The sequence below is a fragment of the Nelumbo lutea genome, chromosome 6, assembly GCF_056320005.1.
Source record: "Nelumbo lutea isolate HS-2025 chromosome 6, American lotus-T2T, whole genome shotgun sequence".
NCBI lineage: Eukaryota > Viridiplantae > Streptophyta > Magnoliopsida > Proteales > Nelumbonaceae > Nelumbo > Nelumbo lutea.
Window position 1 is genome coordinate 2,199,892 of NC_142689.1, and position 60,948 is coordinate 2,260,839.

The 60,948-nt window shown below is 36.9% G+C and overlaps 4 protein-coding genes across 10 annotated transcripts; 2 read left to right on the top strand and 2 right to left on the bottom strand.

Moving 5' to 3' along the window:
• Nucleotides 1–5,502: 5,502 nt before the first annotated feature.
• Nucleotides 5,503–8,532, top strand: KCS10 (3-ketoacyl-CoA synthase 10). Its single transcript, XM_088949189.1, has 3 exons — nucleotides 5,503–6,084; nucleotides 6,643–7,268; nucleotides 7,709–8,532. The coding sequence occupies exons 1-3, from the start codon at nucleotides 5,674–5,676 to the stop codon at nucleotides 8,250–8,252; spliced, it is 1,581 nt and encodes a 526-aa protein (XP_088805315.1). The 5' UTR covers nucleotides 5,503–5,673; the 3' UTR covers nucleotides 8,253–8,532.
• A 13,184-nt stretch (nucleotides 8,533–21,716) lies between these two features.
• LOC148846786 (20 kDa chaperonin, chloroplastic-like) lies at nucleotides 21,717–24,799 on the top strand. Its single transcript, XM_088949764.1, has 5 exons — nucleotides 21,717–22,255; nucleotides 23,514–23,693; nucleotides 23,776–23,931; nucleotides 24,106–24,183; nucleotides 24,456–24,799. Exons 1-5 carry the CDS (start codon nucleotides 22,079–22,081, stop codon nucleotides 24,627–24,629), a joined length of 765 nt encoding a protein of 254 aa, XP_088805890.1. The 5' UTR covers nucleotides 21,717–22,078; the 3' UTR covers nucleotides 24,630–24,799.
• A 3,405-nt stretch (nucleotides 24,800–28,204) lies between these two features.
• On the bottom strand, nucleotides 28,205–39,251 carry LOC148846787 (auxin response factor 7-like). Of its 3 annotated transcripts, XM_088949190.1 has the most exons (13): nucleotides 38,112–39,251; nucleotides 37,226–37,338; nucleotides 37,032–37,127; nucleotides 36,632–36,688; nucleotides 36,341–36,496; nucleotides 36,151–36,235; nucleotides 35,600–35,690; nucleotides 35,352–35,516; nucleotides 35,057–35,252; nucleotides 34,533–34,671; nucleotides 31,456–33,161; nucleotides 29,035–29,225; nucleotides 28,205–28,789 (listed from the first exon to the last, which is right to left on the bottom strand). In XM_088949190.1, the coding sequence occupies exons 1-13, from the start codon at nucleotides 38,152–38,154 to the stop codon at nucleotides 28,618–28,620; spliced, it is 3,210 nt and encodes a 1,069-aa protein (XP_088805316.1). In that variant the 5' UTR covers nucleotides 38,155–39,251; the 3' UTR covers nucleotides 28,205–28,617. The 3 variants fall into 3 exon arrangements, with proteins under 3 accessions (XP_088805316.1, XP_088805317.1, XP_088805318.1); XM_088949191.1 differs by lacking the exons at nucleotides 37,032–37,127; nucleotides 37,226–37,338; nucleotides 38,112–39,251 and having other exon boundaries at nucleotides 36,628–36,688; XM_088949192.1 differs by lacking the exons at nucleotides 36,632–36,688; nucleotides 37,032–37,127; nucleotides 37,226–37,338; nucleotides 38,112–39,251 and having other exon boundaries at nucleotides 36,337–36,464.
• A 12,948-nt stretch (nucleotides 39,252–52,199) lies between these two features.
• Nucleotides 52,200–60,625, bottom strand: LOC148846788 (peroxisomal (S)-2-hydroxyacid oxidase GLO4-like). 5 transcript variants are annotated; one of them, XM_088952113.1, is made up of 14 exons: nucleotides 60,594–60,625; nucleotides 59,679–59,813; nucleotides 58,317–58,464; nucleotides 58,086–58,210; nucleotides 57,958–58,004; nucleotides 57,800–57,877; nucleotides 57,528–57,652; nucleotides 56,859–56,916; nucleotides 56,107–56,169; nucleotides 55,918–55,980; nucleotides 54,383–54,452; nucleotides 53,959–54,059; nucleotides 53,377–53,481; nucleotides 52,200–52,621 (listed from the first exon to the last, which is right to left on the bottom strand). In XM_088952113.1, the coding sequence occupies exons 3-14, from the start codon at nucleotides 58,457–58,459 to the stop codon at nucleotides 52,442–52,444; spliced, it is 1,158 nt and encodes a 385-aa protein (XP_088808239.1). In that variant the 5' UTR covers nucleotides 58,460–58,464; nucleotides 59,679–59,813; nucleotides 60,594–60,625; the 3' UTR covers nucleotides 52,200–52,441. The 5 variants fall into 5 exon arrangements, with proteins under 5 accessions (XP_088808239.1, XP_088808238.1, XP_088808237.1 ...); XM_088952112.1 differs by having other exon boundaries at nucleotides 53,377–53,499; nucleotides 60,594–60,614; XM_088952111.1 differs by lacking the exon at nucleotides 60,594–60,625 and having other exon boundaries at nucleotides 53,377–53,499; nucleotides 59,679–60,076.
• Between the last annotated feature and the right edge of the window lie 323 nt (nucleotides 60,626–60,948).

Sequence of the window (60,948 nt, forward strand, 5' to 3'; positions counted from 1 at the left end):
TACTACTCGGTGTCTTTACATCACCATGGATGTTACATTTCTTGAATCTGAAATATTTTTTCCCCAAAGAGACGCTCATTCTTCTCTTCAGGGGGTGACATTAAATGAAGAGCAGAATTCGGAGACTTGGAAAAATTGGCCAGTTTTTTTATGACACAAACTTGGAAGTACACAAAACTGACAACATGGTTGAATCTACCAGGTCTTCAGATGTTTTATCACCTTTTCTAGCTTATGAAACTCAAGGTGATTTAGTTGAGACTCAACAAGAAAATGAAGTACAAGTGGAACAGAGGAAAGAAAGTGATGATGTCCAGATTGATGCTGAGCATGAGCAGTCCCCTCACACTTTAGTACCAAATGACCTCTCTCCTGAGAATACTCCTGAGGTACAATCTCTAAATTCTTCTCCTATGAATATTATAGATGACTATATTGGCTATAAGTTACCTTTCAGATATAATCGTGGGAAGCCACCAAATCGGTACTCACCAGACCATGAAGATAGAAGGACAAAGTACCCCATTGCTAACCATGTATTGACTCAGAGATTGTCACAACCGCTTAAAGCTTTTGTGCACATGCTATCTTCTAATCATATTCCAGATACAATACACGAAGATTTGAATGATCTTAAGTGGACCCAAGCAGTAACTGAGGAGATGACAGCTTTGCAAAGGAATGGTACGTGGATCCTTGTACCACTACCAGAAGGAAAAAAAAAACAATGGGATGTAAATGGGTTTTCTCTATTAAGCACAATGTGGATGGATCAATAGAGAGATACAAGGCAAGACTTGTAACAAGAGGATATACCCAAACATATGGTATAAATTATCAAGAGACGTTTTCACCAGTTGCAAAGTTGAATACTGTCAGAGTTCTCTTATCTCTTGTTGCAAACTTAGATTGGCCTCTACACCAGTTCGATGTAAAAAATGCTTTTTTGCATGGAGATCTTGAGGAAGAGGTGTATATGGACATCCCACCTGGCTTTACTACCTCATCACAACCTGGGATTGTATGTAAGCTGCAAAAGGCATTATATGGGCTGAAACAATCACCCAAAGTGTGGTTCGGACGATTTAGCTTGGCTATGAAGAGACAAGGGTTCAAGCAGAGTAATTCAGATCATACTCACTTTTAAAATTTTCGCAAAGAATGGTAACAGCCATAATAATTTACGTTGATGATATGATAATTACAGGGAATGACAAGGAGGAAATTTGTAACTTGCAAAGGCACTTGGCAACCGAATTCGAAATGAAGAATCTTGGCGGATTAAAATACTTTCTAGGCATCAAAATAGCTCGATCAAGTCAAGGCATATTTCTATCACAAAGGAAATATGTATTGGATTTGCTTGTAGAAACAGGAATTCTTGATTGTAAGCCTGCAAAAACACCTATGGTTCAGAATCATGGATTGGGAGAATACTCTAATCAAACACCTACAAACAAAGAAATGTATCAACGACTTGCGGGAAAACTGATCTACTTGTCCCACACACGCCCAAATATTGTCTATGTCGTTAGTTTGGTGAGCCAATTTATGCATAATCCTAGTGAAGATCACATGAATGCAGCGCTCTGAATTTTGCGATACATGAAATCTTCACCAGGAAAGGGACTCATGTTCAAAAAGCATAATCATCTAAATATTGATGGTTATACCGATGCCGATTGGGCAGGAAGTAACACTGCCAGAAAATCTACATTAGGGTATTTCACCTTTGTCGGAGGTAATCTGGTAACTTGGAGAAGCAAGAAATAGAAGGTGGTTGCATTATCAAGTGTAGAAGCTGAGTTTAGAGGCATGACTAAAGGACTTTGTGAACTTCTTTGGCTAAAGAGGTTATTGGAAGAAATAGGCTACTCATCAAATTCTGCAATGAATTTGTATTGTGACAATAAGGCAGCCATAGAGATTGCTCATAATCCAGTTCAACATAATCGAACAAAGCATGTTGAAGTGGATCGACGTTTCATCAAGGAGAAATTTGAAACCAAGATAGTTCAATTCCCTTTTGTAAAATCAGAGGATCAATTAGCAGATATACTTATAAAAGTTGTCTCAAGTCGAATTTTTTACAACTCACTGGACAAATTGGGTATTAGAGACATCTATGCACCAACTTGATGGGGAGTATTGGCATGAATTGGTAATAGAGTTTTTCTTGAAGAGATTATAGGGATTTCTATTATATATTTTCCTATTTAAAGAGTATCAGTAATTCTAGCTTAAGATTGTGCAGATTCGTTTTTTCCTTCCTAGAAAGGCTCTTTGTATTTGGTATATAATCATTCTCTTGTATTCAAATGTAATAGGGTGAAATATACAGAACATTTTGTCATTGCTAACCCGTAATCAATCAGGCGGCCGACAAATTGCTAAGAAAGCTTTCAACGGCATGGTTGTGGACGTTGAAAGCTTCCCTAATTTCCATGCCCCCCTTCCACCCCCTAGTCCTATCCTTTGCCACGTTGCCGGTTGATCACATGTGCAGGTGGAAGCCCAAAGCAATTGAATTCCTTCCAAATTCCAGTCCACAGATAAAAAAATATGCTGTGGGATGTTGTGAGGCGACACATGTGAGGAGGAGATATGAAGTTAAGAACTCTTTAAAAACATTAAAAAAAAAAAAAAAAAAAAATCTTAAATGCTTTAGCTTGGGCTGTTCGTGATCGTGGCCCATTAGTAATTAGTTGCCAGTTGTCCTCTGTAACAAACTAACAATGAGCGTGATATGCGGCATTAAGTTGGACGGCCCAACTTGTAGATTAACTGGGCCGACAAACAGTTTAAAACCGGGTAGCAGCCGTTGAGAGGTGTAGAAAAGCAACCTTACCAAAGCTGATAGCGCTGATTTTCTATGCGGATACTCTCTCTGACGTTTGGTGGGACTAGATCCATGCATCCACATTTAATCGTGGACCATGGTCTTGCTCTCCTATCTATTGGTCCTTTCTCACTGATCCAAGCCACTTGGACCCCCTTCTCCGTGACAAATATTATTTTGTTCCCGAACTTGTTTCTTGAAGAAGCTGAAGAAAATTTTGTCTTGTTTTACACCTTTATTTACTCCCAAACACAAGAGCCATTGGATAACTACTAATAACAAGGGTCGGTTGCCAACCTACACGAGTAAAGTAAAGTAGTTTATTGCCAAATTGAAATTCCCAATGCAAGTATTAGGATAGAACCTAATTATTTCCTAACTACTAACTACTAACCAGTTACCATTATCTTTTTATATTCTCCAAATACTCTGCATGGGTAAGCACCAATATATTAAATTCAAGCTTACTTGAATTATTAATTCATATTTCAGATATCATCATGTATAAGAATGGGATTTCACATATACAGTAAAAGAAGAAAATGATTAAGCCACACATGGAAACTCCAATCACATTAGTAATTAATTAGAACTATTTCAGTATTCTATATTATGAAATATAACATTTATAACTGATAATTGTAGATTAACATAATTATCATATCTATATTAGATGAAGGATTAAAGAAATCATGAATCCTCCCACGTTAATGTTGCATGGGTCTAATCATCCTCTCATTTCTCACATATATACTTATTTACTTTTAGATTAATAGGTCTTAATTTTCTTTGATAAAGTTGTTGTTGCACCATGTAATAAAAAAGACATGTTTGGTTGAATACGATAGTCAGTACATTTGGTTAAATGTGAAAGCATATTTTGTGAAATGTGAATTAATGAAAAATAAACATAACTGATTGAGATCCAAATTTAAATTACAACAAATATTAATGAATGCACGGTAATTGAATTTTAAAATTTATTATTATTCTCTCTAATCAAATCATTCTTAAGACTTTCTTAGAAAATCTCTCATTTCTTTTTAAATCTTTATTAATCCCTTTTGACCATATCTAATATAGTAGAGATATGAATTAGATGGAGTGGATAAGATTATGGACCAACTCAAGATCAATCCTAAATATACATATTAGTCTAATTTAATGTCAAAAATCGAATTTGCCAACCCACAACTGACCAAATTTCTATTGAATCCCATGCATTAATTGCACCGATTTATTTGCTAGTAAATATGAATAAACATCGACATTTCCATCTTCACATGACTTTGTTATATCCTTATCTATCAACTACAGTTTTATTATCAAATTTTATAAATATTGTTTATTACTTGTTTTAATTTGTTAGTGAGATTTTATGACACCAAATAGACATTTGGGGGAGCCCTTGTGCGATGTGGACATGGCGCAACCTATACAAACTGTTTCTAACCATTTAATTTGAGTCAATAATGTTGCCATTTCGAGGATGCGGGGTGTGGCACGACTGTTTGTGTTATGGAATGACGCCAGTTCATTCCAAAGTGAAAACCAGCTGCATTGGAATTTCGGCCGAAACAGAACCTAGGGAGAAACATATGGTCAATATTAATCAAATTTGGTTTTCTGTCATGTCATCCCTCATCCGTTCCTTAGGCAAACAAACGTACATGTGTGATGCATGTGTTCCAGACTTCCAGACCCAGGCGCCCTAACCCGACACATTCTCAGTTCTCACCTGGAAAGTATTCCTCTCCTCTTGGAGATGAGTGGGCCGGAGCCGGATCAAATGGTAAACCCGTTTGACCCGGACATATTTGGGTTGATCCAAACTCATTGTAGACGACTAGACCCCAACTGATGGCATCCCTACATCTGCTGCTCCTTTCACTGTTTTCACCATACTTACATGTCAATGGTTGAGATTTGCATGTAGACATGGCAATTGGGCTGGGTGAGTGGAGTTCGGATTGGATTAAAACACTTTAGGTTTATTTTGGGTTAAGTCGATAAATGCTAGCCCTTAATCCTAAATGTCCAGGTTTTGAGGATCGGGTCGACCCATATATCAATCCGGGTCATTCATACAAAATAATTTGTATTTTAAAACATTATATATATATATATATATATATATAATGTTAAAATTAAAGAAATTAACTTTAAAATTCCAAACATAAAATAACAAATTTGAACACAATAATTGAAAAAATAAATAATAATGAGTAAAGACTAAATAATAAAGATTAAAAAATAAAAATTTATAACAATACATAAAGTCTCAAGACTCTCAATTAGGCCTGACAATCCAGTCAATGAAATTGGCCGATTATCCAACCCAATCTAATCCAAGTCTTTTTCAGATTGGATCGGGTCTGGTCTTTCTTAAATTCATTCATGTAGCTAAATATGATATCATCAATCCTATTTTTTCAAGTTGGGTCAACTTTTTGCCTTCTTTGATTATCACTTTCTGTTATTTCCCCATATGAACTACGATCAACATCCTCGGTAACCAGACTAGCTGCTAACTAGGGACTCACACCCTTAGAATAATAAGGACATATTAGTCATTTTACATTTTCCCAGGAAAGGGAAGATAACAACCCCTTTGAAACTTTGAACAACTTTAAATTTTCATTAATGGAGAACACAGGCAGTTCCAACCACACGCAGCGCAGTTGGGTGCACACATTAACTATCCTTCACCCACCACCCCTTACAGCTTATAAACCTACATCTTCCTTCCTTCCCTAACCTCCTACCATTCTTGTCAATCTCTCCATCCCCCCCCCCTCTCCATAGATCTGGGTTCTGTCTCATCTTCGGTTCAGATGGCAGGAGAGCAGGCCCTTCTCTCCACTGAGATAGTCAACCGCGGGGTCGAGTCATCAGGCCCCGACGCCGGTTCCCTGACCTTCTCAGTCCGAGTACGTCGCCGGCTGCCAGACTTCGTTCAGTCGGTAAACCTCAAGTACGTGAAGTTGGGATACCACTATCTCATCAACCACGCTGTTTACTTTGCCACCATACCCGTGTTAGTGTTGCTGTTGAGTGCTCAAGTGGGGAGTCTAAGTAGGGAAGAACTGTGGAGGAAGCTATGGGAGGAGACCTCCTACGACCTCGCCACCGTCTTCGCTTTCCTTGGTGTCTTGGTGTTCACAGTCTCCCTTTACTTCATGTCCAGGCCTAGGCCCATCTACCTCGTCGATTTTGCTTGTTACAAGCCCTCCGACGATCTCAAGGTCAGCTGATCTCAACCCATGCCACCCGCTTTCATCTTTCAAGTTTCAATTTAGTTATTTTTTACAAGATTATTTTAGTCAATACGTTTTCTAGCAATTTATAGTCAGTCGATGAAAGCACCCTACTCCGCCGCCCTAGCAGGCTAGCACCAGCCGCTTTAATCTTGGCTGACTCGATTAGGTCATAGAGTCGACCGGACTCGGTCACTATCACGGGTTGATTCATTAGTCGGTGAACCTTTTTTATTGTTAGATCAAGTTAAATGGATTCATCATAACTGGACTTATTACTCATAGTCTCATAGATAGAATACTTAAAAGTAATAGTCATTAATTATAAGAACAATTTGGGGGGGATGCAAATTTACGATGAATTCCACACTTCCACTCGAGCCAGCTCATCCTAGGTCCAAGTTAACAATAAACTATGCCCCTGCTCCTTGCTTCATGCATACAGCAACGGCATACCGTTGATTGAAGCCGCTAATCCCCAAATTAGTCAGAGATTTACTGTTAATGGATATTTAAAAAGACGCAACTATCCCTGCCTGTCGTCAGGTATCGAAGCAGGATTTCATAGAGCTAGCTCGTAAATCCGGGAAATTCGACGAGGCAAGCCTGGAATTCCAGAGCCGGATCTTGAAAAACTCGGGCATGGGTGACGAGACCTACATCCCCAAGGCGGTGATGCAACCCGAGAACTGCGCCACCATGAAGGAAGGGCGTGCTGAAGCCGCGACGGTGATATTCGGGGCCATGGACGAATTGTTCGACAAGTGCAGAATCCGACCGAAGGACGTGGGTGTACTAGTGGTGAACTGCAGCCTCTTCAACCCAACACCGTCGTTGTCAGCCATGATCATAAATCACTACAAGATGAGGGGCAACATACTAAGCTTCAACCTGGGCGGGATGGGGTGCAGCGCGGGGATCATAGCGCTGGACTTGGCACGGGACATGTTGCAGGCCAACTCCAATTGCTACGCCGTCGTGGTGAGCACTGAGATGGTGACGTTCAATTGGTACCCTGGGAGGAGACGCTCCATGCTTATCCCCAATAGTTTCTTCCGTATGGGTTGCTCGGCCGTGCTGCTGTCCAACCGGAGGCGCGATTTTAGACGGGCCAAATATAGCCTTGAACACATCGTCAGGACTCACAAGGGCGCTGATGACCGGAGCTTCAGGTTCGTATTGTAGTCCTTGAGTTGAGTGATGAAATATCCCGTCATCTACGTGTTACAACGCGGATGGAAGTGCAGCCCGCGTTGTAACGAGTAGATGTGTAGCTCATCTCACTTTGTATATACGCAGCTATCACTTCTTGATGATCATTACTGAGAAAGAAACGAAAACAGTCCTGATATGCCAATGGAAGCTACGTTGTTGAGTACGTAGGACTTGTCCTGATATGCTCGATCTGGACCAAAAAAAAACAGTTAACCAAACCTACCAAGTTACCATTAAATTCAACTCCGTGTAGATTGTAGAGTACATAGGACTTTTCTGAATTCGTATTTGGGTTGGAAATTGGAAAATGGAGATGCTATCTGCTGTTGTGTAGCTTTGATTGAGTTTAATTAATTCATGGTGCGGGGTGCAACTAATAATCGTGTCTGATCAACAGGGCTGTATATCAAGAGGAAGATGAACAAAAGTTCAAGGGGCTATCCATCAGTCGAGATCTTTTAGAAGTAGGAGGTGACGCCCTGAAGACGAACATCACCACCCTCGGCCCACTCGTTCTTCCCTTCTCCGAGCAACTGCTCTTCTTCGGCACACTGATTTGGAGACAAGTGTTCGGTGGCTCAAAGGCATCCAAACCATACATTCCTGATTACAAGCTGGCTTTCGAGCATTTTTGCATAATGGCAGCTAGTAAGAATGTTCTAGATGAGCTACAACGGAATCTAGAGCTCAGCGATGACAACATGGAAGCCTCTCGAATGACATTGCACCGATTCGGAAATACCTCTAGCAGCAGTATATGGTACGAGCTGGCCTATATGGAAGCAAAGGAGAAGGTCAGGCGCGGTGACCGTGTGTGGCAGCTTGCATTTGGATCTGGATTCAAGTGCAACAGTGTTGTGTGGCGATCACTTCGCCGGGTCAGGAAGACCAATAGGAACCCATGGTTCGACTGCATCGATCGCTACCCGGTTGCTCTCTGAACTCTATTCTAAGCCTGGTTCACCCTGGCCTTCTTTTAGCTGGTGGGACTTTAAAGTTTAATTAAACTTAATTAGTAATATTTATATATATTTATATATATTTATATGTCTCTGGATTTTATTGTTAATTATTATTGTTTCTAATGTTTAGAGTATATTTATTGGGTGTTGACTTTACAATTAAGTGTATAATTTGGGAAATGACGCTCAAAGGAAAATGGGGCTGTCGTTTCCACTGGGAAATTAGACCAAACAAAAACATTGATTTCTGTTTTCATCACTCAAGGAAGTCGCTGACTTTTTTTTTTCGGTATGATTGAACTCGTTGAAAAATATTCAGTGATTTAATACTGTTTCTCCTCACCTTCCTTTGTTAGTAGCTTACACTTCGAAAACTAAATTGAAGTTCTATAAATATACTCCTTTCGATAATGGGATTACAATGTATTCCTCTCTAACAGCAATTAGAACAAGAGAAACTCTCTTGATTCAGCTCAAATAAGAATTGATCTTTCTCACTTCAAATAAAGAGAGAACAAACAACTCTTAGAAAACCTCTTTGGAGGTGAATAAAAGTGATGCTGTTTGATCCGAGGCGTCTCGAATCAAGGTCATGGTCAGATAGTCCTATCAACTGGATGAGACCGAGGTAGAAGGATGAACCCGCACTCCAAAAATTGAAATAAGAAAACAGTTAAAGGCCCAAGGAGTTATTCCCCATGTACGTACTCTTATGTTCAAATTAGTCAAGAATGGTGGGGGGTCGAGCCGAGTAATTGAAAGCAATGCTAGTCCGAGCAGAATAATAGTATGGAGGCTGAGGAGTCAAAAGTTCTTTATCTTGAGTGGAGGTTTACCTATTTATAACCGAAAATCCAAGTCCTATTCGGATGAAACTTTTGGGATTATCGAGATAAGATTATCCACCAAAGTTTTCAGGATAAGACCTAATCCCCAATGGAGTTGTCATCTTCCTTAATCATGCTTATCCATATGATATGGTGCCAACATGGCCAAAGAGATAAAATAACTATAAAGATGACACATGGCACCTAGGACCAACTCAACCATAACCCAAACAAAAAGATGGATATCGCCTTTACAGCAACTTCTTGCTTAAACCCTTCAAAAAAATTTCATGACCCCAAAAGTTATCCAATGAATGAGAAAAGGTTGAGATAAGAGAATGAGTGTTTCTCCTTAACCCCTTCCTTTCCTTATTAGTCTTTTTGTTGTCTTTCTTTTTGTCTCTTCTTAAAGTGAGTTGGCCACACCTCGGAGGGAATCAACAGTTAATTTAATGCACGCAACGTACTTGAACTAATTGCAAGACATTCTACAAAGAGAATAAGCTGGGTTAAGCCATCTGATCATCTGCAACATTCTTCAGTCGGTTGATAAACCATGGAACAAGTTTAGGATAGTAAAATCGCCTGGTTAATTTAGACAAGAGCACAACAATAGTACATGGTTTTAGGGAGGGGTGACTGTATGTGGTTTATTCAACAGCCTTCAGCCCAGAGTCAGAATTTTTAAATTGTACAGTTGAAGTAGATGTAAGTTTGGAATTGATGCCAATTTATGGACGGGCATTGATACATAAAATGTGGGTATTTGACATTTTGAATGTTTATAAACCTACACTAAAATTCAGAAATCTATAATGGGCCTGTCGGTACTTCTCCAAAGATAGGAGGTGGATGGGATCGGTGATGGTCTGAGATGGCTGGGGAAGAGAGGAGTGTGTGAAGCAACATCCAAGGCCCTGTTTGGCATCACTCCCAAGAATGATTCTATCGATTATGATGATTCCTAGGATGAGAATCAAGTTTGATGGAAACCGGTTAACCGATTCTAATTCGAAACAGGATGAGCAAACCCCTCCAGAGTTCAGACATACAATTCCGTGGAGTGAAAAATTTTCACTTCTTAGAAACGCAATTCTGGCCAAAGCCCAATTCTCGCCACATTAATTTGAAGTAACAAACACGTGTGGCTATGTCAAACGTAAAAAACAGGGCAATAAAGTAATTTCCACCGTTCTTCTAACACCAGCATCCGGCCCAGATTAATTTGTGTAATGTTCCAGAGCCAGAGGTACTCCAGCGCCGGTCAACATTCCAGGTATCGATTGTTCGATCTCTTCTTCCTCCATGAAAGGTACCTATCGAACATTTGCGGGAGTACTTTCTTCTCCGTCAACAGAGAAATGGTTGTTTCACCCTGTTGTTGTTCTTCAATCGTCGGTGTACTTGAGTCTTGACAACGTCAATGAAGCAAAAGTCCACCAGAAAACTGAAGTTTGAACCATCGACCTCTGAGTCGATTCATATAGAGTTTAACACCGTCCCCAAATGCCCTGAGAAGGAGGAAACATTGGCCCAGACCGAGTGAAATAGTGTGGCAGGTGAAGGTTGCCAATTTGGTGAACCTGATTGGCTCTGTCGCGATGCCAATTCATTTTTAGGCGTCTCCCAAAGGAAAGTACTGCAATGGGACTACAATCAAACAGGAGAAATCGCTGGATCTTCCTTTCCTATGGCACACTGTTTCCTGGTTGTTTCCACGTAGTTTCTTCGATTTGAACATACTGTTTTCGATGTGTGCCTTTTGGTTTGTTGTATAGTAGATTGGGGGTACGGTAGAAGTAGAACATAGTTGTGAATTTGAATTTGGGGTTATAACTGATGACAATTTTTGACCCTAATATCAATAAAAATAATATTTTTAATATAATTTTTAAAATATGTGAATTTTTTTAAAAATATATCAAATAAGGGTGTTCATCTTCTTCCTCTTCCAAACCACTTCCGCCCCCAGCCTAGTCCTACAAACCTCAATGACCACCATCCTTCAACGCTGACTCCACCCACCTTTGACAACAGCACCGGCCACCTCATGTTGTCTAATTGGCGTTGTCGGATGTGGGCGGAGGTGGAGGCGGCAGCGGCACTGGTGGATGGTAGTCATTGAGATTAACAAGACTGTGGCGGAGGCGTTATTGCCGAAGGTGAGTGGAGGCGGAGGCAGTGACGGCAACACTGGTGGATGGTAGTCATTGAGATGTCACGGGCTGTTCATACAGTTTTACAATTCATCTATAAATCTTGGCTTCAAACTATAAAACGAGCAAGCAAAAGAACACTTACAATCATGAAAACTTTCGAGTTTGGGATTCATGGGTTCCAGAGTTACAACATGCTTCTTCGTTTTCATGATCTTTCTGTTACTGGCGTTGCTCTCACCACCTCACCCCCGCTCGAGATCGCCAAAAGTCCCCCATCGCCCACCGTACCGTTCTCACCCACCATCCCAACTGCAGCATGGCAAAGAGCGATGTAAAGTGTCACCACCAACCAACAACTTGGCAGTGCCGCCAGTTAGTGTCCCATTGATCATCATCATTTCTCCCCCAGTTATTACTCCACCGGTAACCAATCCTCCTGTAACCATTCCACCTCCATCATCCACGTACCCGCCTTACACTAGTAACCCTCCAGAGGTAGCAGTGGTGGTGGTCTTACACCACCTTCTGGAGGTGGAAGTGGACTTCCAGGGGCAAATCCTCCACCTTCAATCAGTCTGACATGCCCAATCAACGTGCTGAAACTAGGGCTGTGCTTGGATGTTCTTAGCGGGTTGGTGCATGTTGGATTAGGAAACCTAGTGGAAAATGCTTGTTGTCCAATGCTTGGAGATCTGCTAGAGATTGAATTAGTTGTTTGCCTCTGCAATGGTATAAGGCTTAGGGATTATAGCTGATAAGGGCAACGTTTGGGTGAGGTTGCTGGAGGCAGTGGCGCTGATGGATGGTTTGTAGGAGGAAGAAGATGAACAATGTTTTTGTCTTTATTTCATATATTTTTTAAAAAAGTTAACATATTTTAAAAACTATATTAAAAATATTATTTTTATTGATATTAGGGCCCAAAATTTGCCCTTATCAGCTATAATCCCTTTGAAATTTGGTAAACTAGTATACAAAAAGCAAGTAGTTCAACTTTATCAGTTAATTTGCGAAATGGTTTGCAACGAATGGAAGTTCTAGCTCTGTTATTGCTTCATCTTTTGGGGAGTGGAACTTGAACTTAGGATTTTAGCACTGAAATCTCTTATAACTAGTCAATTGATGATTGATGAATTGACCGTTTTTTGTTGAGGTTTGAATCCGAGAGATAGAGCTATTGGAAGGAAGAAGCTTGCAAAAGTAATAGAGTGCAATGTAACTCCATTTGAACTTATATTTATTATAATTGTTATGATTGTATCTATCAAACGATCATATAATTAATTAAAAAAAATTCAATGCTGACAAATGTGATTTTGTTTTTAAGAAATAAGAATCAAATAACTACACCGAATAAGATTAGTGATTATTAAGATGAAAATTGTCAGAATCCATTATTTTCTCAAAGGATGCTGAGAATGAGAATCCCCATAATTAATGTCAAACAGGGTAGGTGTTTGATACAAGAGTCATCTCTACAAGTCACTTTTACTAATATCAGTGCCATGTAGGCATCTTCACTTTTTCTACTGTTTTGGCGTAGGGCTAAAACAAGAAATGATGCATGACTTAGATGTACTGTCAGTAGCCCCATCAAGAAATTACTTCATCTAGTTCAAGGTGGGGCCATGGCAATAAATCAAGGGCTTTGATTTAATTGTTTCAGCACACGGCTACGATAGCGTCATAGCAAATGTGGGTTATTTTGTTCTCTTCCTCTTCCTCACTTAGTGTTTCAAGGCTTAGCAGATATCTTAAGCAACACTAAATGCCTCGAATTTTGTGAAATTGATTTGTGGAAAATGTCATTATTATGTTTCTTGCAAAGGAAATAATGTTTTTACTTTTTTTGGCCATGTGTCGCCTAATGGTGCCTACCATACAGCGAATAACCATATAAAATATGTATAGAACCTATAGTTACTTTACCAAATTATAAGGTGTAGTTGTTGTTTAAAAAACCTATGATACTAAGCATCCCCTAACTAGAAAGCTTGTAGCAGTCGTGGAAGAAAAGATGGCCATTGAAAGAGAAGCAGATGAATAAAATGGGCCAAGAGTTGCAGATGTACAAGAAAAACATTGAATGAGGTAGGGATACATGGCTTAATACTATTAGGTTACTTATTTAGGGTGTTCACTAGGCTTACTATTATAAATAATTTCTTATGCTTTGGCCTTGCCTTTGTTTTCTCCAACTCCACCTTCCAGGTAGGCACCTTGACAAGGCAATATGTTATTAGACTCTTATTTGAAACAAAACATTGTCCAGCCCATGTGATTAAGAGAGCATTGTCCAATGGATTGGGATGTCTCTATATGGATAAGAGAGAAAGGAGAAGGGGGACACAAGTAGAAGGAACAACGAGATTGCCTATTCAATTTCCTTTTTGATTTTTGAGTTCCTTTCCTTGTTTTTCTTTCTTATTTTTGTTTTAAGTAGCAAATGTGCATGTGTATTAATTGCATGTGGCAATTTTAAATGATAGTAACAACAACAATAAAATTAATAACAATAGTAATAATAATTGCAATGATTTTTTCAAAATCCATGTAACATAGAATCATTGTGTATTGATAACTTATTTCCTATCAACCTGAAGATCTAGCTTCAAATCTTCTTTCGTGTAGTTTTTATATCAATTGTAGTTTAACTAGACAATTGGATAAATTAATCTATCTTTTGAACAAATGTTTGAGTATGCTTCAAATTAAACAGCTTTGTTGTAGAAAACCATTAACTTGGTCTACAGTTAAATGACCTTATTGGTCGAACCACTAACCTCTATTTTTGTATATTATCCATTTCCATCCTTAACAACGAAAATTCTCACTTTTCACACATGGTTTTGTTTAATATGATGAATATATAATGTAAAATACATGGTCAAATTTTATATAAATTCTATGACATTTTCAGTATTTTGTTTTTACCATGTGACTTAACTAACTGAACAATTGGATATATATATATATATATATATATATATATATATATATATAGAGAGAGAGAGAGAGAGAGAGAGAGGTGTCCACAATTTATTATAGTCAACCTTGATGTGACAAATCATGGAGCTTTCTTGGAGTTTCCTACAAAATTTATATTTGTGGGCACATATCCTTACTTTTTGTATTCCATTTTCTTCATTTATAAAAATGATTTTTATTTATCACATTATATATTATTGGATATGTGCCCACATTTTTCTACATTTTTTTTTATAGTATATTATATTTCTATTTGTTTCTTATTTTATTACTTAATTATGACACCATGGGATGACCCATTTGACCAAGACACTTACTATTAACCCACCACGAGGATGGAAAATCTATTGTTCTTTTGGGTCAATTTTAAATTCTATATTCCATTTCCATCATTAGTAGAAGTAAATCTTACCTTTTACACATAATTTTTGTCTAATATGACAAATATATAATACTAAAAATGTGCTCAAATGTTTGTCTAATATGGCAAATATGACAAATATATTAGCCCACCACTTGATCCAAAACATTGGTCTCTTGGCCTACCACCTGAACACGAAAATAGCTTCATCTTTACATTAATTAGTTTTAAATTCTATGCTTCAATTATATCATAAATAAAAAATAACTATTGTTTACATCATTTTTTGTTTAGTATAACTAATATATATGATTATAGATGTATCTAAATTTTTTTATTTTTTGTATTTTCCATAATTCTTTGCATTTTATATTTAAAAAATATTTAACTATGACATCACAGGTCTACCAATTTGACCCAAATGGGTGAACCATTTACTCGTTGATTAGATAAAAAAATGGTTTTGTTTCTAGGTCAGATGTAAATTTTGCATTGCATTTCTATCATTTATTAAAATGTTTCTTAGTTATTATACTTATTTTGGTTTAATATGACAAATATTTAATATTAGTGATGCGCCAAAAAGTTTTGGTAATTTTTTCATTTTTGAACTTTTATCTAAAAATTTTTATTATTTAGTTATGGCATAATGGGCTGGCCTATTTGACCCAAATGGTTGCCCACCACTTGTAAAAACTGTTTTGTTTTTGGGTCAATTTCGAAAAAAAAATAGGTTTCATGCCATTGAAATTATTGTTCATGGATTAAATAAATGACATTTAACAATGAAAAACAAAGATGTCTTAAATATAAGATTCAGTGAAAGAGAATGAGAGTTATTGCACCAAGTATAAGACTTGATGAGAAGAATTACAATGAAGTAAATAATAGTATTCAAATTACAATTTCTACTCTTACAATAAAGAGGGAGCAAACTCAAAAAGTAGGTATTTTAGTCAAGAAAATAAATGAATTAATAGACGATTAACAAAGACTTTGTTTAGTTGAGTTTATACTTAGTGATTGAGTGAGTGAGAAGCTAGGTGTCCTTCCCTGAATGGGCACACAATAAGTGGGCAAAAGGTCTCACTCCTCGTCACTAGTATGATTTTTGAATATATCGCATTAGTACATACAAAATCATACATACTGGGGAACATCCTCTGCATGTTCAAGTTAATGTTCTCCAAACGTGATTGTTTTTGTGTTTTCTCAAATCGAAAAAACAAGTGGGGGAAAATTGGTCAATGGAAAAATTGATTTATTGGTAAATATGGGACTCAAGTAAAGCAACTATTCTCCAGTAGGTTTTTTGGCAACTCCAGAAAAGTCTTACTTTTGTCTCAATTGAATAAGTTACTTTCATACTGCCATAGAAAATTGTTAAGGTTTAATGAGATAAAATGCCCATTAAATAGGCACTAAAAACAATATATACAAAGAGAGAAGAAAAACTTATCAAGGTAGAAAAGAACAAAGGAAACACTTATGTACCTGGGTATGTGATTTACTTGAAAATGAATGGCCCCCAAATAAAAACATATTATCAAGTTTCACAAACAAAAACACTTATGTACCTGGGTATGTCATACCAAACTACTTTATTATGGACTCGGAATTGAAGCATGAATAAAAACAAATTAAAAAATAAAAATAAGAAAGGTGAACTAATATTGTATGCATTATAAAATACAATATTGAACAACTAGTGGAAATCATGTACTTAAAATAATAAATTTGCAAGAGAAATTTAAGAATGCATTTTTTTGTTTCACTTGAGGGAGAAAAAAAAGTCAAAAACTAAATAAAGTACATTATTTTTTTTTTGTTTTATTTAAAAAAAAAAGGTCAATCGCATGCATATTGCCACCTTATACTTTGGGGGTAGTGATACTTAATCCCCCAAACTTTCATATGTGACAAAGGTCATGTTAAAAATAAGTGCTTATTCAAATAAGCACTTATTTGCATTTGGCAAGTGCTTATTTTAAAAAATAAACACTTATTTCATATTGGGCGTTTGATAGTCTTTTCTCCAATAAGCACTTAAGTAAGCATTTGTGACTAATTTGGCCTTCATTTTCTTTCAAATTTTACGAAAGCACTTTTATAGAAATACTTTTACGAGAATATTTTTATAAAAGTACTTTTATGAAAGCACTTTAAAGTATTTTTACAAAATTACTTTTATAAAAATACTTTTACGGAAATACTTTTATAAATGTACTTTTCTGAAAGCAATTTTATAAAATTCAAGTAAATATAGTTTTATGAGTAGTATTTTAAAATTCAACTAGGGATAATTTTGGAAGAAAAAAATTAATAAGTGCTTATTGTATAAGTACTTAAAAAATATGGAAATTTGGGCTTATTTTTAAAATGAGCACTTATTTCGGGCTTATATCCCAAACACCAATAAGGGCTTAATAGTGTGGTATAAGCACTCCCAAACATGGCCAAAGACCACCCTGAACTTTCAGATTCCAGCACTTTACCCCACCATTAACATTCCATAGTAAACCTACAAAAAGTTTTCATGTGTGATTATTTAACATTTTAAACCCCAAATTTCCCTTATATCATTTCATGAGACCATTTTGTAGAAATTTGATAAAATATATTAAAGTAAGAATAAAAGAAAAGTAAGAAATTGTAGAAAACATAGGAAATGCAACAAAAAGGAAGAAAATGATGAAAATAAAACAAAATACAAAAGAAATAAAATTGAAAAAAAATGCAACAAAGAAAAAGGAAAACACAGAAAACACTAAAACTTGCAAAAAAAAACAACAACAACAACAACAACGAAAAGGTGATTGAGGAGAAATAACAAAAATACAGAGCATTGCACACAAGGAAAAAGAGAATAATATAAAAGAAAAGGAAAATACTTAAATACAAAAGAATATAAAACTTTGAATGAGCATTTTCATAAGTTTAGCTTTGTTGTCAAACCCATTAAATAGGGTCTGGGAAAAATGCTGATTTTAAAAGTTCAAGGTGGACCTTCCTCACACATAAAGGCTGAGTGTTTAGTTTTAATTTTTAAAAGTTTCCTACCTTTCTTTTTCATTCTTTACATTTTCTACCTTTTCCTTCAAACCAAACACAGTCAAAAGTTTGAGGGATTAATTATCATTACCCCTACGTGGTGGCGGTGTGCATTTACCCTTAAGAAAATGATGGTTTCCAAACTAAACTAATTGCTAAGTATTAGCAATGTCCAAATAAATAACCCTGCAAAGTGCCAACCAATTGATTGGTAAGGTTTCATTAAGTCCTGGCGGAAGACTTGAGATCAAATCACACATGCACTTTGAGTAGGGGAGTTATGAGTTGGGGGATGGGCTATTCCCCAATCCCAACGTGAGCACCCGATCCCAATGCCGTAAGTGAAATTGTGCACTTGGATTAGGGGTCGTCCTTTTCGGACCAACGTGACCCATCCCACAAATTTCTAAGCTAGCTTGTGCTTAGGTTTTTGTGTTCAAGCCCAGCGTGGCTCAATCCATAATTTATTATTTATATATGAATTATATACTTGTATATATGTTTTATATTATATTATGTATATAAATATTACAAAGTATAGATTAAAAAGACCCTCTGTAGTATGACCGTGAGACAAAGACCCCTTTTGTTAGTTTTTCATCCAAAAATATAATTATAATATTTTTTAACCCCCATACTACCCTTACAATAACTGCACAAGAAAAAAACTATTCATCTTCCCTGACCATCCGATGCTACCCTTTAGTTCCTTCACATTTCTCTCTCTCCCCTGATCTTTCTTCTTGCCCTTCCCCTTAATAGCATCGTGATTGAACCCATTTAATTCAATCTCGATCTCTCTCTCTCCACTATTGCTTTCTTTAGATCCCAATCTTTCTCTCTCTCTTCATTTGCCTGTTTCCCTAACCAATTCAAAACTTTCAACCCATCCTCAAATGCAACCGGATAGGCAACTTCCACAACCGTGAAATTGCAAAGTGAATGCTCATCTTCTTGTTAGGGTTCTTGACAGTGAAGCCGACGTCCCAATTGCCGATGACCCGAGAACTGTTGATGTTCAAAGAGGAAACGGAGACCGAATCAACTCGGAACTCAGGTACATGAGGACGGAGAATGAACCACACGATGAAAGTGATGGCGCCAATGATGAGGAACACAGCAATAATTGCGGCGATGAAGCGGCGAAAGAAGGTAGCACGCTGTTGATCGTAATGCGGGGTATAGTATGGATTGGTGTTGTAGTAAGATGTTGGCGGTGGTGCGGTGTACGGGTAGGATGTGCCAGTGGCGGTGGATACGACAGAGTAGCTAGACTGCGCTAGAGGGTAGCCATTGGAACTGTAGCTAGTTTGCCCCTAGTGGGTAGCCTATTACTGGTTTGTTTGGATCTTCCATGGTCTAACTGAAGTCGAGAGCGAGCAAAGGAGATAAGTACCAGAGAAGAAAATCAGAAGTAGAAGTGGACCGGAAGTGAAACCCATGGTGGCGGAATTGGAGAAATTAGTTTTAGTTGCAGAAAAAATAAGTAGTTAAGTAAGGATATGTTCTTTGATGAATCTACCCTTGTTAAGTGGTGGAGAAAACAAGACCCCGAGATCAAGTCGGTGGATACCATTATTGTAGGACTCGTGGATGGCAAAGGAAGGATTAGCAACGGCGACGAGGTCTTCAGGTCGGGGTGTGATGCCGGCTCCGACTCCGCAAGTGTTGTAGGGGAGGCGGCTCCACAAGTGCTACAGGAGGACAGTCTCCGACTCCGTCAACTACAAGTCCTTCTGTCCCTTTTTTCCCCTTTGCTCGTTGCCATGGAAGCAGAAGAAGTCGACAATGATGATGAGGAAAAGATAGAAGACGGAGATATGGGTTGTCATCTGTTGTTGGGATATTAAGCATTGCAGTTTTCCATCATTGCGACATCGTCGACGACGGCTATAGGGACGAGATTGAAGACGGAGAAGAGAAGAAAAGGAAGATGAGAAATGGGTTTCTTCCGTCCTTTCATTTTGAAGAGTTGGGAGAGAGAAAGAATGAGAGATGACAGTGAGGGAGGGGAAAAGAAGAGAAGAAAGGGAAACAATAGGTTAAATAGGTTTTAAGAGAAAAATGACAACAAAAAAGAAAATAGAAAAAGTTTAGTGGGGTATTTTGATAATTTAATGCATTCCGTCATCTTAAGGGGCTCTTTGCCTCATGGTCATAGTATAGGGGGGTCTTTGTAACTTACCCTATTATAAAATATATAATATTTCATATTATATAAATTGTATTATACATTCTATACATATATTATATGTCATATAATGTAAAATTTTTATATTTTATAAAATATAATTAGCGACTTAGGCCCCAAGGACAACGTATAGCCTTCTCCATAAGTGCTAAGCCCGGTTTGGTCTATGATCTCTCTTGTCATGCTAGCTCAGGCCATTGATGGGTTGGTTCTAGCTAATCGAACCGATTATATTGGTTCTAGTTCGATGATTTTGTCTTGATTAATAATTGGATCAGCTCCTGTTCTTGCTTGTTTTGTTTTGAATTGATTCAAACCGAACTGATTCTTTTAGTAATAATGTACAAAGGTTTCCTAGTTTTTTTGTAATTTTATCATATTTTATATCTAAAGGGATAAATTTGATAGATAATATATAAGGTAATTTTAGTTAAAACACTTGATTTACATATAAATAGTTTATTATTTTATTGTCATTTTTATTACAAATTTAAATTTAAAGTATTATATACATAGATAATGATATCGTAATCGGGCCAGAACTGGTTATCTCGATTAATAATAATTGGAACGATTCTAGGTCTATAGCCATAGTCTTAGGTGGCGTTTGATAATGCTTTTTAAGAGGTCTTAAATCTGAAAACATTACTTTTCAGATTCCAGAAATGTTTGTGTATGCATATGAATGTTGATCTAAAAGTGCATTTCAGATCTAAAATGTTTAGGCCGTAGGCCATCACTGAGCGCGCTCAAACGCATTTTTCATGTGTTCAAAAGTCTGAAATGCCCCTAATAATATTTGAATAGACATCCCTTTTAAACCAAACTTCTTCTCATTCGAGCTCCCAACCATTAGTGACATAGTGACCAAGTCCCTTGGTGATCTAGGTTTCTGTTCTCTTGGCGACCAATATTCCAGCAATTAACGGTCGTTTGACGATTAATATTCCATTCTTTCGATGACCATTGATGACTCATTTATTGGGATATTTTTGTTGACACCATGACAACAGAAGGAGAGAAGTGGAGAACTCAAAAGGAGACGGCAATGGAGAACTCATTTCCATTCTTTCGGTTTCTCTCTCCCTCTTGTCTTCCTACCACCACTGCTACAACCCTATAGTCATTGGCGTTCGATTTCCCTCTCCCTCTCCCCCCTGTCTTCCTGCCACCACCGCTGCAACTCTCATCAGTGGTGGTTAACACGTGTATATCAAAAAGCTCTCTCTCTCTCTCCCACCGTCTTCCCACCACCGCCGTTGTAGCTCTTAGTAGCAATGCGTCTTTGATTCTTCCCCCCCCTCCTTCCCTCCCTCCCTCCCTTGTCTTCCTGCCACCATTGCTGCAACACTCAACAACAATAGCAGTTATTTCCGATTTTATTATTATTTTAATAAATTGTTTTTTATTTTTTATAAATTATATTTGTATTAATTATTAATTATTAAATATTTTAATAGTTTTAAGATATTAATTTGATAATTATTACTTTTTTTATTGCTTCATGTTCTTTATTACTATTATCATTATTATTTTAACTCTTAATTATTTATTTTTAATTTATAAATTGATATGTATTTTTCAATTTTATTCTTATTTTAATAATTATTTTTTTATAATTTACTGATATTTTTCATTTTTTTAATTTAATAAATTAATTTTTATGAAATAATACAAATTAAATTCAAAATTACCAAATAGTCTATTTTAAAAATAAAACAATAAAATCAATGAATTTCATATGCTAAAGGTTTGATCTAACACAAACAACATTCTTTAAAACCTCTAAAAAATCGAAATAATTATTTCACTTTTCAGATTTCAAACATTTTTAATTTATGAAACGCCACCCTCTCCCATCAACTCATTTCTTCAATTATTACCCTTCTTTTAACGGCAACTCACCAAGCGCGTCTCGCTAGCATCCCCCCCCCCCCCCCCCCCCCCCTTTCGGAAACTCTCCCTCGGGTCTCGGCCAGTCGTTCTCACAACACAACATTCTAGAACTCTCTAAGTCTCTTCGTCTCTCTCTATTCTCACTCTTTCTTATCTTTGATAAAACTTCCCGTTCTGGGGCATTTTATCCCTCTTCCTCTACACCTCAGCCAAACATATTTAAAATTTTAATCGATTCCTTCGAGTTTCATCTGGGTTCCCTCCAATTTCTGTAATCGCTGTCACATTCGAGCTCATTTCTGCCTTGTGCCTATCAGGACACAATTCAGTCCATGGCTGCGGTTCAGCTAAATGGTTCGTCTATTTCAACCAAGGCCTTGCCTTCGTTCCAAGGGCTTCGCCCATCGTCAAGGGTTCGTCTCTCTCAGGTTGGGCTTTCAGGCGTCGGGCTTAGCCAGAGGTCCATCCAGAACCTTGTCGTGAGAGCTGCCACCGTCGTCACACCCAAGGTATAGTCAGTTCTTCTTCTTAGGATTTTTTTATCAGCTGTTGGTTCTGGACGTCACAACACGAAACCTTTCTCTCTTTCTTGTGTACTGAATCTGAGTGTGTTTGGTTATAATGGGTCACTTTGTAGTGTCTATTAGTTGTTCGACTGAAATTTTGGCTGCCTAAATGGGATGAATTGATTCTTGAGGAAAATAGAGAAGTTGCTGTCGTTGAAAGGAAGAAGTGGCCAAGTGGGTTCATATCATGGACTGTAGATTGTCTCGTGAGAATGAATTTGACAATTGAGTTTTTGATACTGCAGTTGCCTTGATATTACTGCAAGTTTAGATGTTAAACAAGTTCTCTTGGGATATGATCGTAGTATATTGTCTTGTACTGAGTTCGAGACTTTTATAGTTGTTAAGATCTGTGAGCTATGATAGGACAACTTGTTTTATATCTTGCAATTGTGTTTTCAGTGAGTAATTTACACTTTTACAGGTAAACCAAGGAGTCTTAACGGTTGCATATTTTTTTTATGCCATGAAACTTATGAAGAATCTATAACATTACGAGTCATTTCTCTTGGAAGGTTCTGGTTGGATATATATATATATATATCATGAAGCTATCTATTGCAATGCTGAATCAATTTTGTGATGGAATATTTTACACTGAATTTGCGCTGAGATCTTTTGAAGTTTAAGTGTTCATGAAATTCTGTTTAGGTGTTTTCTCTTCCTCATATTTTTGGGTGTATGTGCGTGGGAAGGATGTGAATGAAGCTTTATCTTTTGATACTCAGCTTAAAGTAACGGAGCTAAGGTCCCAGCTACCTTGCTGGTAAAGTTAATCCCACTTTGTGGCTTGGCTGCTTGGGGGTGGATTCTGTTGCAGCCCATTTGACTAGAAAAACACACACATCCCTTAATAGAGCATTATCCCAACTTCAAATTTTGCTAAACAAGCTATCTTCTAATTATTTTATGATCCTTGTATAACCAGAGTGAATGAGTTGAAAATTTTATTCTTCAAGCTGTAGTTGCAATAGGTGAGGGAAGCCCTCTTAATTGTAGTGTGGATTTGAATTTATGGTGTTTCGTTTTAGTTGAACAGAGATCTCTGTTCAACCTGATCCATGTTGGTGTATATTGCATGTATTTATATTCTTTCTGATGGTACACAGTATTAGGATGTCGTCTGGTTGTAAAATTTAGGATATTCCTTTTCTTTTTATTCTGTTTTCTATTCATACTGAACTTCTCAATTTTGTACTAGTACACTTCCATCAAACCCTTGGGAGATAGAGTTCTGGTAAAGATCAAAACTGTAGAGGAGAAAACTGTAGGTGGTATTCTACTCCCTTCAACTGCACAAACAAAACCTCAAGGAGGTGAAGTTGTAGCCGTTGGAGAGGGAAGGACTGTTGGAGAGAATAAAGTTGACATCAATGTCAAGGTGATTTTCAATTTCAGTATGTTTGGATTGTGTCTATTTATGTAGTTGATTAGGTTCCACTAAAATTTTCTCTTTCTAGCAGACTGGTACCCAGATAGTCTACTCAAAATATGCTGGGACAGAGTTGGAGTTCAATGGATCCAATCATCTGCTGTTGAAGGAGGATGACATTGTGGGCATTCTTGAGACAGACGATATCAAGGATCTCAAGCCTCTGAATGACCGTGTTCTAATCAAGGTGCGTCTCCTTTCTTTGTTGTTCTAAGCTGGTGCATGATTTAAAAGCATGGTGCATCATGGAATAACTTGGGCTTCTCCAAAACAAATCGTCATAGTTGTTCAGTGTTCACTTGGATATTTCCTGATATTTTGCTAATCTGTGGTTGTATCGATCATGTTTATTTGATTTTAGGTTGCTGAAGCTGAAGAGAAGACTTCTGCAGGCTTGCTGCTGACAGAGGCAACAAAGGAGAAACCTTCCATTGGCACGGTGAGATTTATTTCTAGTACTTAAAAGGTCTTAAATTATTTTGTAATCAGGGTAGTTAGTGGTAGTAGGTAATAGAGAGGAGGGAAGTTGTATGAGCATTCTTCTACGCATAAAGCAGAACAGAGACTGTTGTGCTTTAGGCAGGAACAGAAGTACCATTGACATCTGTTTCTCTGTTTAATGAGTAGAATTAGATCTATAATTTATCAAAAAAAAAAAAAAAGACTTGGATCTTCTATACGTCGCATATTCATTCATGTGGTGCTAAGCAGGTAATTGCAGTAGGACCTGGTCCTCTGGATGAGCAGGGCAACCGAAAGCCACCGACTGTTTCACCAGGAAACACAGTATTGTACTCCAAATATGCTGGGAATGATTTCAAGGGTGGCGATGGTTCTGATTATATTGCTCTAAGGGCCACAGATGTCATGGCTGTGCTCTCGTAGTCTGTATATTTTTATGTTGCAGTACACAATTTTCCCGCTGAGTGGAGTTCTAACTTCCGAGGCATGTGGCTTTCCAATTGTAATCATAAACATGCTTTATTAAACAATATCTTTGTCGGTCTTGTTCTTTGATTCTAATTTCTAAATGCAGCATCTTTTTTCTTCTTGCATTTCATCCATGAATAAAGTTACTTCTCACCCCTTGAATTTGACACCTGCATCCCTTCCTTGTATTGATGTGTTGCGTGATCAAAATTCAACGAAGACAGGTTCTCCACTTTGTGTTAAAGAGTTCTGTGACTACCTCTACTAACCCACTGACTAGGTCTAGTTACGAAATTCGGTTTTTCATTCAGGCTCTGTTCCATTTTTGGTAAGTTACTTTTGTAAATATAATTACCTAGCTAAGTTTTTTCTGGTAAACACTTGGGTAAGCATATTTATTCATTTTTTATTTTCCAAGTAAAAAAGGAAATGGTTATTTTTAGTCATAAAAATTCATTATTAAAAGGGACATTCAAGAAAGTGATACTGAGGAAAATAAACTTTCTTTGATACTCTCATTAGTCTGAAAAAAGAACATGAAATTCTTGATCAACAGGAACTAAAATCTCATTGACTTATTTTTCTCCTCTCAAAATCCAAATAAAAAACGCCTCCTAAAAGAAATGCCTCATTAATTCATATAGATGCATTTTCATCGTATTTCCTTATGTTCCCCTTTTTCTCTCACCACCCATTAAAAGCTCTTTAGGTTATATCTATAATCTTACATATAATTTGGCAAGACAATTTTAATTGGAATATCAGGGTACACTTGGAAAATGTGAAGACATGGTAAAATAATTATGTGCACATGGATAAAGTAGGAAAAGCAAAATAAATGTTAAATATATACATATATATCAATAATATTATTTCTAGATCGTAAATGAGGTATGGACAAATAAGAAAACATTTATTTTAACAGTTTATGTGAGGTACAACCTCAGGCATAGGCCAATCATAGTTTGCATTTTGTATGCCAAATTCAAACCCAAAATATACCTCAACCCATCAATATAAATTACTAATTAATATGCACAGTATATCAAAAATTACACAAATGTTAAACATATTATACTATATTTTTATGACTTTATATTAAGATCCAAAAATTTGCTAAGCAAGTAAACAAGATAATTATTTACGAATAAAAGCCAAAAATTTGTTAATTATACTATACCTTTATGATTGAACTTTCAAACTTGAAGGCATGTTTTCACGCTTGGTAGCCAGATATTTTACTGCTACATCAAGTCATCCCCCCCTGCCAGATATTTATAATTTGTCTGACAAACTATCTATAATTTTATATTTTGCGCATGGATGAGCCAAAGTTATGTTATCGATATTTTGTACCTTGGCCACTATTTATAAAAACATTTTTTCAACTGTTAAAATATGACATTATATTTTAACTAATTAAGGACAATATCTATGCTATCTAATCTTACCTGAAACACTTTAATCGGATTTAAAAATTTTAAATTCAATATAAAATTGTATCAACAATAGGTTAATTAAGGGTACATTTTTTAAACTACCCTTATGGTTTAGCTAATTGACTAATTATACCCTTACTGTTTGAAAATTGATTGGCGCTACCTTTACTGTTTCTGACAATTGACTAACTCTATTCTTACAATTAACCTCCGCCAAAACCCATGCAAAATGCCTAAACTATCCATGGTCCAAAATATTCGATTTTGCAATGGCATCCAGAGCCCTATGGCTTAAAAAATGCAGAGCTCAAAGACAACCCTACAACAAGACCGTGAAGATAGTCTTTAGTCTAGTAGAATCTCTCAGGTCTTTTTTCCAATCTCAGGCCCCTAACAATTGAACATAAGTGGCCTCCTCTGTCGAATGGTCAACGATGAAATCAAGAGATGTCATTGCAACTTGGATGGTTGGTTTCAATTGGAAAGGGGGGATGGAACATAGGAGAATAGAGAGAGGAGGAGGAAAGAAGAGGGGAGAATGGTCGGGTGATCTCGCCACTAGGTGGAGTTATAGGGCAGTGCCATTGCCGTCGCCTAGAGGAAAAAGAGAGAAAGAGAGATCGGAGTCCAGAGGGAGAAGAGAGAGAAAGAGAACTCAGAGTTTAGAGGGATTGTTGTCGTCGCCCAAAGGAAGGAGAGAGAGAGAGAGAGAGAAAGAGAGATCAGAGTTCAGAGGGGGTTGCCGCCGTCGTTGCCCAAAGGAAGAAGAGAGAGAGAAAGAAAGATAGGAGTTCAGAGGGGGTTGCCGCTGTCGTTGCCCCTGTTCAATTTGCTCATACCACTTCAGTTGTCGCCGCCAATGCCCCTATTCGGTTCATTCATTCTCTGCTTCTTCAACAAAGCACCCCCACTGTTGAAGAAGAAAGAGGATGATGCCAGAAAGTTCATTTTGAGGAGCTCCGATGGAGAGCACTTCGAGGTCGACGAGGTCGTCACCCTTCAATCTAAGATGATCAAGCAAATGGTAAAAGATGGTCGAAGAAGAAATCCCACTGAAAGAGAAGGATTAATAGATACTCCTGTAAATCAATAATTTGAAAGATACCAATAGCAAATAGTAGAGATTGGCTTTAATTTTCTTTCATTCTTTTTTTGGTTCTTAATTGTGAAAAGATTGATAAATGCTTTAATTTTTTTTGTTCTTTGATACAATGCGGATACAGTGCAGTTGCTCCCCAGTGATCTAGTGTTGACGGAGACTATGGAAGGAAGATAGAGAGATAGATAGATAGATGGAGAGAGAGAGGAGGAAGAGTGTGTCCAGTCCAGAGGAAGGGGACAAGGGTAGCATTAAGTGTTAAATGTCACATGGTGTCACATGTATACGGGTTTTGACGGAATATTAACGGATGTAACTGAATGTAACTTGAATGAGCTATATGGTTAGTTTAAGAAATTAGGTAAACCATAGAGGTAGCATTAGTCAATTTTCACACAATCAGGTACACTTAGTCAATTAGCTAAACCATAAGGATAATTTAAGAAATTGTTGTAACTTGAATGAGGCCCCTTAGCCCAAAAGAGGAAAGTATCAGCCCATTATCAACGTATCATTTGGGCTTATTGAACCTTGTTAGCATCAAGAGGGAAAAAAGAGACTAGTGGTGCACTTTATTAGTCAATTTTCAAACAGTAAGGTACACTTAGTCAATTAGCTAAACCATAAGGATAATTTAAGAAATTGTTGTAACTTGAATGAGGCCCCTTAGCCCAAAAGAGGAAAGTATCAGCCCATTATCAACGTATCATTTGGGCTTATTGAACCTTGTTAGCATCAAGAGGGAAGAAAGAGACTAGTGGTGCACTTTGGCTAAAGAAAGGTGTATTTGAAGAAAAGAAATTAAATCAAAGAATCAATCTTTCTTGTAGTCGTTCAATCTCTCTTTGAGTGATCAATTTTTAACGTGGGAATGATTACTACTTTCTAACAATGAAATTGAAATGATCTCCGCATTGGTCAGAACAGAAGTACCTTTTAATTGGCTAGCTTCTGTACAAATACAAAAGTAACCATGAAAAGGAAATGCGCTCTTTCATGCCGAAATATGATTTTTTTCGTTCCTCTTTTAATTGGTAGAATGGAACTTATAGCCAAAATGTTCAAAGATATTACAGTAATTTGCCTTGCGTTATTTTACATACAAGTAGAGAAGTGGTCACATCACATGTACCTTTGCCTAAAAGAAAGCTTAGAACAACATCAAATCGTGGAAGAGGACCTCTCTCTCTCTCATATGAGAGATGAATCAGCGAGGCAGGTAGTAGCTACAATCAAATCTTGATTATGATATCCATTTGTCATGTTTTCATTCCCTCAGGCCAATTGCAGGCGAAACAATCTCTGTATGCTGATCATCTTGCAGCCATGGAATACCCTTGCCAAGCAAAAAAATTCGACGAGCAGAAATGTTTATCATTTCATAAACCTTGTCCAGCCTCACCCATCAAGAGGCACCTAAATTATCATCATAGTGTCCTCTCCATGCATTTCCACTATCTGACCTACTGCAGGCCTGATTGGGTATACGCAAATTCCCCAGATCACCATCTAAACTCATCTGCTGAACCTCAGCGGCTGACAATATCTTTATGCTCTGAACGCAGCTGACAAACTCCCTGCAATTATAGAAAAAAAAAAGTTAAAAATAAGCAGAGACCAAGAGAACAAGTGTTGTAATATGGTTTTCCAACTTACTCCCATGGATCGTTATAGAATGAAAAGTTAAAAATAAGCAAAGACCAAGAGAACAAGTGTTGTAATATGGTTTTTCAACTTGCTCCCATGGATCATTATATAGAATTATAAGTGAAAAATAAGCAAAGACCAAGAGAACAAGTGTTGTAAGATGGTTCCAACTTACCCCCATGGATCATCCCCAACAAGTAGAATATCATTTTCATGATCCACGTAGACCAATTTCCACTCATTTTTATGTGGATCTTCTAACTGTCCTTCAATCCCAAACATGCGTGCCAGATCATACCTGAGTTCATCATATCCCTTGTAACGTGTGACATCAATGGATCTTCCGACAGAGCCACGCTTTTGAACCTTTAGAAAATCCACATCATTTAACAACATTCAGAAGCAACTAAAGGACAAGTATATTTCTGTTCTACATGATTCTAATAGAACTTACATGTCATTATGTCAAAAATGGTATTCAAACTGCAACTTTTATACTTGAACAAAATCTAGCATCATGAATGAATGCCTAGATTCATTTAGGACAAACCTGGCCTTACTATTCACGCATCTATATAGTTTATTTTGATAATGGTTCTTGATAGAACACAACACATTAGGGCTGAGTTGTGTTGAGATCATTTATTTTGATATATGGACCACCCAGTTATTTTGGTCAACCTTGGATCCAGCTTTGATCAATGGAAGCAGAAAATTGTGCTAGCCTTATTTCTTGTAATAATGAAAGTCTGCTTTTCCAGTAGAACATTCCAACAAAGCTCCCTGGTGTGACAAATCAGGACATGATGCAGAACCTACCGTGAAATAATTTGGTGGACACCTTCTACACCATGTTACAAGAAATGCTACCTTAAAAATAATGGTAAATCATACTTTGAATGTGCAGTGCCAGAGTGACAAGTTTACAACTCAAACCACTCAATGACAGCAGAAGGAATTGAAGCACAGTAACCAACAATTGAATTTTAAATAATATATTTCATGGTTATTATTTATGGGCACTGTACATAATAGTGTAGCAGGATTGGTAATTAAATTAAAAGATCAATGGCAGTAAAGAGTTTCTGGTTTGTGCACTCAACCTCTGAAAATAGAAAACCTGTTACAGATAATCCTCGATCTGATTCCAAAAGAACAATATACAACCTTGCATTAGACCCATTATCTATAGACTCATATTAACATTTATATTTGGACTTCAAACTAAGAAACCACAGTTCCAAAATTCATAACTAAAATCTTCTAAACAACTCCATCTCCATGTAATTTAATGATTTTCTATGTGACCAGAAATTTAAGAGGATAGATTTATAGGCCTGATTATGATTCTCTAATGGACCCAGAAATTAAGGGTGGCCAACATTCCTGCATTATTAAGGGGTCGTTTGATGATGGTTAATATATCCATGGATATTTTATTATACAACCATTTTAAATGCTAAAAAAGAAATCAAAAAGTCATTCAGTTTGTCCCCTTCAGCCACTATCAAGCAGCCCTAAAGTCTGAGTATTTATCGGTATCCAACTTTTGTCATGCCACCCACACTATATCGGGCCATACTGGCATGGCACAAAAATACGGGGAGGGGGTCCAGCATGGGCTCAGGCCAGTACGGTTTTTCTTCTCATTGTAAGTCATGCAGTTCATCCAGTATAGAAGACATGGAAGCATGGACTCAAGCATCCTCCATACAAGACAGACACCGATATCATTAAACTGGTTTTATATCAGATGGGCTAGGTGTTACTTAGTGCAATGGTAAAATCATGCAAACATGAGATTGCAGGTTGGAGTCTTAAGGCAGCCACTTTATGCCAAAAAAATACCAAAGATTAGGTCCATATCCAGTTTATGCAAGACCAAAGAATAGTCTGAATTGTCGTTGGGTAATGGCTCTTTTGTGCATCATATGTATTAACTTTCCAAGGTCAGTGTTTGTGCAAACATGCAATATATATATATATATATATTGTTTTTATGATAAGTAAAAAAGAAGAATATTATGAAGGAGAAAAGGCCATATAGTGTGCAAACATGCATATTCATATCTGGTATTTATGCTAACATGCATATTCATGACAGATGGAAATGCTTTAGGTAACCCAGGTGAAGCGGGGATCAGAAGTGTTATCCAAGAAAGAGGTGGAAATATTTGTTGGGCCTTAGTGGTCTGATAAGAGCTGCTGGTTCTACAAAGGCTTAGGTTTAGGCTGCTCTAACTGGGCTTAGAATAGCAAGAGATTTGAGTATAACTCATATAATCAATGAGGGTGATTCAACAAATACAATAAAATGGTTAGAGGAAAAGGATGGTGGCTTGTGGAGATTGATGCACTACTTGGTTGAGGCTAGAGACATTATGACGATGATGAATGTTTTTTCTGGTTTAGCTAAAGCTTTGGAGATTGATGCACTACTTGATGGATTCCTAGAGCGTTAAATTCTTTAGCTGATGGTTTAGCTAAAGTTCCTGTCTACAGGGATTCATTGTATGCTGATAGATCTCTTCCTACATAGTTCTTTTGGAGTTTTTCTGGTTGGCTTTGATGTAGATCATCTCATGAAGCAGCAAACCTTTGTGAATGTTCGCATACGCTGAGGTGTCTGGTTAGCCCACAAGCTTCTATTCAAAACCCCAGATTCGTTTACAGCAGCATCACTGGAGCACCCAGGCTTGAATGACATATCTTGCACCCCAAACGACTGCGTACTGATTGCAGCTGTAGATAACTCTGTCTCTATATCTCTTTGAGTACCACCATAACTGGAAAGCAAGTTTTGAAGATCTTTCCCAGAACCAAATCCTCTTGATAGCAAAGTTTCAGGCGTCAGGCCATCAATATTAACACCAAATAAAAGATTATTTGGAGGATCCCCTTGAGTTTCCCCTTCCAGACCGAATGTTGGTAGTGAGACACTTTGCTGGATGCTACTGCCATCCAAACAGTATGACGTTGCAGAGGAAGAAACATCCAATTGATCAGCAGTCACACCTCTATGAACTAATTGGTCTGGATCTGTCAGATTTGCCAATTCATGTTTGGCCTGTATATCAGGCTTGCTTCGAAGCTCTTGATCAGGATTGCTTGCAGGCTGAACCACTGTATCCTCTCCTAGAATAGTTGGGCCTTGACAGGTTCTGTTCAAGATCCTGGATGCAGAAATTTGGCAATTATTAGTAGAAGGTGATGTTGAGCATGATGGAGCATCACCATCTGTAGGACCAGAATGAGCTCTGATAGCCACAGATTGTTTCTGCTGGCCTAGAAAATGATTCGAGGGAAATTGTTGTGGTTGGTTTAATGCATGTGATGAAAGATTTCTGGTGCTGCTTAGTTGTTGTGGTGGTGGGAAGGCCTGCTGTTGAGATTTCTGATTTTGTTGATGGACCTGCTGTTGCTGTTGCAGCTGAAGCTGCAAACGTGGGCTAATCTGGGAGAGAAATTGTTGCTGTTGCTGTAATTTCTGCAGAAACTGTAGTTGAACAGATTGCTGCTGAGATAATGATGACTGCTGCTGCTGCCTTTGCAAGAGGTTCTGTTGTTCAACTTGCTGCTGGAACTGCAAATCTTGTGGTAAAGATACTGGTTGGAGGGAAGTATTGGCTTGGATGTTTTGTTGGGATTGATTGTTGGATATGGGTAAACACTGTTGCTGAAGTTGAGAATAGACAACAGGTTGCTGCAAAGTGTTGTTTGGAGAAACCACACCATAACAGGCAGGAGTTGGTCGAAGAAGCTGCTGTTGCTGCTGTAGCTGTTCCTCTGGTTGCTGGTGATGCAATTCTTGCTGCTGCTGCAGTTGGTGGTGCTGGTGTTGCTGTTGTGGTTGATTATATTGCTGTTGTTGTTGGTTGTACTGCTGCTGTTGTTGGGGATGTTGCTGCTGCGGTGGATTTGTAAGAGTTTGAAGGATCTGCAGCTGCTGCTGTTGTTGAGACAATGTCACAGGTGGCTGATGAAACTGGTCAACTTGTTGATTATGTTGATTCGTTTTTGGAATGCTGAACTGGATATTTGGAGAAGACAAGGTCTGTGCTTGAAAGTTTAGTAGCTTAGATGGATCATCAGTGCTAAGGTTATTATGCACTGCAGCTGAGGAAACTATCGGCGGGAAGATTCCTGACTGAGCAGTTGAAAACTGAGTGTTCTGCTGCATGCTCATCCACTGAACAAGACTCAAGCCTGGCAAGATTGGGCTTTGAGTATCTTTCAACCCAAGGTCATCTGCAAGCCATGGCATTGCCCTCTTGAAAGCATTCTCTATGTCAGACTCATCACCTGCAAGATCACTCATATAGACCACTAGTAAGGAACTGCAAAACTGTGAACTAAGACCTAATACTCCACTCTCTCTCCCCCCAAACAAAGTGTTAAACGTCTTTATTTGTAACTCAAAAATGAAATTATTTTCATTCAGTATGTCACCACACCAATGGAACCGCCAGTTTGATACAGGAAAGGAAACAAGGAAAGAAACCATGAAATAAGATAAGTTTCTTCACATTTTTACAATGGTGGAAATTTCATAATTTTTGAATGATTGCGATTTTGGTGAAGTTGAGCTGGTGATTTCATAGTTTTTGACTGATCAGGATTTTGATCAACTTGAGTTTATAGAAGTCATTTTCTGATTTTTAGTGTCATAAGAATAGCGTTAATCATTTTTAAAGGATTCACTAGTTTAAAGAATTAGAGTTTGCAGAATTTTGAAAAGTTTAAATTACAATCATATAAGAGAGTTATGGTCATTTGATGATAGGGTGCCAATCCGTAGCAGGTTTTTAGTTTTTCTATTTTTTTGAGCTAACTTGCTTTGTATTTAGTTTGTTTAGTTTTGGTCAGATTAGTTATGGCTATTGAGATTTGTTTTAGAAATCTAAATCTGTATTTGAGTGGCTCAATGGGCTACCTATGATTCTGTTTTAATTTTAAAGCAGTTAGGAGTTGTTTCTGGCCAAATTCAGAGTTTATTTGTTGAATAGATGATGTATTTTATTCATCAAAAAAAAAAAAAAAAACAATAGATGATGTGTTTTGGTGAATTAATGGCTATAAGAGCATACTCCAAATATCCTTTCTCTTTTGTAACTTTCTCTTCCTCTTCTAAAGGTGTGATATTTCTCTTCTTTCTACTTGCTTATTCTGAATTTTCCCATTCCTTCTTATCACCTATACTTAGATCTGAATTTCTTCCTTTTATAATTAAAATCCTTATCACCCCTTCTTTACCCACCATGTATGCCCCTAGTAGAACCTTTTACTTCCCATCCTACATCACAAATAGCCTAAAATTACATGAAAAATCTGCTGCAATTTCAATGCTAAAAGACAGGAAAAGGGGGAAAGTTAGAAGATAGTTGTGTAGTTTGGATTTGTAACTTCTATGACTTGAATTACCATCTTTTAAAGAGAAGTTCCATCAATTGAATGGATTAAACCATGCTTATAGCATAGTATACATATTTTTTTGATCAGAAAAGCATAGGATACATATTTGACCTGCTAACCTTAAGACAATCATGAAAGAAGGGTTTCAGCCATTTAGAGAACATCCGATAATGAGAGAGAGAGAGAGAGAGAGAAAGAAATTTAAGAGCTAATAGTAATAATCCCAAAATGTCCAATATTCAACAAATCAGTGAATCATACCTAACATCCCTGGTTGTCTAGAGAATTTGGGCCTAAAAAATGGAGGTGGACATATGTAGAAAGGAGTTGCTACAGGCTCAATATCCCAAATTGAAACTCTGCCTGGACGCTCTCCAGCTGCTGATTCATCCCATCCAACCTATCAAGTACAGTCACTGTAAAAAATTAAGACTGGATAAAAATTCAACATGATTGGGAAGCCATACATTTGCTTGAACAGAAATCGGTATAACTATTTAAACACAATAATTGGCCATGCCTACGGAACCTATAGCACATGATCAATAGCAGGTAGAAACTAGATATCCTCAAACTATGCTGAATGGAATACAATTCAACTTGTGAAAAAAATGTAGGTGCCAGACACTTGTTATGATATTATGGTAACAGATGTAGTGTACCACATTCAAGAGTAAGACAGTAAAGTGTTGTTAAACAGAGAAAAAAAAAACATCAATAATCTAGATTTGAGTAACTTAAATTCATCTACATAGATCTCTATCTTATAAGTGAAATAGTCAAACCTGAATGTTGCGCCACTGTGAATTTTTCCATCTCACAGGATCCAAATCACTAATACCTGTTATCGTGCCCATGTACCTACGAACTCCTGACTCCTCAGTCTCAAACATCATTCTAAATCGCATGCCTAGAGAAACTTGAGTGTACATTGCTTTAGTGTACTTGGCTAAGGGAACCACAAACTCTGAAGGGCTGGCCCTATTAAAGCAAACCAATTTCATTAGACCATGTAAACTTAAATTTTACAATGCAATTTGATCATATAATATTTAACAATTAAAAGATGTGTTATAATACCTCGGATTGTAAAATATAGTAAATGGGCTGTTATTTGCAGCTGCATGTGCTGCAGCAGCAAGAATTCCAATATGCATGCTATCACTTGATATGACTGATGAAGCAAGTGTTGGTTGCTGTCTGTTTGCACGTCTTATACCCAAGAGAAGTTGTGACTTCTCATCTCTACATACAAGCATTTTTTGGCAAATTATGAAAAGAAAAATATATATTTAACTAATAATACTCGTTGTTTCCTTTTCTATTACCTTATAAAAAGAACTGAATCACCAGCTAAGAGTCTCTTTGTGCTAACAAACACACTCCAACCTGTAGTCAGCAAGTGTCTCTTTGGTTGACCTAAGGCAGAGGAAAGAAACCTTAAGAAAACTCTATTTCCAACAGAAGAAAGGACCAGAAAGCCGTGGGAGAAAGAACCAGAACAGGCATCATAAAAAAGAAGGAAAAGGGATGTCTTCGCTATAATTTGTTTTTTTTCTTTTTTTTTATTTCCCCACAAACAACGGAAATGGTTAATACTCAGCATGATACAATCCAGTTTCCCATCCAATATTTCTAATTCCTCACCAACTTAATAGATGATGTAATTAATAATGAATCACATCTTACTAGCCCGTCATGAAATCAACACATTCTTTAGTTTTTATTAGAAATTGGAATCAGGAAATGAAGAAATACCCAAATAATAAGTAAGAAGGTATAAGAAGTGAGAACCTCATAGGAAGCATGAAATAAGAATAAAAGGGAGCAAAGGATTTTGCTATATTTGGAAAACAAAAATTAAAAAAAAAAGGTGTACCACGGTAGATATGTCTGAACGTCCATGCAACATCATGCAGGTCTCTTGCTACTAGTTCTTGAGCTGGGGGTTGCATTGAGAAATCCTAACAAAAACTTCCAAATAAGCAAGGGAATTTGTAAAATTGAATGTACGTTATCATGATCAAATATTAAGGCTATGGAAACATATTTAAAGAAACAGTACACACTAAAGGTGGGAAGATCTTCTCTGCCGCTCGACGAGGTACAGAAAATCCACCATGAGTGCTTGTGTCACTAGCTGTTAGTGTTTTGCAGAAGAATTCAGTTGGTTGTCTGTTCTGCTTGAGAGCCATATCCGATGCAAGCAATGCCTCCCTATCATACTATAGAACAGGTGTGAAAATATATTTAAGATAAACTATATATATACCTACATATATAATGGAAAAAGAAAAGCATAGATGTCAAATAAAATAGAGATCAAATATTAGCACGTTAACTAGGAGTTTCTGACCTACTTTGTTTACTGGTTGAAGAGTCATCTGTGCATAAACCTCATCAGTCTCAGCATCAGCCTGATTCAAGACAATGCCACTTGAGTAAATCATACAGAAGTATATTTTTTTCCCCTTGATCATAAAAAATGTTGCAGCTATGCTGTACATCAATGTACACAGTTTAATGTGGGTCCATCAATGTGTGAAACATAGCCTGAAAAACAAACTGGTTGGCTATCATCCATAGAATGACTTCTGGGCTATGGGCAAACAAAGAAAAGCACCACCAACTCAAGTTTGTACATAGTTCGGCCATGCATATGGTATAACATATTGGGTATCAATATTTCACCCTCCAAGCACAATGTTCCCCTTCATATGAAACCAAATTTGCAAATATGCTTTGTTAAAGCTACCATACATGCAACGTGACATTGTGAAGCACACAAATCAACTTTGAAGGAAGGTTGGGATAGCTTGGGATGCTGTCAGTCTGCTTTTGCATTGAAGCCGCTACCTAAGAACATAATGGAAAATACATTAGAAAATTAAAGTATAAGTATATTTTTGCAATATAATGCCCTCCTTAAATGATATTTACAACAAAAGGCCTACCTGTTCGCTGTGCCCCTGTGGGAAGTAGACCACAAGGCTTCCAACTGGAGGCAAAGAAACTAAAGGCCCTGCACATGCATGCCACAGTTCCGAATTTATACCCTTCCTTTCTCCTGTTTCAATACCAAGTGGACATTATGACTACCAGTGGAAGGGTCATGGCCCATGAAAGAAAAGAAGCATTACTTATTTCAAATATCTAAACTCTTTAACTTCTACAGAGAAGAGAGGGAAGTATGAAAAATTGTCCATAATGCCAAGTCTTAATATGGTTATGGTAAAACTTTTTTCCTGTGACTTGTTAAACGTTACATTGGGCTTTAAGCAAACAACAGAGAAAGCATCTTTCTGGGATCCCCTCCTTTCTCAGATGATAAGCAAGTGAAATGCCTGAGTTTCTCCATAAATACCTCAGATAATAAGCAAGTGGAATACCTCAGATAATAAGTAAGTGGAATACCTCAGATAATAAGCAAGTGAAATAGCTGGCTAAGTAGTGTCACAACCCCATAAATTTCTAATAGTAGATGTACTTCTCCATGCCAAAAGTTTCTCTTGGCATTCAAGTCCAACTAAAATCCATAAGAAAAATGCTTATACGTAGTTATTTAGCATTGCCGCTCAATATCTTTAAATTACCAATTAATTCCTACACTTCATATTTTTTCTCTCCCTTCTCACCCTCTAATACAAACCAAAGCTATCATTTCGTTCAAATTTCAAATGGATTTCGCGCGCGCACACACACACACACACAGAAAGATTAGAGGGGGGTGGAGAGAAGAAGATAAAGGGTGATCGAGATTGGAGAAGTAATACTAGTAAAGCACACTTCTACGACAGAAAGGAGTGGATGTTAAACCAATAAAGAGAATTAACAAAGTACCTTCTCCAGAATTTGCCGGAAACCCATTTGAAGGAGCCTTCATCGTGACAGATCCAGATGAAAATTTAAAGAGTATCAATCAATCACCAGCCTTTTCCACTCTTTTGCCACAACCACTCAGCAAAACCAAAGGAAACTCTGTTTCAGCAACCAAAGACGCAATATCTCCAGCCAAAGAAGAACCCACTTGGATCAGACAGAGCTCCCGCATCCGAGCTTAAAAACCCCTAATTTCATCATCACTTCAGCGGAGTTGAACCCTCTCAAACAAAACCTAGATACGAAATTGCAAGGAAGATCTCCATCACTGTTCAGCCCAAAATCAACTTGAATCCCCGAAGTAAGTTTCTCGAAATCTGTCTCCGCCAAATGCAATGAACCTCAAGAAGGTCCCCAATCGCAACCCTAAATTTTCCAACTCCAAGAAATGCAGGAACCGTTATATTCAAGTAACCCAAACTTTTAACTTATCTCTCTCTTTCTCCGATCCCTCTCGAGTCTCCCCATGCACTTACTCTTCGAGCTCTAAATGTTCAGATAATTTAGACAATTCGGACAGGATTTGAAACTTCTTAACCACAAAAGACAAAACCACAGGCAGCTTAACAAAATTCGAATTCCAGAGCTCTTCACAACCGGGAAATATCCAATTCTCGCAGGAAAACGGCTATTTCTCGCCGGAAATCATACTAAATGAAACTCCGACAACATGTAGAGCCGGAAAAGTGGACTTCTGCGATTGAAAATGCTCAACAGAACGAAGCTTCTACAAGTTAACCGGGACGTCCAAAACTCCCACCAGACACGGAAAGACAGTTAGATTCCGCTGGGCTCGAATTCCGCCGACTAGACCACCGGCCGCCCAACACGGGAAGACAACATCTCCAAATTGCTTGTCAGAAGTTAGCACAGTTGGTACTAGACAGAGAGTTACACGGAAGAGAGAGATTAGCTACGGGCTCGGGGAGGCAGTTTGACTAGAGTGCCGGCGAGTGTTCTGCCGTAATCTGACAACTTCAGGCCGGAAAGTCTGACGCAAAGCAAGGGCAGCTTTTTATGTGGTAAGCCGACATGAAAGAGACTAGCGCGGGTTTAAAAGAATGAGTAAAAAACAGAGGGCGTGCTTGTATCTGCACAGACAAAAAATTTCTCCTCAAATTCCTCCCAAATTCTTCCTAAATTAACATTTATTAGCATTTCCTTTCTTACTTTTTTTTTAGTTGAATAGTTTCTTTATTTGTTTTAATATTAAGGGAATTGCACTCAATCGTGTCAGTGATTAATTAAAAAAGAAACAATGTTAAAATAGGATGAGTACCATTAATCAGTTTAATTATTGAGACGGAAAAGCCGGAGCTCCCCACATGCGGTAAAGGCCTAAACCAAATTCCGACATGTTTAGTGTAATGTAAGCTTGATTAGGATGTAACTCAAGGTTGATTTAGTGGAGATGACTGAACATGGCAGTTGATTACCACCTTATTCTCCGACACCCCTGCATGTGATGGTGATGAGTGATGGAGTGATGACCTCTCACACGCAACAAAGGACCATTCAAATGATTTGATGCATTTGTCTATTCATTTTGGTATTTGTTGTGACGACGGACGGACGGACGGTGCGCCTGTGCCCATCCCTCCCACCTCACCTGATGACCCAACCCAACTGGGGTCCATTTGTATATATATATGGTCCTACTCCTACTCATACCAGTTTTTGGACTTGGGTCTTGGGTTTCCATGGCGTGGCCCTCACCTCAGTTCGTCAATCGTCACCGTCAGTGAGAGATATCTATTTTCTCTTTGTAATGGCCTAAAATATGATGGTGGACTGGTCTGGACGTGAGGCCAACGCCACCACATCCACAATGAGAATGAGTTAAAGGTGATTGATTGTGGAGCTCCCTTAGTCCCTAGGGCCTAGCAAAAGTAGATTTGAAATATCGGACAGACAGGATTCAATTAAATAAGCAACAACATCAGCATCGAGACCCCAAAAATAAATAAAGGAGAAAGAAATAAGTTTCTTTTCAGGCATCCTCATTCATGCCCTAGCTTGCTTGGATCCCAATCTCTCTGCCCATCTACTAATGCAATAGTTTCTTTTCAGGCATTTGATGGCATTTCAATTGAGAATTTTGCCAAAATTTGAAGTGATTTCCCCCCTTTTTCTCTTTTGATATTTTTTAGAATACCAAAATATACTTTCTTAGTGCAATTTACAATGAATTTTACATCTAAACTATCCTTAATTCGCGTAGGGGAAATTAAACCGTAACTTTCTGATTAATATCTTTATTTTTTATACGACACTTTGTCATTGAAAGTTATAAGTCAAAACATAGGAAATAGGAAGTTGGAATTCGAGTTTTACATCATAAATTTCCAACCCCACATTCACAAAAAAGAAACACGACTTGCAAGGAAAGGATATTAGAGCTTAGAAACCGGCAATGATGGCATTACTTGGGCTTCAGCCTTTGCGCCAGACTACATGCTCCAATCAAAACAGCTCACTTGTTGTTTCCACATTTTCCCACATGATATTCATAATTGGAATTTAAAGAAATTTTTTAAACATGAATCTCATTAATAATAATAGTATTAATAAGGGCAAATTTTTTAGTAGGTGTTTGGCATTAGTATTAGGAATATCATATCATTTTCTTAGAAAACGGTGCTTATTTTTTGTTTGGAATGGATGCCGTTAAATAGGCATTTTTTTAGAAAATAGCACTGATTTTGTTTAGTACAAATTCTGGCAACAATGTTTTTAATATTAATCTATATTATACAACGTCTAAGATGATGTCACATTAATGTTTTGTTATTGTATCGTGTTGACAGCAATGCATCATTTTCTCAAAAAACATTGAATTTGGTGTTGTTCCAAGTCATACTTTTTCGATTTTTAATGTATGGTCTAAAACTACGTTTTTTCTGAAAAAACGGTGCCAAACAAAAGGATATTATTTGAAACACCATTTTCTCTAATATAACACCTACATGGCATTGTTTTCTCTTGATCACAAAACAGCATTAATGCCAAAATAGTCTTAAATTACCATTTATGAAATTGACTAATTACTATTTATATATTATCTTAAATATCTTTATGTTTTTTAACAATTGTCAAAAACCTCCCTTATGTTACTTCACCATCATACACCATTTGCATGTGACACAAGTGAATGATATTTTTATCTAATATTCCTAAAATCCCCTTTTACGTTTGAAAATGCCCTTTCTCATTTTGGGGCTCGTTCAGGACTGGATCTTCCTGTTCTAGATAAAGAAGGATGTATTGCCACTTGTCTGGACGTACTGCATATAACTCATGCAGCAATTTTCATGGTTGAGAGGAGATCTGGATCTGTCAATGACATGGCAAGCACAATGATGCAGAAATTCTTGGGTTCTGCACTTTACTCTTGAACCACCAGATGATGAGTATGACACTCACAGTGAACTTTGAACTTTCTGCACTAATGTCGTCCGATAGTGGAGATCCTGGAAAATACTATCTATCTCTTGGTATTTGGGAATACTTTTTGAGGATAAAAAGGGTCGTATTAATAGATTTAATTCTTGTACAGAGAAATTGGATGAGCTTATTTCTAACATCATGCAGAGGACAGGGACTGAAAATGGTGAACGCCCAGAGGTCTTGTATGAAGATGATGAAGGCAACAAGGAAATAGACATACTACAATCAACTCTGCAAATTTGCATTATTAAAAGTGTGTATTTATTCCCTTGGGTTTGAAGAGTCCTGTCTAAGCTTTTTCCTATTATAACAATGCCAATGCTAAAAAAGAACTAGATTTCTAAATATTACAAGAGCTTACACGATTGCTGCTCGTAATCAGATTTCCTGTGTTGCATCCATTCTAAGCATGGTTTTTAAAATCGAACCGGATCAGACTGTCAGATCGGAAAAAACTGAAGTCGGTCATCTGATTGGTTTCATTTTCTCCAAATTTGCTTTTTTTTACAAAACCGTTGATTTTGGTCAATATACCGTTGAACCAGCTGGTTAATCGTTCAAACCATTTGAATAATTTTGATCGTTTTTCAAACTTTTTAATTTTTTTTAATTTTTTATTTATTTATGTTTTTGTTAGAATGGGCCGGCCATTCGGGTCGAATAATCAGACCGTTTGAACCAGTAACCAAATCCCTGACCGATTCGATTTTAAAAACCATGATTCTAAGATTATGAGATCCTTCCATTGGATGTTGTTTTGACTCAGGTGAGGGAGACGACAAAGAAGGATGCAAACAAAGGTGGAGGCGGACATAGAAACAGCGACAAAAACGAAAATGGAGACAGAAGCAATGACAGAGAGCAACAATCTGCTTCATATTCTTGAAAATTTTCATCAATTGTGTTTTATTTGGAAATTTTGATGAATAATAAAGGGTAATTGGACATTTTGTTTTTTCCATTAGCATTTAACGATGGTGTCAATTGTCAAGAAAGTAAGGGTATTTTAAGACAATATGCAAACAATAAGGGTAGAATTAATCAATTAGCTAAATCATAAGGATAGTTTAAGAATATTATTATTATTATTATTATTATTATTATTATTAAACATGATAAATGGAAAAATTGAAGAATCTTTCAGAACATGGATGGAAAATTGTAGAACACTAATGGCATAGTTAGTGTTTGGCATCAATGCCATTGCTTTAAAAAATGGCTCTACGTCTGCACCACATAAAAAAATGGTGTGCCAAGAAACACTGCCTTGTTTGGAACCATTGTTCTAGAAAATAGCCACAACTTGGAATTCAGGAAAGCGTGGTTCGAGAAAACATTGAATTTGGCATTTTCTCATTTTCGTAACTGTTGCTACCAATAGTATTGACTAATCCGATGTGGCCCGAACCAAGAATGTGGTCAAATAGTCTTACCAACTAGATGAGGCCGAGGTGGAAGGATAGAATCGTACACCAAAAAGATCTACAACCACAAAAGGTATTAGAGGCTCGAGGTGCACGACTCCGTCCTTCCTCTTCGGCCTCATTCAATTAGCATGACTATATGAGTGTATCCTTGGTTTGGGCCACCTCAAATCAAACAACATCAAATACCACGACGTGGCATCAATGCGGCATCACGTAAAGCATTAGATATGTGGACCAATGTTGAAAACAATTATAGAGCATTGATACCAAATAAAACATTTGCCTTTTCTCAGAAAACATCTTATGTGACAGCATACAGATACAACACCATTTTCTCATAAAATGTCTCTAAAGCAACACATTGATGCCAAACACTTACATACTTATCCGGCTTACCGTGTGTTTAGAAGCATCGGAATTTTTTCAATAAATGCTGCCACATAGGCACCACTCAGCATTTCCCCTCTCATGATCTTCCATACGTATTGAGAATAGCAAAAGGTGACTTACACGCTTACTGTTTGGGGAAGTTATTTTTTAAAACTTCCCGATGTTTTTTCACTGTTATGCTAATGTAATGCCTAGTGGTGCCTAATAGCACCTAATTATCATAAACAGTTGCAATTATTACCTTTTTCGATTTCTACTTTTTATATCATATAAGTGATGTAAATATTTAATATAAAAACAAATTCAAAATAATATTATTAAGAAATTAAGGAACTCATCTAACAGCTTAGGCTGTATAATTCTTTAACTTATTATTTAACCAAGGTACAAGGGGGGCTTGTAATAAAGTTGGGCTGACATTTTCAAGTCTGAATGGTCCAACGTCCCTCCGATCTATAGTGGATAGATTATGTAACACAAGTCCACTATTTGGACAATAACGACTATTCAAGTAATAAGCATCTTCGTCAACTGTAATTATTTTTCTTAAGAGGAGGAAATTAACTCCACTGATAACAAACTGATCCATCAATACGTGCCAATGGAACAAGAAGAACGTTGAGTTTAGTTTCGCAAAGATAAAAGGTTAGAGGTTAATACATATTTAACAATTTATATACTCTAGATTAATGCACAATTAATGAATATAGGAAATTGTCTTTAAATTTGAGGGCCAACGACATGTGCATTGGGGTGGGTTATCAGAATTATTCACCAAAAAACTTATTTATTATTTTCAGAATTTTGATATCAGACTATCAGTCGTATTACATTTCCAAGCTACAACTCCATGTGATTTTGCAGTTTTTGTCGGACCCACCCACTGCCTCTTACATGCTTTAAAATCCCACTTTTATCCAGAGAGAGAGAGAAAAAAAAACTCGTAACCTCTGGAATCAGAATTTAGAACTCAAGCCGTATTGCCGTAGTATGCGAGTCTGATGCTCTGCGGCACCACCCCGTATAGTGCAATAGGATTTGAGGGACTTAGAAGATTACATATAAATTCAAGGGAGCCATGCTTTCTTTATATTTTTTGTTGAATATATTCATTCATGTGTATGTACTAGAGACTTGGAAGATTACATATAAATTACGTCCAAATAATAATGGCTGATTGTAGCAGATTTCTTCTATGGTCAAAGGTGCCAGCGAAGAGACCTGAGATTGTATCTTCCTTCACCCGGGTTTGGGGGTTTAAGAGTTTTGAGGGAGGGCCACCCCTGATGCGCCATTATAAAATAAAAAATATATTGTCATGACTGAAATTTCCATTTAGGCTGTCAGCTGACTTCAGTTGCATATAAAATGAACAAAAATATTTTTTATTAGGCTTCTTTAAAAAATGATAATTAGTAAAAAACAAATCATATTCTTTATTTTCCTGATTATTTGTCTTATTCCAAAAGAAAAATTAAATAGTTGAGAAGTATTTGAGAATTGCAACCGCGGTTGGGAAAATAATTCAGGATATAGCATTCTACAAGTGTTTCTCATTTTATGTTTATTTTCAATAGACAACAACTATTCTACATGATAGATACGTGTATCATCACCTATTGTTAGGGTGTCAACAGTATTCAAAATTTTGATTTTGAATTTGAAATAGTTGAATTTAAATAATTTGAATATCGTAATCGGATGAATTCAGATACGACTTAATTCGATTCGATAAATATTTAAATTCAACCGATTATTTAATTCTTATATATAATATTTAAATTTTTTATAAAATTTATATATTTATTACACTTTACAGGAATTTGAATATTATCTGATTCAATTTAAACTCCATTTGTTTACATCCTACTTATAGCCTATTCATAGGGGTAGAACTTAGGTGCACCTGGAGTTTGGTTTTTTGTCAAATTTTGAATAGACATAGTCTGACAGCCCAAACCGAGAACAATGTAAAATGCTAACCGTGGCAACTCAACTCAATTTGTACTCTCACCCATTCTTGCAAAATTTGGCATGTATGTGGATTAACTGAAGTCAATAACTATGTAATGGGCTGTGAAACCAATGATGACACCTCACGCCAATGATAAATTACATAGAGCCCACAGTAAAAGGCCGAATGGTTGTAGGTGTGTGGAGCATTATTATTATTATTTCCATAGCCTTGTGAGCAGTTATTGCGTTCAACTAAACCTATGTATGTCCGAGAGGTTAGAGGTACTCCAATCCAATTAAACCAAAATGTACATTTATTTTATTTTTATTTTTTGAGGAGAGTATCTTGGCTCTATTTGTTTGATTAGCTTATCAAGCAAGAACGGGAAAAAGGTGATAGCGATACTTGCAGTAATATTGCATCTTCCACCATTGGACTTTAGTGGGTCCAATTGTTTCATATGCCAGGCTACTGAAAGCTGAATTACATATGGATCCAGTGAGATACGCTAGGGCCCAGTTAGATAATGCAATTGAATGAGAGAGCGAGAGGGACGTGATAGATAATGGAGGCGACGCAGAGATGTGATCCAGTTGTTCCTGTAACGTCTTTACCAGGCTAAAATTCGTTATTTGTTGTGGGCCAGGCTGACAGGGCCCATGCCCACTTGAAATATATATGTGAAATTCAATTTCTTCGGGTAGGTGCAGTGTTTGGCCTTAATGTTTTAGAATTGTTTTTACTGCATCAGCTGGGGTTTCCATTGACCAATTAACTTCTCTCGAATAAAAAATTTATCTTCTTTTTTTTTTCTTGCTTGGTGTGAATGAAATAAACAAATTCAACAAAAGTACTTTATATATTTGGAAATAATGAAAAAAAAAAATCAGTGATTTGTTGAAAAAAAGTCATTGATTTGCGAAATGGAATAGCGTGAATACCCAGTCACTCTCTTAAGTAGCTCACAGAATTATAGCACGAACGAGTCATCACCACTGATGTGCCGTAAAAGAATTTGATAAAACTAGAATCAGACTTCTGATTTTCCATGTTCTTCGGTTCTTCCTTCTCTTAGAGATATCCGAGTTTGGTAAAGAATTGGGCTTAGCCCGAACCCAAATAGATTCTAATATGCCCCAATTTCGAATTTTTGCATGGCTTCCTCCATTCCTCCCCAATAAAGTGACCTCACTGAGCTGACTGGTGCTGCGGCACCATGAAGAGCAAGACAGAATAGGATATGGATCTCAAAAAATCAATAAATACTTGTTTCATTAGTACATCTATAGTAAGATATCAATTAAGGCCTGTTTGGGAGGGCTTCACTTTGATTGAGCTGTTTTCAATATGAGCCATTTTGAAGAAGCTACCAAACCAGTTTTCCGAAAAAGTTATTTTCTAGCTGAATGAAAGCATATTTGGGCTTTATGGGTTTTTTCAGCAAATAGAGGTTCGAAACTTTCCATGGGTTCCACCTTACAAAGCTCAAAGCTGCGTGGCCAGCGTGTGAAAGCCCTACCAAATGGGCACTCATTGTGTACTCTTCGAAGCTATTTATAGATAGGAAGTCAAAATGTTTTTACTTTTTTTTAGTGATCAAAATATACTGATATCAGTAGAAAAGTTATTTATCTGCAATGAACCAAACACCCCCTAACCCGATCAGGGGAATACCAAACCATTTGTTATGGGGGTGAAGGTTACCGGATCTGCTCTACCCATGGATGTTCTCGTTTCTTAATTTATCTCTATGTATAATGTTCCTTTTTCTGTTGTTATCTTCCTTTTGTTTTGTTTTGTTTTATGCTATTTAAAACTGGTTCTGCAAATTTACTTTATTGATTTGGACTTGATTATCAAGACCAAGGTTCAATGTATCACAACAATGCTTTATATATACTTTGATTTTGGTGCAGATCACGAAAAGTAAAATTTGATTATATAATATCAAGTTATATGTTTATTCTTTAATTGTATATATAAATATTTATTAATATTTAAATATTAATTTGTACAGTATAACTGTTAATTATTGTCATCTTAAAAAAAGTTGAAGTGTTTTTACTATTTTAGTGGAGCAAGTCGATACTTTGAACCTTGATCCGGATTAAATCGAAATAGACTGACCAATTGACATCACTAGCAGGAAGTTCATTAAACTGTCAAAAAAAAAAGCAGGAAGTTCACTAGTTAGTACCATCAGCTAGAATCTTCCTTTTAAATATTTCCATACTCTTACGGAGTGTAGACATGAAGCGGGATTCGCGGCCTCTGCGGAAATGTCTAGGGTTGGGTTGATGAAGTCCTGTTGTTAATTGTTATCGCCCACGACCTTCGCCCATCTACAACGTTACAACCATAACCATAGCAGACGAGCCGCGAGCACACCATTTTTGCTCATTAGGAGTGTAAATCGGATGGGTTGGGTTGAGTTTATGGTCAATTCAGGTCTAAACCCCAGCACCCCAGCCTAATCTACACTATAATTTAATGCATTCAGGTTGGATTTGTGTCCGTGTGGAGTTTGGACAGTTGCCTTAGGTTTGAGTTAGCAAAGGGTTACGTTCGGAATCAATCTAAAAAAGTAAAAAAAAAAAATGCCAATTCTTAGGCTCAAGCTGAGAATTGAAAATTTGAGCCCAATCCGTATAAAAATTTTGGATTGATTCCATTCGGTCTCAGGTTGGACCCGCCCAAGTTGCAGGAAGAAAGCGGCTATATACCACTTAAATTTAGCTTGAGGGTTAGTCCCAAGGTTATTAACAACAAACAACGAAAAAAAAACTAATTACACAAAATGCATCAATAAACGAAAAAAAGTTTTCCTTCCTAGTTACTAAGAGGCCAAGACTAACATTGGACAGTTCCTTCGAGATGGGCCCACCTGCTGATCAGCCTGGTTACACACCATTTACCAGAGCTGAGATCTTCTGCGAATTCCAACCCTCTACCAATTTGATCTAAAACCACACATCTCACCATGAGACTGGGACCCATCATAAAAGTGGGACCTATAAGGTATGAGATGTGCGGTGTGAAACAATGTTGGTAGAGGATTGGAACGTGTTTTGTTGACAGGTGATCCTGAGTCCATTTACCATCATCAGATGATGGATGGTAATTATGCAATTTTGATGGTTAGATGCTATATATGCGTAACCATAACAAATATAATGGGGAAATTGTCTAAAACTCACCATATCACTAACTTGACATTAAACAGATTAACGGGCATTAATATATTAGCATTTTAACCTTCATAGAAAAATATAAAATACATACAAAATAATTAACGGGTGTTAATATATTAACATTTTAATATTTAGACATAAAAAAGGAAAAGTTCAAAAAAATATTTTCAAATATAAAATACATAAAAACATAGAAATTACAAAAAAAATATAAAAAATCATAGAAATTGCAAACAAAATAAAAAATTATTTTCAAATTATAGAAACTATAGAAATTGAAAAAAAATCAGAAAATAAAAATTGTAGAAAAAGCACCAAAAATTTGTAGATTGTAGAAAATAGAAAAATGTAAAAAAAAAACAGAATTTATAAAAAAACATTGGAAATTGTAACAAAACACTAAAAATGCAAAAAAAAAATACCATTTTTCCTCAAATTCACCATTCAAGGTAATTTGGTCATGAACATTGTTATTTATGCTGACATGAACACTTTTGTTAAGAAGCACTAACGGTGCACTAACGGAAGGTGAGTTTTGGAAAATAAAAATTTACAGATATTGTAAATTTTAGACATTTTGAAAAGTTGTGGTGAATTTAAGAAAAAATGCTGAAAACTCATAATGAGCTCTAGACAATTTCCTAATATAATATTTGTTGATAGTTGCAATTCACCATAGCAAGCACTAATAACAAGAATTAACGGTGCAGTGGCTGTAAATTACGCTATGTTGGTATATACCTTTGCCTTTTAACTTTGATTTGTAAGAAATAAAAATAAAGCAAAAATGTATTTTGAGAATTCAAGAAAATTCACTTGTACATTTGAAGGTAAAACACTTTCAAATCAAACCCCATATCATTCTATGTAGTTTTAGACGTCGAAAGCACAAATCCTGTAGGTTATCCAAATGCAACTAACTCTATCCTAATACAGTATTGTGTATTGGCCTTACTTAGGACGACAGTAAATGATGGAAGCATCGAGGTTCCACATCCCATTTAAGATTCAATGTACTGAACCATTTATTACAGACTGCTAACCACCCTGAGGCCTGAGCATGTGGGGTGTAGGCCAACTGCCAAACTTTTTGACTGACTCTTATTATGGGCCTATCTTCTTTCTCTACGTCTTTCGTGGGCAGTGGGCCCAAAACGGGACTTGGTACGTGGATTTCTACTAACCTCACCCATCAGTACACGGATGGAGACACGTGAACCAATGTCGTCTCGTCTGATCCAGCTTGAAGGGGGTCCGATGGGCTGGAGACAAAATCATGCAAAGCGGGGTGGGCAATTTATCGCAAATGAATAAGCCCAGGCCAGTAGTGTTTTGTATAAATAGGAGGTCACAGGTCACAGGTATGTTCCATTGGCGTGTTCTTGCAAGGCCCACACCTTATATGTGTTCACTTGTGATAGATTGTTCAGCCCGCTGTGCATGATTTTGTCTCTACCCAATCGGAAACTCCAAATTCTTTCAAGAGGCGTTTAAACGTGTGTTATCGTGTATGTACATCAATGAATTTTGACAATAATACATTTAAGGACTTTATGGTGGGCTGTCCAACACTCCAACCCATTTGATTAGGACTTTAGACTGAAACATGTGCACCTGGGTAACATTGATAAAGAAAGGCACAATTTCGGCCTCATTTCTGTGCCCATGCCACCATCTGTGCGTATGTTTGTGGGTTGGATATGGATAGGATAGATGGATCGAAAATTGAAAAACAGAACACAACACATCAAACTGGACCCTACTCGTTTTCTTTTTTCTGTGTTGTGGATTGAGTTCAACTCCAAAGGAACTGATCGATAAAACCTCTCATGTGATATGAAACATGACACGTGGACTGATATGCCTGGATAATTCAATGGTTAAAGCGTTTTACTGGATTCATGTGACATTAAGTGACGACAATAGAGAAGATCAAGATAGAAGACGGAAAATCGATCCACTGAAACAATTAAAAGGAGACTTCAGTGTAAATCCAAAAGTTGTTCCCCCTGAACAAAATTTTCTACCATTTCAACACCAAAAAGCCAACAATCTAACGTCCATGGTATGGAAATGTATGAAACTCCATCCAAACATGGAGCCGGAGGGAGGACCTAAATTCTTTAGCAGAGCACAGAATTTGACAAGTGACAGATAATAATATTGAGTTATTGGCAATCTGCATTCATGTTTTGATGGCAAGCCGCCTTCTTTATGGCACAATCATGGTTTTTAAAAACGAACAGGTGATCGAATTGGTCAGGATCCAGTTACCAGTTCGACCGTTCAACCCGAACAGCCGGCCTGTTCTGATAAAAATTTAAAAAAAATGGAAAACGGTTAAAACCGTTTGAATGGTTAATTAGACAGTTTCGATTTACTGATCAAAATCAACGGTTTTAAGGGAAAAAAGCGGATTTGAAGGAAAACGGAACCAATCAGGTGACTGATTCCCGATTTTTCCAATCCAGTCCGATTTTGAAAACCATGGGCACAATTCCTTTTGATACCAATCCTTCTTTTTCTTGGTCATTATATTTCTGGTTAGCAGTTAGTACTTAATTTCTTTCAGGATCATAAATATTTGCTTGTCGAATTAGCCAAAACATTGAATAAGTGAATCACTGGAAAAGGATTAAACAGCGATATCTATTAAAATTAGAAAACGAAGAAAGGAATTGGAATTTCATCTCATATGTATGGTTCTCTCTTCTATATACATTTGGATGTTTGGCATAACTCTCCGCTAAAAGCCTAAGACAATACTATACTTTTCTCTTCTCTTCCAATTTCTAAAACATCAATTTGGTTAACTCTCTTAGGCTTTGCTTGGTTTGAAAGAAAAGGTAGGGAAAGGAAGGTTGTACAGGTTTCCCTACTTTTCTTTCAAACCAAACACAGCCTTACCGTATTGGGTCTTTCCCATGTTTTGGAGTTTTGAAGAAATAAATGGATATCCAAGTGCCTAGCTTCAATTGCATATTTGATAAATTGGCTCTAAACTTGATTAATTTCTGTCTTTTCTTTCTAGAACTTTAGTTATTTTTTTCCTTGGTTCTTTCTTCTTTTTAACAATTAATCGTTTCCATAGAAATCCTTAATGTCCAATGCAAAACCTTGTATAAAGGCATTTTCTAGACCTTGTATTTGCACTTTACATATTTGTATTTGTACTCTTCCCAAAGTGCAAATTCAAGGTTTAGGCTCAGTTTGGAAAGAGTACAAATACAAATATGTACAATATAAATACATATAAAATAATACAAAATACAAGGTTTTGTACTTTACAAATTTGTATTTGTACTCCTTCCAAACTGAGCCTTATAAATACCACTTAACACATTTGTATTTGGGCTCTTCCCAAACTACTGTGCCTTGGGCATTACTCTTTCCTCCATACAGAAGCTGGTAGAGGTTGGAAATTATTTTTAGGAAAAATAACTGCATACTTCTATAAGGTTTGTTCAATTCTTCAGATTATATGACTTGTATTTCTTATCCGGATTGCTGCAACAGATTTCAACCCCAAATAAGGAACACCACTGTTAAACATCTCAACCTACAGGCTCAGGGTTTGGACTTAGGCAGTTGTCTTCATGGTACCTTTCCCCCCTCGCCCAAGGACCAACACTGCAGATTAGATGGTTGTAAGAAAGCTATCGGTGCCATAACAAAAGATAAATTACAAGAGATATATAGTTTCCATCAACACGGTATCTTCTGGACATGTCTAGCACACAAAATATGGATGCAGATCCCAAGGAAAAAGATTTTGTTATTTGGTTATCGAACCCTACTCTTGAATCTATTGAGTCTGCTTGATGTTTCAAATGAAACACGGCACATAATTTGGATATATCCCTTCACTTAATGCCAATGCTATAGCAATGAGTGCAATCTCTCACTCTGTGTCTGAATATGCCTCCTGGTAATTTCCTTGATGGAACAGCAGCCTGAGAGGGCCATGGTGAGCTCAAGCTCATCCCTTAGCATTTCTATAACCCACCTGGCCCCATATTCTCCTTTTGCTGCTAGCCCATAGAACACAGGCCTCCCAACCTATGACAAATGTACACAAAATCGTTAGATGGATGCAAAAATGGACAGGGTGTCAATAAAATTATGGGGTATATTGACATTGTGATATCTCCAATGATAAGACTTCCAGTTGCTTATTACATTTATAATCTTATTTTAGTATTTGATGGTGATGGGCACTCAAGGTCTCCATACAGATACAGTTGACTCATGCATCAATTCCAACAATTCATCTGCTGGGGTCTCTTTGAAAAGCTGTACACTAAAAGAATGGGGCAACAAAACCATGCAGCAGAGGCTTAGGATCATCAATCCAATAATTTGTGTTATAGTTTACACAAGAGACAGGCCATTATATGAGAGGTCTGGGTATCTTTTCCTACTCTTGAGTCCAGACTCCTGAGTAGGCATGGCATAGGAGTAACATAGTATTCTCTTGGGTTGAAAATAGAAGCCAAGGTTAAAAATTCACTAGGTGAGAGACCATGTTGGAGTTATTACACTGTCAACATGCTTGGGGAAATTCTGCCCTACACCAAAGTTTGTGAGTGAATTAAATGGTTATAGATGAAACCTTCCAAGAATGGCTTTTGTTTGTCATCGCTCCAAATTGAGTGTCTGCTTTTCCTTCAGTATTCACTTATTGATATATTTGGACCTTATTACTCCAGACTTTCTTACTTCTATATGCTTAAGGTTTATTGTTTACGTTAACAACTGTATTCTATCAAAACCAGTGTGCATGCTAAATAATGAATGAATTAAATCTTACTTACAAGAACAGCTTGGGCACCAAGAGCTATGGCCTTGAAAACATCTGTTCCACGCCGTACTCCTCCATCAAAGAGAACAAGAACTTTTCCCCCAACAGCCTGAACCACCTGTTCCTCCAGCATCAACTCAAAAAGGAAAAAAAAAAAAGGTCATTTTTGTTTGAAGAGGCAGATTCCTACATCTTTAGATCGTCACCTCTGTGAGGAGCATAATTATTATAACATTTTGAGAGTGAAAGACCCTTTTACTTTTATTTTTATTTTTTTATTTTGACAAGGCATTTATGGGAACAGAGAAACAAAAGAAGTGAGGTAAGATATGAAACTTAGAGAATGAAAACGGATACTTAATCATCCAACATTTTCTTTCTTTTCATATTATTGATGGTATTTATTGGAACAAAATGTAGACCTCTGTTGCACTAGATATGCCAATTAATGTCTAGGCATCCATCAAACACAAATGATAGTTACATTGAACAATGCTACTGGCCAAATTAATAAAGGTAAAAGTAAAATATATGGCACTAGAATAAGTGGATTGTCATATGAAATTAATTATTCTTAGAATTTTACTTAAGTCACCTCTTCCAGAACAGAAATGGTGGCCGGTGCATAATCAAACTGGCGTGCTCCATGGTTGGATACTATTATCCCTGCAACCCCGGCCTCCACTGATTTTACAGCTGAACATGATTGCAAATAAGGTCATTGAAAACATTCAATTCAACTTCAGGAAAATTGGAAAAGAAAAAAAAAGTTCCTTCTATGAATTAAAATTTCCAAATATCAATCATCAACCATTCACAACCCAACAATTTAAAAAGACATTTAAAAGAAAGACAAGAAACACACATACAGAGAGAGAGAGAGAGAACAACACAAAGGCTAAATACAATCATAAAAGTAGTAACAGTAAGATTGCTCTTCTTATTTGTTTTAGATTTTTTCCCAATTTGGGAGGTTTTCAGAAAGTAACAAGATTAAAGTATTAGAAACATGGGCTTACCATCTTCTGCTGTGAGTGTTCCTTTGATCAGAATCGGCAAGTTTGTTATGGATTTCAACCATTCAATATCCTGTAGCAGTTTTGCTTCCCTTATAATCCAATAAAAACACCAAAACAAACCAGCTGTGATAAAGTAAAGTTAATTATGTTGGCTACAGAATTATTATCTCTTCTTTGATTGATGCCTTTGTATAAACATGGAAACTCAATGACGAATTTTGGTAGTGTATTCAAGCATCTAAAGACGTTGGAAACTTGATATGAGCAAATCTCTTCTGAAGGAGCTTCAATTGAAAAAAAAAAACAAGGAGGTGTTTGTAGGGTTAGGTTTCAATGTTCTATAAATCTTTTTTTCATAGAAAAAGGCAAGGCTACTATTTATATTAACTTAAATACTTAATGTTTCTAGCAATTTGCATAATCACACCATATAGAACTTTGATTTATTATTTTTAGTAATTTCTGGTATCTTTAGATTAAGTTAGCAATTCTTGATTGCTTTAAAGATGCTTGTTGGCATTAGAATTCCCTGGTCATTGTGTATTTGAGCATGTCAAAGAAGCACAGACTTAGCCTACCTCATAGCTTACAGAGACTTTTGAACTTGTATTTTGCTGCTATACCATCAGAATATCACTTTTTCTCCATTCTAAACCCACCAATATTTTCACTAGACTATAGCCATCCTAAATTAGTTCTCAGGCATTGACCAGCTTCTTTTCCTCTATAATCTACAGATCTTATTACTTCTCATTCATTAGTGACCATGCTCACTCTAGTAAGAGTACTTAACTTCTTTTCCTACATTATTTTCTCTTTTCATCAAGTTCCAAGACTGGAAAAATTACTTGGGAATTTTGCCACCAGATTAGAGAGGCCATGGCTTTGTCCTCTAGCTTGAGTGCTACTTTCTGTTCAATTCTGAGATCAGCAGTTGCTCTTTCTGATGCTAGCAAGAAGAGAAAGAGAAAGCAGACTTTGTATTGGAACGCTTACTCCTGAGTTAGTTCTTTTTCTGTTCTTTTTGGGGTCGACCATGTGTTGGGCATGTGTAGCAGCAGAGCAAGCTCTATTTTATTATTGGAAGGGTTCTTTGCTCTTCATCTTCATTTACCTTTCTTAATTCTTGTTCTATTATTACTTTTTTTTTATCTTTCAGTTTACAAAATCCTAATCAGTTACACGTAAAAATTAAAAAAAGAAAAAAGAAAACGAGATATGTACAAGAAAAAAGAATCAAGCTAAAAACTGGGATTAAACTCTTAATAGCCAAGTGGGTAGGGAGGATTATAGAGAAGTGAGGGGCGAGTAATTTGTGCAGGAATATGAATCATTGAGTCTGAAGATTTGGAAGCAGCCCTACTCCTACAAGAGCATGACCCTTGACTAGAGGAGCTGTGCAAGCATGGTTTAGACAATATATTATAATAAATCCCTTCAGATGTTTACAAGGAAAAAAACATCTGACAGAATTCAGAAAGTATGATACTATTAAATAAGGTCAAACAAATATTATTTTAACTACTAATTAATACCTTCCAACTCAAAGATGCATCCATCATTCCAGACGCTAAAGCTTCAAGATCAGAACCTTTTTCCTGCAAAAATTTGGAAAAAAAAAATACAAACGACCATATGCAATGATATGAAAAGTGGAAGAATTCAGAAAGTATGATACTATTAAATAAGGTCAAACAAATATTATTTTAACTACTAATTAATACCTTCCAACTCAAAGATGCATCCATCATTCCAGACGCTAAAGCTTCAAGATCAGAACCTTTTTCCTGCAAAAATTTGGAAAAAAAAATACAAACGACCATATGCAATGATATGAAAAGTGGAAGAGATTTTGGTTGATAATAAGACAAGTTACAAGAATATAAATAAATAAAAAAATTATTATTGGATTAGTTTTAAGACAATGTTTCTGCAAATGACACTGGACAGCATATAACATGGTCCAGGCATGATACTGAAACCTAAAAAGAAACTAACTTAAAGTTTTTTGAAGGGGGAAGGCAGAAAGAGTTCAAGAAAGTTTAGGGTGTGAAGATAACAAGAAAGTTTTAGCATAACTAAAATAAAATCATTAGAATTTCGAGCAAGCATTCTTAACCACTTATAAGGAATGGTGCAGAAAAGCTTAAGAGTCATTTGGGTATATCATCTTTAATAAAAGGGGCACATCCCTAATTGTTATTCAACTCAAATAGTAAACCACTTAAAGACAAAAGCACTTCCATGTTTTGACCTTTCTTATAAGAAAGAGTGGTTTTTCGTCTTTTGACTAGGAATGTGCCCCTTAATAAAAAATGGGATATGCCCTAATCATTCCCCTAAAGTGAATCCTTTTCAAACATGGAGAGGAACACTTACATAAATTTTTCATGGGAAAACATACAGTTTTAAATTACTAATATGATCTTTGAGTACTTGGACCGTAAAAAGTGAAGTAATTAGGTGTTCTACTTACAGAAACAGGTTTTGTTGATATCAATCCTTCGAAATTCTTCAACTGAGGCAAGACCAGTCTGCAGAGGGCATCAGTGTGTAAGGTAAGATATTCTTGTATGCCATGTTGGAGTATGGTCTTTAAATAATTAAAGTTTGTTTTTCATGGAATTTTTCAAAAAATTAAATCTGGATTAGCAGCACCCACTCATAGCATCAGAAGGCATTACATGCATCCAAGTTATAAGGGATGGAGTACTATCTATAAATAGAGGAAGTCCCAGCTCTTCCCACACGGTAGTGACCCAGCATGAAAGAAGAGTCTACATTGTTCTGTGCAGTTGGGTAGTGGAGAGAGAGCTCAAGACCCTCTCAAACGTTTGGTGTGTTCCAAGGTTTCGGGCACTAGTGTGGTGATGGAAGAACCACTAACTCTGTCAAGGGGGACCCTCCTACAATACAACTAACATGGAAAAAAACTCAACTGTGATATCCTTAATAATCTGCACAAACACTAGCTCTGTCAAGACTCAAGGGGGAACCTCCTACAACTGAATGGTCAAATCATCAAATATTAATAGGTACCTTAAGTGGGTATTTTTGCTTTTCGCTAGAAATAGCCTTAATCATCAATGATTATAAAAACATGTTTGTATATGCAATGATTCATAATTTCAAACAGAAACGATACCTGTTTTTTATATCCGCCTCCCTTCGACCAAGTCGAGGAGTATCAGCTGTCAGAACAATAGCCTTGTATCCATTTCTTTCAGCTCTCTGCACGAATTGAGCCGAAATATCTCGTCTTCTCATTACCTGCTCAGTTAGGAACACCAAAATTACTTGTGGTCTTCTATCAACCATCTAAAACTAACAATTAGTAATCCAAGATGCTGCTACTCCATGCAGCTAATGGACCGGTTAAAACATTGAAATAACAGAGACGTATCAAGGATCGCATACAAATAACTGAAAAAAACGAACAGCATTGCAGCTGGAAGCCACCTCCTCCAAAGTGCAGGATGACGTAGAAGACAATACCTACAACTCAAACAGCTTGAGAATTCACATGCTCAAAATAAAAAATTAACAGGTAGTAATTAACAAGATTGAAGTAATACCATGATAGTGTTACAAGCTGCTGCAGCTCTTGCAGTTGCAACTTCGCCTAGGAAAATTCACAAATTCGAATCAGAGTATATGGATAGAGAGAGTACTGATGTAGCAACTATGTCAACAGGACTCTAACCTTCAGGATGTGCTAATTTATGCATTGAAGTGGGAGCAACCATGATGGGTGCCGAAATGTTATGACCCAGTATTGTAGCTGACAGATCTATTCTGCTCACATCTACAAGAACCCTCGGTCGAAACCTGAGTGAGAGCCCATACATATATAAAGCCAATAGTAAAATGGTGAGCTCCATCCATTTGACACATTAAAAGCAATATACATTATTATGTAGGTTTCGTACATTACGTAATTCTACGAAATGCTTCTATGTTCTCCTGAAGCGTGTGCTGGCCCTCAGCTCCACCGGTAATGAAATCATAGTACATCTTTGGAAGAACCTGCCTAGCCAGCTCTTGGAACTCGCTCACGTTAACTGGTTCCATTGCCATTTCACCTGCAAAAAACATGGTCATAATATATCTAGCTATCGGCATGTATGCAAGAGACAAGCATCTCTGCCTGTGAGTGAGTGATTCTAAGTGATGGTAGAGTGCCCATATGCCCTCCTTTGATTCTAAGTGATTATAATTTCATGGTTATCTCTATGCAATACCTTCACAACAATCATTCACCTTTTTAAAATTATTATCTATTTATTTATTTTCTATACAAGAAAATTTATTTGGTTGTTTACCGGAAAATGTTTTATGCGTAAAGATACAATATTATTGGGTTTTTCTGGATCCAAGTTCCAGTTCTTACTGAGTCATTGGATATCCATTTGACTCGGTTTAGACTGGATGATCAAATGGTTAGATCCTTGGTTAATATAAGACACTTGTCTCAAATCTAATGAGGCATGAATTATACCGTTGATGAGCACTTATCTCAATTGATTACTTGGTTGTTGTTTGTTCCTAATAATGGGGAACTTAACGATTGGAGATAGAAAGTTATATAAGGGGTCACTCCCAATTGCTTCTTGCATGTGTGAAAAGCACATTAGAGAGAGAGGAAAAGATCCTCTCTGCTCCAGCTCCATTCAGATTAAGAAGTGCCGAATTGCGATTTGCTGCTTAGGGCCAGTGTCTCGGATCCATATCGTGTGGCAGCTGCTCTTTTCTCCTTTTGTGCAGGTTTGGTGCAGGTTTGGAGCGCCCAAGTAGCAGCCGCTCATCTCTGCATCTTCATGGTTCATCACTAAGTTCTAACCACTGTGATTACTACTGGATTTGCTATTTGATGACTAGCTATATGTGCCTGCTCAAGCTTAATTTGGTGTCACGCATATATATGTCTAGTAGATTTCCTACATGAAGATCAAGTCATCTCTCATGGTCTCTTTAGCTTAGATCAGAAATATAATGCCATTTTACTTATCACAGCACCACACCAGACCTACCGAATTTCTCTCGAATTTAATTAATAATCACTACTCCATTATAATTAAGATCCTATTGATGTATAGTTATAACTTATAGAAAGATACAGTAAATAGAACATTTCAATTTATCCTGTAATCCTTCACTTCCCCTGTAGAGCTAGGGAGATGGCTTTGCCAAAGGAGACAAAGATCCGCCTAATATCGATGATTAGGCAGTGCCAACCTCTTAACAGGAATTGAACTCTGCGTTTCAAATAAAAAATATAAAATTCAAACAAAAATACCTATCAAATATCATTTGATTTTCTTTATCTGCCACTTTCACATAAACCAGTTCAAGAGGCGAGGAGCTTGAATTGGTAGCGCTTTAAATGCAGTGACTGTGACGGAGAACCGTGGCGTTCGTTAATGTTGAATTCCTGCAGATAAGACACTCCCAGGACCAGTAAATGGTCCATTCAGTTACTGTGTCTGAAGCAATTTTTGACCAGAAATCTGAACTTTCAAAAGCTTCCAAAGAACAAAAACAAAATTCTTTTCACCGAAGGAGAGTTAAAAGCAAGCAGAGTTGTACTCAGAAAATGAATATTAGGTGGGATTGAATTGAACAACATAGCTTTTTATAGAGGGAAGTCCCTGATTGAAATCAAGGTAGTATTTATGAGAAAAGTGAGTCCAGTACATGGGTTGAATCCAACCTAGTATTTTTATTTATCTATGCAACAAGAAAAAAAACTAGGGTTTAGCATTTATTTTTTTTCAACCTGTTAGTATTGACTAAGAACTGTCTGCAGTCTTCTTTTACACGTTACATGGCAAGCCAAGGATTTGATGCTTAGATTCTTGAAGTTAGAGGTGCTGGATTGAGCAAACAGGGTATGGAATCAAAGGAAATTGAGCTGTCTTCCAATAGCAATGTATTAGCTAAGCAGATAAAATCTGCAGCTAAAGGTGTTGATAAATGGTTTTTTCCTGCATAACAGGACCGAAGTGTTAACCCCATTGTTTTGGAAGACTCTAAGAATACTGCTATCAAAGAAAACAGAAGGAATCACAACTGGTGGCAAAGTTGACAGAAACTTTTACACGTTTGTCAGAAAGACTCTCAGGCTTTCTTAATGAAGGTCTATCAAAGGCATTCCCGGTTACATGGGATGAAGCACAAGCTTGAGAAAAGTGATTCCAGAATCCAGACATACCTTAATGTTGAGCCAGCACTTTCTACAAAGAATTAACGTTTCAGTATCAAAGTAGAACACAATAAACAGTGTCTTCTTTCAAGGGCAGTTTTGACATTTTCAAAAGTTCTAAGTGGCATATGTCATCACACAATAAACAGTGTCTTCTTTCAAGGGCAGTTTTGACATTTTCAAAAGTTCTAAGTGGCATATGTCATCACGTGATACAAATATCTGGTGGGCTGTTAAGAGCAGGAACCTATTAGACAGATTTTGAAAGTTCAGGTATTGTAAAGACACATTTTAAAATTCAGGGGCTGACTTGAGACAACCCCTTAAGTACAGGGCATTGATAAGGAATTTTCCCTTGTTTTTT

Coding starts and splice junctions, on each gene's coding strand:
- LOC148846787 (XM_088949190.1), bottom strand. CDS start 38,154: ATGAAGGCTCCTTCAAATGGGTTTCCGGCAAATTCTGGAGAAG. Junction 37,339..38,111: donor TCCGGCAAATTCTGGAGAAG/GTACTTTGTTAA, acceptor GTATTGAAACAG/GAGAAAGGAAGGGTATAAAT. Junction 36,689..37,031: donor TTCACAATGTCACGTTGCAT/GTATGGTAGCTT, acceptor GTCTTGAATCAG/GCTGATGCTGAGACTGATGA.
- LOC148846786 (XM_088949764.1), top strand. CDS start 22,079: ATGGCTGCGGTTCAGCTAAATGGTTCGTCTATTTCAACCAAGGCCTTG. Junction 22,256..23,513: donor CCACCGTCGTCACACCCAAG/GTATAGTCAGTT, acceptor ATTTTGTACTAG/TACACTTCCATCAAACCCTT. Junction 23,694..23,775: donor AAGTTGACATCAATGTCAAG/GTGATTTTCAAT, acceptor TCTTTCTAGCAG/ACTGGTACCCAGATAGTCTA.
- KCS10 (XM_088949189.1), top strand. CDS start 5,674: ATGGCAGGAGAGCAGGCCCTTCTCTCCACTGAGATAGTCAACCGCGGG. Junction 6,085..6,642: donor AGCCCTCCGACGATCTCAAG/GTCAGCTGATCT, acceptor GCCTGTCGTCAG/GTATCGAAGCAGGATTTCAT. Junction 7,269..7,708: donor GCTGATGACCGGAGCTTCAG/GTTCGTATTGTA, acceptor TCTGATCAACAG/GGCTGTATATCAAGAGGAAG.
- LOC148846788 (XM_088952108.1), bottom strand. CDS start 58,504: ATGCCGATAGCTAGATATATTATGACCATGTTTTTTGCAGGTGAAATG. Junction 58,211..58,316: donor GAAGCATTTCGTAGAATTAC/GTAATGTACGAA, acceptor GCTCTCACTCAG/GTTTCGACCGAGGGTTCTTG. Junction 56,917..57,527: donor GAGGCGGATATAAAAAACAG/GTATCGTTTCTG, acceptor TGCCCTCTGCAG/ACTGGTCTTGCCTCAGTTGA.